Below are 62,184 nucleotides of genomic sequence, written 5' to 3'. Positions count from 1 at the left end.
ATCTCAAATCAGCTCGACGCTTTTCTATCCACCATGACAGTTTTAGAATTATTGAAACTGATTTTAAATTTCTAGCGTTAAAGTTAAGCGTTTATTATTATTATTATACATAAATTTAAGCGTTAAATTTTTGTGTCATATTGGCGTCATCTAAACAGTCATTTGTACAGTATTTCATCATGCACGATGATTATTTGCAAATTGTAATCGGATGAAATGAAAGTCTAATTGTTTATTATATTGTTGGCGAATTACGAATGTACTTTCGGTATACCTATTTTACTTTAAGTACAGAGAGTGTACACTAGTTTAGCAATAGAAAACAGATCCAATTGGCTGAGTCCAGCAGAGAAAGCTGCTTTGCAACTGTTGTAAATTCGTGAATTTGATTGGTGTATACTCTTGGTTACGGTCAAAATTAATAGAATCAACCAATCAAATTCATGAATTTTGTAACAGTACGTTGCAAAGCAATTTTCAAGACGGCCGGTCGGGGATCCTAAGCGAAACCCGAACTTCCTCGATGTCGGTAATGTCAACATTTCTAATCAAATATCTATATCTGTCCTTGTTTCGATTGCTGCGCCATCTCTCGCTACACGCAATACTGCTGGTCCGGTGTCATATACATACATACATTAAGCCCCTTGCACAATGCCAGGCAACAGGCAATAGGAACAGGAAATAACCAAAAAATGGTTAATTACAACCTAAAAAATTCAAATGCTATGATTGGTTGGCAATAGGCAATAGGCACAGAATTTCCAACGTGACGGAAACTCTGTGTCTATTGCCTGTGTCACTGTTTATTCTGCATTTATACATGATTTCTGATTTCTATTCCCTGTTCCTATTGCCTGTTGCCTGGCATTGTGCAAAAGGCTTTACGTTCACGTAATCGTACTTTTCGCTTAACTTTTTTGTTTGGAGTCTCATTGTCAGCCTAATTCTACAAACGGCATGATATTCCTTGATGTCTACTGAATGGACCTGCACCCTCATTTTGTAACATCAAGTTCAAGTTGTAGAATTTTTATACGAAGCAAATATTGTTAAAGTGGATTTTTGTTTATTATCTTATTTACTTATTTTGTTACAAAATCGGTGGTTGTCCACAGAGTAGAGCACATACTTTAATTCTGTGCAAGATTTTTTCAAATCCATAAAGCCAATAAAAAATAAAGCGAAAAGTACGATTGTCGGTATTACCAGAGAGAAACGTATTACAGACGGCTTTAGGATTCCCTTAAACGACAAAAAGCAATATTATTTAGTTTATTACGCAATATACACAATGTTTATTTTTTCATAGATATAAAATCAAGATCTTCAAAATTTTATTGTTAATTTTCCGTAGCGTCCTAAAAATTATGCTCAAACTGAATAATATAGTAACTAAAAATAAAATTGCAAACAAAACATAAATTTCCGGTATTTCTGACGAAATGTGAATAATGTTCGATGATCCATAGATTACTTATTGTTTAAATAACATGTTAAACATGATTTATATTAGACGTAGATTATTATATTAAAATATAATATATTTTATACGCATAAACGTCCAACCCCGTTATTAATCGCGCTTATCAAGCGAGGGCAGCGATGGCAGCGACGTGACGATCAGTTCACGTATCGTTTCGCGGCGCGGTTCACGCTGCGGCGCGCGCGCGTGCCCGCGCGCAGCGTTCCCTGTTGGCGACCAGCGGCGCCAGGTAGTTCCGTCTGGCGCCGTCTGCGGCGCCACGCTGCAGAAGCGCGCGAACCGTGCAGCGTGCGAGACATGGCGCAGCGCGGCGGTTGGCTGACGGTGGCGGCGATGACGACGGCGATGACGGCGGTGGCGGCGGCGCAGCATGCTTGGCAGCACCGGCGACCATCCGTCCGTCCGTCAATCAGTCAATCGGTGTGCCTCTGGAGTCTGGTGCGGTTAGTGTGTCAAGTCAGTCTACGAGCGCGCGTCACCGGGAGTAGCGCTTGGAGTACTTACGCTCCGTGTTATTCACGCATTCAGTCGATCGGCGCGAGATCAGCGATCGTGAGAGCCGCGACAGAGTTAGAAGAGGGAGGAAGGAACGAAGGCGAGAGAGAGACGTGAATTACGCGATCGCCCGCGCGTGCCGCTTTTGCAATTTCGTGGAGCGAACTAGCGAAGACGACGAACCCCGCGGCCGACGGCGAGAGGATGGCGGACACCAAGGACGACTGCGCCGACAACGTGCAGTTCTTCGAGGGTGTCGAAAAGCTTCTTGAGGTCTGGTTCACCAGCTCCAAGGGCCTCAAGCAGCATCAGGGTGATCTCCGTCAGATACCGCGGTAAGTACGCCGCCCGCCGGTGTCTCGCTGCTGACACCACCGTCTCCTCCTCCTCTTCCTCCTCCCCTCTCCCCTTCTCCTCTTCCCCGCGAAAACGATGACAGTCGACGCCGGCCAAGCCAGGACGGACGGTGACGAGCCGCGCCGGCGTCGACCGTGTTAGGAGTCCGTAGACTGGACTGACCGTTCACGTCGTCTCGGTCGATTTTCTACGCGCGTGTCTTTACGGACGATTTTCCAAAAAATAAGCGCTAAATACGAGGCTCCGCCAAGTGTGCGGCCCCTTGATTAACACTCGCGTTTTGGGCAAAATGGTCCGCCTCCTCGTGACAGGAAAAGGACCTTCACCGAGCTGTTAAAAAGACATCAGGATGTGAAAAATCCTAAAATGCCCGCAAACATCTTTTCACTTCTCTGAAGTATTTCTCTTTTCATTTCTCTTTTTAATTCTCTTAAGAAACGTTATTTCTTTGGATGCTCGCGCGTTTCTTCAAGATCACTCGAATTTGTTTATTATGTCGATCTAGAATAATTTAAGAACAGTCGCAAGTCCGCAAGCATGCATGAATCTGTTTGAAGAGAATAATCGCAGGTTTCTTTTTTTAAATCCCGATTAGGCTTATCAGACTCTTGACATTGACAAGCCCCTTGGTCTAGCTTTCAATTCGTTAACGTCTCGATCTTGCCTGCTTGATGATCTTTAAAGAGATTTCCAAGATTTTGCCCGGAGCACATTTGAGTACTCGAAATGGAATTTAAATTAATAAAATTAAATTTAACTTAAACAATTAGTGATAAAAGATAAAAGGCACAGATTTGCTCAACCTGTATCCACACGCGCGGCGACCGCGTAGCGTAGCGATTATGTAACCGCCGATTGATAGCGGCGCGATCCACTGCGATCCGATTGTCGTAGTTGTTTACGTGCAACGTCAAGTGTCGTTGAACCTCCCGAGGTGTGCGCCTACGGGTAAAGGCCGGCTACGATGCCGACTACTGTTTATTTTTGCATATCGCGGGGACAATAAATTTAGAAGCCTACCCACTGCCGGCCGATGAAGCGGGAGCGCACGCCGCGCGCCGCGCCGCGCCGCGCCGGAACGCCGATCCGAGGCTTCGTTGACATGCGAGATTGTAATCGTTGAACCCCTGTAAAATTCGTTAAAGTTCTCCTAACTGCAGCTCTCTTTCTTTCTCTCTCTCTCTCTTTCTTTCTCTCTCTCTCCCCGTCCTCCCTCCCTCCCTCTCTCTTTCTCGAATAACAGAACAATATTCACATTATTTTCCCTGTCGGATTGAAAGATAAATCACTTCACTTTAGAGATTAAGATAATCGAACGTCAAATAAACATGTTCCACGTGTTTGACTTAATGTCACAAGAATTTTGTTGAGTGAGTGTGAGTGATTTATTATTAATTTAGTCACTGACTACATATATACAGCTTATAAACATGTCTGTTGTTTGTTAAGTTCGCGGGCGTCTAACAAAATCCTTTATATCATCTGCGTTTTTTATATACTCGTTTAAACTATTGTACAGTTTCAAAATTCCATTACTAAAAATGCTTCTTTGCGCATTTGTCGTATTACTCAATTTTATACATAGATCATTTCTCCTACGCGTATCATATTCATGATGTTCACGCTACCTACTTAATTTACATTGCAGGTACTCCGGCGTTTTGCCTAATATTATTATAATAATACAAACACTTCTTTCAATTCTTTGTTTTATTGTTTGGAAGCATAAGGTTTTCAACATAGAATCTAGTGGCGTGTAAATATTGCATCTAATTATTGCTCGCATTGCTTTTTTATTTTGACATATTTGTAGTTTTCTAATCTGGCTCTCATTCATATTATACATCAAAGTGCTGCAGTATTCAAAGTGTGGTGCAATTATGCTCTTATATATTTGGCATCTCGTGTTATCATACAGTAGTTTTCCTATTCTCCATAGCAAACTTACTTTTTTGTTAACTTTTTTACAGATATAATCTACATTTTCTTTAAAATTCAGATGCTCATATTATACCCAAATATTTGAAAATTTTTACGCGTTCTATATATATTTTGTTCATTTTAATTCTTTCTCTATACTCGACTTGTTTTTTTATTCCTTTTATAATCATAAATTTCGTCTTCTCTATATTTATTTTTAGTTTATTAACATTAAACCACTTGCTGAGTTTCTGCAGCACCTATATTTAATTCGTTAATAATATCATCAACATTATCTCCTTCACGATAGACTATCATGTCATTTGCAAAAAGCCTTATGTTTCTGAATATCTTAATAATATCGTTTATGTATATAATAAATAACAATGTCCCTAATACTGTTCCTTGCGGAATTCCTATGTTACAATCTATTTCATTTGACAACACACCATTATATTTGACTTGCTGTTTTCTATTAGTTAGATAACTTTTAAACCATTTTAGTACTGTTTCTTGTAGCCCGTATTTTTCTAGCTTCTTTAACATAAGTTCACGGTCAACCGTCTCAAACACTCTTTTAAGGTCTATAAATACAACTACTATATATACTTATTGTTATCACAATCTTGTTTCCAATCAGATACCGTGTATTGTAATGCTGTCTCGCAAGAATAACCGTTGTAATAAATAAAGTAAAATATATGGTTATAGAGCATTGATTGTGTAAATATATTGTTAATGATTCTCCTGTACATTTTTTTATTCAATAAATTTTTGTAATTATAGACTTTATTATATGATGCCAAATAATTAATAAAATTCGTAATTCGAATCTCGTAAATTGTTTATGTTAAGATCAATTTTGCTGTAAATTGTCATTATTTTAAGAAATTAATAACAATGTATGGCGCGGAAATTAGAGATAGCGATAAATACGAGAAATTTATCGAGCTTGCCGAATAGCGTATAGTCGCAAGATTAATTATCGAATAAAAAAAAGTCTGTTAAATGTTCTGATATAATAAGAACAAAGAAGAAGACATAAATAAATTTCTGCAGCTTACACCCTATTGACGGGGTATAAAATAGCATTCTATTTTAATAAAATGCTTTTCTGAACAATTTCTTGAAATTTTTAAAGACACGTGTGCTTTAAACGATGTCTGTGACATATGGTGACTTACGTCAATTTTGATTTAGACAAACAATCGATCTGTCATGCTAACCGAGTAAATCTATTCTTTTTGCAGGCAAAAATGGGAGTCATTGTTGAAGATAGTCCGTTGCGAGATCATCAGCTTTTGCCATAACGATCAAGTGGACGCCTATGTTCTTAGGTAAGTCGTTTTGTAATAAGCCGAGATTAACGAAAGTCGCACTCAGGTAATAGACCGACCCGACCCGTGAAGAAAAGAGTTTTCGGATTTAACGAGGGATCAATGCCGAGACACAGGCATCCTATTATGTTTTGTTTTTTGGTCCGTATATTACTTCGCCTAATGTAAAATTGTGTGCATCTTCTATCTCAAGTATTCAAAGCAGACAAAAAAATGTCCATCTCCAGTTAATTTCGAGCAGATCTTATCAGATTTTCATTTGCAATCTAATCGCGCCGACTACAGTGTAGAATTATACTAATTAAGAAAACTTGGACGACAAACATCCCTCTGATATTTACAGAAAGATGCGCAATACAAATTGTTGCGACAATTCGTAGTTTTTTGAGGATTAGATTCGTGTGGACTAGATTTTATTCGTGTGAATATTATCTACCTTGAGGTAGGTTTCTTCCACATTGCTTCATCGCTGTTTCGTTCTCAGAAGTCGATGTATGTACGTCGGTTGAATCTCTGTTCGGCTTGATAAAACTCGGGTTACATCACTTGGAAACAAAAACTGCCGTATCTCTATCTAAACATTTTTCAACATGAGATGTCTGTATTTTTGGACTTGCGAGAGATTTTTAGAGAAATTTTATGTTACTTCGCTCCCGTGAAATATCAGTTTGGACATTTGGGAAAGAATACTTTATTGTATAAATGATTATCTCCCGAATATCAGAATTCGTATGTCAGAATGATGATCTAAGAACATAAAGAACATAACCGCGCAATTTTTCGCACATTTAACACTAGATTCGGAAAGAAAAAAAACTAACTTAATTCTGCGCGAATCTGATGAGGGATAAGGTCAAGGGATACAATTCTCTTAATCTCGGTAACGATGTTATCTGGTCAAAAACTATTTCAACTTTGCTTCTGTTTTAATTTAGCGTGCGCAACAACTCGATGTCGAGATAAACGATATTCAGCATGTCACCCCTTAGCTAAAATTGCGCTGTTAAATCTCAGAATAAAATGACATAATCCTCATCAGACGAACGCGGGGCTAATTGTTGGACCGCGTATGGACGAGAAGTGAGCGCGGGTGTTCGGGATGTGAGCAACGGCGCAATTTTTCGTGACGCGCGTAGAAAACCGAGAGCGGGTTGGTGCTCCGCGGGGCGTTCCGAGGAGAGAGAGAAAGAGAGAGAGAGAGAGAGAGAGAGAGGCACTCAGCCGCCCGTGTACCGCCGGTGTGGTATAATCGATATATCGAATTGTTTTGATGGAGAAGAGGTGCACCGTCCCGTCCGGCCCGGCCCGGCTCGGCCCGGCCGGCCACGACGCGGGCGGGATGGAACGGGGTGGGATGGGATGGGATGGGATGAGATGCGACGTGCCCTGGTTCTAGAATATTTGAGGGTGCGCGAGAGTCGACCCAGTGCCGCCGCTGATCCGCCCCTATAAATAAATATGGTCAAGGTGACACTTTCGCGCGTTTTAGCCCACCGTGCGCGAGTCGCCCTCTTCCAGTCGATAGCAATCGTGAGCGAATCTTCTAGTATTTTCGCTACTAATTAGTAGTAGCGATGGCGGTAACAATAACGGTGATTTATTGTCTCGGAAAGGAATACTCCCCTAAAAACAAAAATGTGACATATAAAAAATATAATGGAAATGAATAATATGATGTAACAAAATGGAAGAAAATGAGATAAAAATAATAAATTCATGGGAAAGAAAAGTAAATTAGAGGGAAAGAAAAGCAAAAAGGACAAAGCGCAAAAGATATTAGTAAAACGAACCTTATTATGGACTCGAAAGATATAGATGATGACTGATGACCCTCTTCAAGGTTCTCAAAGAATTTTTGACAAGGGGGATAGTTATCTGCAAATTGATCTCCTTTATACATTCGGATTGTGTCTACTATCCCGCTAGGAAATCGCTGCTAATTTGAATTTTCCCTGCTAAGGAGAGGAATTTGTTGCGTTAAGGCGCTTTGGACTTGCTTTCTTTTCCTTTTGCGACTCTACGAACTCGATCGATACCTTTCAACTAATGACGAGAGATCGGTTTTCTCGTGAAATCCAAAACATCCGTCAGACGTTCGTAGAATTCCTCTGTAAAACTAAATTTGTCATTTAATATTAGTTACTTACTTGATAAAATTATTTATTTATTTAATTTGATATCTATTAAATTGAAAAAAATTAAATTTGCGAAACATTGAGAATGAAATTGTGCAAAAATCATCGAAATAATATTTATTAAATAAAGTCGTTAGCTCTCATAAAATTTCTTACATTTAGAGGAAAATTATTTGATTTTTTAAATCGAAGTGTTTTACTCAAAACGTCACTGGACAAATAACAAACGCGTGACATCCACGATTTGCATAAATATATTTAACTAACGAATTTACGATCGCGTATTCAAGACGGAAACTTTTTATTCTGATAAATAAAATGATAACAATAACAAATTTATCTTCAAAGGAATTCCACGAACGTCCGGCGGATGCTTTGGATTTCGCAAGCAACCGATCTCTCGTCATTAGCTGGAAGATATCGTTGTTAACAAAATTATATACATTATATAAATAAATAAAGTTGTGTGAATAAGAAAGGTATAAAACAGGCTGTTTCAGATTTGATCTACAATTATGATATTAAAGTTTACAAATTTATCCATCTATATTAAATATAAATAAGTGCGAGGGCGGCAGTGTGGTCTAGTGGTAGAGCGCCAGACTCGTAATCTGAGGAATCAGGTTCGAGTCCACTAGAACCATGAAGCATGGAATGTTTTTCCGATAGCTGCGCCCCTCCGTGCAAGATAGGCTCTTGTGCGGAGAAAACTGGGCTCCGTCTTTCGGAAAGAGACGTTAAGCCGTGGGTCCAAAGGGTTAAAGTGAGAGGAGAAGGATAGTATTGGTAGTAGATTGTGAACCCTGCGGGGATATGCAATAAATTACGAATTTTTATAAATAAGTGCGCATGTATTAAAATTTTGAAAGGGAGTAAATATATAAGTATTTGAGTGGACTCGAATGTGAACTCAAGAGAATTGCGAATATTTATTTTCTATATCAAATACCTAAGTACTATGATAGTACTTAAAAGTGAAAATGTCGCGTCTTGGCTATGACTTTCCACTTTCGCCAAATAAGTGATTCACATTGACACATAGGGGTACACATACATACATACACATCTTTTTTTCCTTAAAAAGTTATGTATGACCAACGAAATTATAACTGAATTTCTCATATTTCTGAAACAATTTTCATAAATGTGTGTATATGTTCTCAGATATATTTAAATCTTGTCAGATTTCTCCGCGGTGTTTCAAGTTTTTTTTGCTGCCTTAAGAAATGTCCGAAATAAATTAATCCTTTCATTAAGGCCCAGTTTCACAAATGTCGGTTAACTTTTAACCTTAGGTTAACTCACTCTTCTATAAAGTCTTTTTCTATAAAGGGGGCGATAGAAAGAGATAAAAAGTGTGTTAACCTAAGGTTAAAAGTTAACCGACGTTTGTGGAACTGGACCTAAAATATATAATTTAGCTTGTTATTAAAATAAAGACATCTCGATTTCTGCATTTTCATGAATTTAATCATAGACTCTCTAAAATCTATAGTTCGATCTTTGTAATAAATCATGATTATTGGTTTCGTCAAATTTATTGATTATTATTTCCATTGTTATTTTACTTTTATTGCTATTATTTTTGTTATATTATTATCATAATTACCGTTACTATTTTTTCTATACTGCTAACGTTTTTTCTTCTAATCTCGCAGTTTCTTTTTATAAGTTTTGCTGACAGGTTGTTTCTGTTAATAAATAAGTAACATATTAGCTTCTTGAATTTAAAGCGACGTATACGTTCCGTCATTCGTATACTTTTTAAATCCAATTATGTGGCTTTCGCAGATCTTTTTTGTACCAAAAGAATCAGTGGAATTTTTTTCACGCCCGCATAATATTACAAGATAATGCTCAATATTCTGTTATCGACTTTAAATGTACGTTTATCATACGTTTTTATTTAGAACACTCGTAAGAAGCTTACGCTTCCAATATCGCTCTCGTTGTCTTCGCGGAGAATCTTAGGGTCAACGTCTATCGTTGATAACCTTTGACGATCTATTTTTAAATTAAATTTTTGCAAAAAGCTTTCCGGCTTTCACTCGGTCATTCGTCACAGCGGGCGTGAAAGAAATAAAGATGTAAATGTTACTAATTAAATAAACGGAGCTTGCGTTGGAGTTACATTTAATTTAAAATAATCGCGACAAACTTTTTAAATTAAAAAAGAAAAATATATAGAGCATCGAGGCGGAAACATTTTGATCTAAGTAAATAAGATCGATTTTGTTAGTAAAATTATTAATATATATGTAATAAATAAGTAAAATAAGTAAATAAAATGTTTGTGATATGTGGAAAATATAAAATGGAAAGTTTTAAATTCTCACACTAATTATATTAATATATTAATGTACGAAGTAAATTGCATATTTCCTTTATCTTTCGAGTCGTTAACAAGAATGAGGAACGTACGGTCAATTCTGTGAATGTTATCATGGTAAAAATGAATTATCTTTTTTTTCTCGTTTAAAAAGTCGTTAGTGTAATCAAGAAAGAGCACAATTATTGCTAATGAATGAACTGTCGGGCGACGATGTGTCGGGCATGACGAATGTTGATGTAACGATGGAGGTCCACGTGCAGTTCCTGCTGAGGAGCACGCAGATATTTGTAAATTGCGCGAATTGTCTTCGCGTAACGTCGCTTTCTGCCTAATAGTGAAGCACAGTTCAGAAATAGCAACATCAGCAGAAGCCAAGCAAATATCTTTTAATATAACCTTCATTCTTCGCTGACCTTCGCTAATATAGTGCTCTCAAATAACGTCATAATTATCTACCAGCATAATTAGCAGAGCAAATCAATTAAAGTAGAAAGAAAAGAAAAAGCGAATAAATGTGCGTCACTCTCGTTTAATCTTAAACACGCGCGCTATATTATCTCCGTTTAGCTACTATGAGATCTCTGATATATCGCAACTGTAAGCCCTTCGTGAAGAACATCAGTTTGCAAACCGTTAAACTCACTTTCATCGGGAGCGAGATTTAGACAAATTGTTTTTAACGAAATAAATATATAGTTAAATCATTAAATAAAAAGAAGAGGACAGTCACAACAGGGTGTTCGTGTCGTAAATGTTTAATTAAATTAATTTTTTTAAAAAACGTTTCGGTCTGTCATCAGGCCGTCTTCCAGTTAAATCATTACTTGATTAGATTTAATTTAATTTAAATATGTTTTTCACTTTTTCATTGAGTTAAATAAGTTAAATAAGATCATCGATTGAGAACTTCTTAATTCCAGATCGCTATTTCATCGCAAAGAAGTAACATTTTACAGAGTTGTCGCTTAATGATTTTTACATCCGAACGTCTCGAATAAGCGTGCCATTTATATTAAACATTTATATTACGAAATGTCACGCAGATATTATGATGTCTCAGGAAATGCGCTAAAAATTAATAAAAATCGTCGTCAGCGAAACAGCTAATCATGTGATTTATCATGTCCGCAGCGAGAGCAGCCTGTTTGTGTCCAAACGCAGACTCATACTAAAGACTTGCGGTACCACCACACCTCTGCAGTGTTTGGAGCCGCTTCTGGAGCTCGTTGAGGAGTACACTGGCTTCGACGATGTCGAGGTAAATCGTTATCGTAAGGATATTACAAACGACCGTTAGCGTGGGCATGTAAAGGATCGAATTTGTGACACATTTTTCGTGAACATATATTTAACGTGGCACATGGACGAAAATTATTATTAAATAATTATAAAAGTTCTTACTCTTCCTCTTTTATAATACAGTTGACCAGATATCTTTTTCGAAAATATCATCTGAAAATTTAAAAAGAATAGAGATGCGTATATTTGCGCAAGCTAGGGAAATATTACGTTATAGTTGGTGTAAAAAAATTGTATCTTATATCGTGCCCAGGCAGGATTTTTAGAAACAACAGATTTGTAAGATCATTAGATAATATACTTATAAATATTTAATATAATATATTATATAGATATTTATTTACGTAAAAAATAAATGATAGAGTTTATACGTGAAAAATTTCTTATGTAAAACAATTTTTTAAATATTTTTTGAAGTAAAGATTTCGTACATAAAATATCAACGTTAGAATATTAAAAGATTTCGTTAATATTTCCTCTAAGAAGTGTTACGTCCGTCTTATATCGGGCGTGTTGGCAAATTCAACGCAAGCGACCGCGGCAGGAGACCAGCTCCTTTCCTCCGAACGCGCCACGTCGTTCTTCGGTCTCAGGAGTTCTTAGCTATATAACTTGACCTAGTGCGCGCGGAAAAGAAACACGGCTCTATATGTGTCCCTCCGCCACGCGCGAAACGCGTCTCTCTGCCGCCTCCTGGTTTATTGATCTCACCTATCTCGACGCGACATACCTGCCTCTCCCACGCTGTCCGAAACGCATTTTCGCTCGCCAGCGTTTAACCGCTCAGCTTCTTTCTCCTCAGTATCGGATAAGAAGACCTCCGTTTACATTTTCCTTTCTTTTTTTCCGCCCTTCGTTCGTTGATTTGCAAACAGGCAATCATTTTTATACCTATTGTGCGGTCCCGCGACGTGGCTCCGTGTAAATCGGGAACATCAGAATCGTTGAATTTCGAACATGCGACTTACTTCAGTCCGATTCCCCACCCCACCTCCGAATCGCGGCGGAGGGCGCGAGATTTGAATCGCGGATTTAGATCGGCCCACCACCCGTCGAGATATATTCCGCTATAATTTTTTTACAGGCTCCCTCTTGTTTTTCGAGAGGTATCGAAGAATATCGTGTGTCCTAATTATTGTCTAGTTATCGCTGAAAGAGAGCATATAATTGTAGATATTTTATATATTTATTCTTCGGAATGATAATGACGTTAATAATGATAACTATGATAGTATTGCAATTATATTATGATGAAAATACAAGTAACCTTTCCAATAACGTGGTACTTGAATTGCACGGTAAAAAATTGTGACAACCCTTGAATAACACGGTACTGGAGTTGCACGAAGTTAGAATAACAGTCACACAACAAAAGAAATACATACGTAAATACCGGGGTGGAGGTTATGTTGTTTTTTTTTAGTTTTTGTTTAAATAACCCCTTGGAACCAAATGACCAATTTTATATGGATCTGGTTTTGAATTGCACGGTTTTCAATAACACGGAATCACGAGGGTTACCTGTAATAACACAAGAGTTACAAATAAACAATCTCGAATTCGTGCACTGTTTATCTGTTATGCTTGTAATTATTATTTTTTAATTATTGTGACTGCTATTTTATTATTATTGTCGTTATTATTATCATGTCGTTAACAATAAAGTATTTAGAATATATAAAATGAGTAAATGAGTAAATGTACATGGTTCTTAGTTTTATGTCATGCTTTCAGAACGTCTTTTACTCCCGAAAGAATTACAAGAAACCGGAGCTCCAGATATCGCCACACCAGACGTTTGAGGAGGAAGTCACTCTGTTGGATTCCCTCTTCCCTGGTAATTATCAGATACAAATGTTTATTTTTGTTATACAGGAAGAGAAAGAAAAGACAGAAAGAAAGTAAATTGGAATTGAGCTAGGATAGAGTGATTTAATTAGTCCAACTCAAATCGGTTATCTTTTGTATGTTTTCAAATTAAGGATTCGGAAGCCTTGTCACTGTAGCCCTATCTCTTATTTCAGATGGCGAAGCTTACTGCATGGGCTCACCCGAGACAGATTGCTGGTATCTCTACACTCTGAGCCGTGATAAGCCATTGCAGGACCCACCGGAGCCGGATCAGACCCTTGAGATACTCATGACGCAGTTAGATCCAGACGTGATGTCAATCTTTACCAGGGACGTCTGCTCGTCCGCCGACGAGGCGACGGTCAAATCGGGAATCGACAAGCTCATTCCTACTATGATTATAGATGACTTTCTGTTCGAGCCATGCGGATACTCTATGAATGGGATATCTAAAAATGTGAGTTGCGAACATTGAGATGATAATTTTAAACAAATATTTAGCCATAAGATTGGAAGAAACAAAAATTTATAATGTAATATGTAACATGTAATATATCACTTGTAAATTAATATATACATATATTATATACATACATATTACTTTGTATATATATATTTTAAAATTTATAATTTAATTTATAATATATATATATATAGAAATAATAATATTAGAAATAATAAAATATATAAATTATAATATAAACATTTTTTTATTTGAGATAATATTTTAAAATATTTTATTTCTTGTAAAGTGATATTGTTGCAAGTAAGGACCAGGAGAGTCTTATTGTTAATTATATCTAAAATATTCTTTACATATAAAAATATCTCCTGGTCCCTACTTGCAACAATATTACTCTTCGTTCCTAACGTTGTAATCCGATATAACCATAGTAACAGGAGGAGTCTTAATTGTCTACGATACACTACGATACTATCTTTTTCCTTTTTTTCAGGGCAGCTACATGACGATCCACATCACACCGGAGCCCGAGTTCTCGTACGTGTCGTTCGAGTGTAACGTCTCAGAAACGTCATACGACGAGATAATTCGTCGCGTGCTGAACACCTTTAAGCCGGGCAAGTTTGTCGTGACGATTTTCGCCAACAAGCAGTCTGCGGCGGCTAATTGTCCGCGCGAACTCGAGAAGCGGACCGATTATCTGAACCGTTCTGGCGACTGGCTGCGCACCGACGTGCAGTACTGTCGTTTCCTCAACTACGATTTGACTTGCGCTTTCTTTTCGCGCTTCCCGAGCTGAGGGTTCAAGGACGCTTCATTCGTCTCTCAACCCGGGACCAATGAAGCGCACACCACCCCCATTCCTCTCTGTCTTCCTCTCCGTGATTGTCACCGCGACGGCGCGATGACGATCCCGAGGAGCGAAGACAGAGAGCACTTCACCCTCCCGCACTCACCCGCTTTCCAGGGTTGTGACGTTTTCAGCACGACCCTGAAAAGTGTGAATGGCGCAGACATCACGGTTCGCTCAGCGTCGTTGCCGCAACTGACGATGAAGATCCCGCGATCCAAGGTATACCGTAAGACATCTCTCAAAAGCCTGTTTCTTAAGTGCGAAGTTGACGTCGGCGCCAGTGGTAACGGCGCCATCGAGAGGAACGGCGTTGTGCGATACATGAGCGTCGCCGCGGAAAAGAAGCAAAAGAGGAAGAATTTCGCGGACAGAGATGTCGACGCGGTCGCGAGATGCGAGAACAAGTGGGGTCTCGAAGACATCCACATCACATGCAATCCCATGTCGACGCCGTATCCATACTCGACGCCGACAGCGACCACCACAACGACGACCACCACCGTCACCACCAAGACGACGTCGACGTCGACGACGGCGGTAGAGAGCGACGAGGAGCCGAAGAGCCGCAGCTGCGGTAGCTTTCTACCGATACTCGCTCTGATCCCGCACTCGGTCATCAGTTTTCAGTATCTCAGCCCGAAGATGAAGTTCTCGTGGTGGCGGAACAAGATCTCGTGAAGACACGCGTAGGCGCCCACCGTCGTCGCCGTCGACGTTGTGCGTCGCGACGCCACCCCGACTTGTTTTATGAGGAGACACACCTCTCTTACCTCGTAGCGAGCTCTCTTTCCTTCCTCCCTCTCATCTCTGTCTCTCTTGGCTTATATACATATATATTTCTCTCTCTTTCTATTTCTATGTATCTCACTTCTGGCCAGTCTTCATCAATTAGAGAAATCCTTAAAGCATCATTATCTCGCAAGTCTACCTATATTAGCAGTTAACGTATTGGAATGCGTAAGCTGTTACTAGTTGTAACTTTCGCAGTTACGAAATTTCCATTGTCGCAAAGATGCATACTTCGTTAATGTGACCGCATTAAAGTGCGTAACATTTTCACGATAGTTCTCTGACAAGTTTCCGTGCGTGGTAACGAGGTTTGGTTCCACAAAATGTTTTCAAATATCTAACAATTTTGATATAACGTGAAGATGCGACTGTTCAAGACTCAAGACCTAACGGTTTCTAAAATTGAGTGGAATTTAAGACCTAAGGAACCAAACTGACTTTCTACGGGAAAACACTGTAACTTTTGTAACAACAACAATCTCCTAATTCTTTCAACTCGCCGAAGAAAAATGTACGGTGTTTATTACATATGCACACGGCGCCGGATCCTCTAGTCGATCAAAGTTCCTCCGTCGTATGATGCGCTTTTGATTTGTATTTTTTCCAAAATCCGCTCGGGGGAAAAACGTCGTATTCAGTCCCCCCATAGTCTTTGCTCTAGGAGATATCTAAACAGATATCGAACATTTCAGAACCCAAATTTTGTGCCATTTCAGACCGAGCAATCGTGCTTAACGATACAAGTTTTTGTTTTTTTTTTTGCATCTGCGCTCGTTCTTTTTTTTCTTCTCGTCGAAAATATAGAAGTATTCTAAGATCCTAGAGTATTTAAGTTAGACACAAAAATTCTCTGTAACCAAGAATCTAAAGATCGTAGAACCTAAGGATCCACAGTTCCTAGAATCTAACACCTAACGATCCAAAGACCTTAGAATCTAAGCACGCAAAGATCGTAGAACGTAAGGATTCAAAGATTCTTAAAATTTAAAGATATACTTCAACGTTGTTAGAACGTAAAGAGCCAGGCTATTTCGCGAGGATGCAAGCATAAAATCGAGCATTCTCGAAGATTCTAGAATGTAAGGATTTAAAAGAGACATTATATAAAATCTAAGCGTCTAACGATCGGACATAATATATCCCCTCGATTAATTGGTTTCTTTCGGCGAACTTTCTTAATTATAGGCGAGCGCCGTTGCGGGCACAATCAATTGTCGAGATATATAGCCGAGAATATATCCATAAAAACAAATAAAAAGGAAGATTATGTCGAGAAAGTTTTACGTTACGTAAGATTTAAAATATATTGGAGAGAAGAAGTAATAGTTGGATGTTTCGACGACTGATCTTTGAATTCTCTGTTGAGAGAAGTCGATCGAGCCACGCTGGAAGTAAAAAAAAAACAAAAAAAAAAAGATATTTGTCGTCTATTTTGCTACACTGTACGCGCCAGCATCAACGTCGCGTGAGTATCACGCGAGTGAAGGGCGATGAAAATTGATCTCATCGTCGATCGTCCCCGGTTCGCGATCAGGAACGGTTGTGCAAGCGGTTGTGTCGGTATGTCTGTCAACCGAAATAGAGAGACCCGTGCATCGCAATGCGAAAGATCTAGTATAAATTGCCAGGCGACGAACGTCGCGGTGGAACAACAATTAACGTTTATGTTTTTATCACCTTATTTTTATGTTTACGTTTTTTTTTCCGTTTTACGTTAGTCAGCGTAGTAATCATTTTTCTAAACGAAAAGAGACGACGAGTCGTGTATGAGACATTTGTTTCGCTCGTAGCTCTCGGCGATTCTCGCACCCGAGTCGGTCCGATTATTATTTTTTACGCTAGATCGATTAGCAAACCCGATGGACTCTTGGTCTCTTAATCGACGATCTTGGTTCCTTGTCTTTTTCTTTTCCCTTTTTTTTACGGAATCATACAACAGAATGATACGTTACTGTTGCTGCAACGATAGGCTCAAAATTATCGTTTGTAGAGCAACAATTTCGTCTCCTGTATGCTTTCCGATTTTAATAAATCATTTTCGTAAACACGCATCTTTCGTTGTTTTTTTTATTTTATCGAGTTTTCTTTTTTCCCCTCGCTTTTACCCTTAAAATCATTTGAGATTATTTTTCGATTCACGTCGCACGTTCGCCGACTTATAGAAAGGAGAATATTGCAAATATATAGTCGCAAAATCAGGATAATATTTTGTTTTCTTAAAACGTTATTTTGCAATTTTTTACGAACATTTGACTCTGTTATTTTCTACAATTTATTTTACGTTAATAACGGTTTTCATCTCCATATTGTCTCAATAAACATTAGATTGAACGACTTCTATTAAATAGATGAGTAAGATCAATCGATGTGCGATAATAAGATAAGCGCGGTTAACGAGAGAGTACAAATAATCAATCAATATAAAGAATTTAATCGATAGCGATGTCGACAGGATAAAAAGAGAAAAAAAAAAACACGCTGTAACACATCGTGGGCTGCGGTCCGATTCACGCTCACAGCGCAGCGTTGTAACCATCATTCTGTCTTCGTTGCACATCGAAAAACGAAGATAGAGCGATGCTTTCAGCGCTGTGAGCGTGAATCGGACTGCAGCCATGGAGTGTTACTTTCAGAAGCATTACTATTCGTTGCTAATAGATCACTGTTGCATGCTAAAGTAAATAAATTTTTGTGTAAAATATATCTATGAAATAAAGATTATATTTAGTCAATAAAAGTGTCACACACAATTTATTGCTCGTCATTATTCCCCACCTAAATTGATATTTATTTCTTCAGTCATTAACTTTCGACTGTTTAAATTTTTTTTGTGCCGAGGTAATTATCTAAGAAAAAGAAGAGGGAGACATGTTTTACTTATATTATCTTACTTTCAATATACATCTTCTCTTGCTCCATTTCCTTCGACATCCCTAAAGTTATAACATGCGACAATTATGGGAGCATATACTCTCGAGAGGAATGTATTTCAATCTCCTCACACAGGACATCAGAGGTCGAAAGGACCGCCGTCGTTAGATCATGACATTCGATTCCGCGTGCTCGCGTTGGTTGAAACGCACACGCATCCCACCGAACACAGCGTTAAATCTGGATCGAAAACCCTTCCGCTGTGCCATTTCCGCGCACTCCTTCGCTATCGCGGGCGCGTCCTCCTCGTACTCGTTTCGGATTCTGTCCAGAGCTACGGTGCGAAGAGCGAGTTTAGTATTTTATAACGTGTTCTCAGAAGTTACATCAAGATGAAAAAGAAAGGATGGCATATACGAGATAAGTTGCAGAGCATTATACAGAGAGACATTATCTTTCAGTGCAAAAATAAGCTTCATCAATAAAATACCTTAAATTCCTCCTTATCTACATAGGAATCTTTATAGAACATGGACCAAATTTAATATAATCAGAAATTTTGTTTCCATAGAAATGACAATTTTTATGCCTTTTTCGTTCCGTTTTATTATTTAACGAATTTTAGGATATTTATTCTGTTTACATGCCTTCCTTCTTTTTCCCTTGATTAACTATATAAATCATACCGAGTCTTCGTAGCTATCAATCTCCGAAGCGGTAGTTGCGTCGTTACCTTTCTGCAGATCCATGTCGTCCATCTCCGTGTTGCTGATCTTCGAGAGCTCGTTCCGGAAACTCTTGGTGATCCTTTTACGTATGTAATCCGCCTCGATTTCCTGCTTCGTTCTGGGCACGCGAAAACGAATGCAACAGCACAACCCGACAACAATGCTCAGCAGTACGGAGAGAACAATGCCGGCGAGCTGCCAGATGCGAAAGCCCGGTAACGCCTCGTTCTCTAGCCACTGCTGCACCACGTCCTCCACATCGCCATTCGTGGAGACTTCGTTCGACGAGCTGGAAGAGAACGTCGGCAGCGTCGTCTCCTCCATCACACTGTGTGATTTAAATTTGACTTCCGAAGGTATCCAAACGAGACTTCAGATATTTCGGATCCGATATATATCCTCCTGTTCGAAATGTCGAATCCTATCCCCGAAAAAAATATAGAGAACTTTGAGTATATAATCGTTTCGTTGGCCTTATTGACGCACATTTAATCCTCGGCAGGATACTTCTGACTGCAGGAAAAATATACAGCTGTATCGGAGGCCTGGGTGTGGTTGAAAAAGCTTAATTTAACGTGTTCCGACACTCCCTATTTTACGCCGCTTACTGATTAGAGATCAATATTACAGGTACGGGATTACAGATCAATACAGGTATACGTTTGTGGATTGATAATGGTTTTATTATCTTCTCATGTATGCAAAATGCATATTTATATTTACAATCGTATTTTTTAACATTGCAATATATATATTATAAATTTATTGCGTATTTATCACAGGTTTAGAGTATGTTTACGCAATATTAATTCTAAATTTTGTTTTATGGTTTGAAAAGGAATTAAGTTTCAAAACTTAATTCTTTTCCCTGTATTCAAATACAGGAACATAATAATAAAAGCATATATTCACATATTCACTCACCTTTTCCTGTTTCCATACTTTTTTTTTTGCTTTTTCTCTTTGCAGAGATGCCAATAATGTCATCTTTTTTTTTTACACATGTCACTATCACATTCGAATTCTTTACTTATTTCTTCTTATAAAAAAAAGTATGAGAACAGAAAAAGACGACTAAATATGTGTATACATATGCGTGCTTTCATTATTTTCTTGTATTCAAAGCTTAATTCCTTTTCAAACCATAAAACAATATTTAGAGTGTTACCAACCATATTTAATTAATATTGCATAAACATACTCTAAATCTATGATAAATACGCAATAAATTTATAATATATATTGCAACGTTAAAAATACGATTGTAAATATAAATATGCATTTTTTAAATTGTTATAATGTTAGGGATTTTTAGCATCTTGTATATAATAATCTTTTCTGCTCATAATCACTAATTAATTTTAAACATTTTTTATCAGACCATTCCATTTTGTCTATCAGTAGTCGTCTAGACTGCACATACGTGGATAGAATCAAATACAGCGACTGGGCAATTACTCACGTTTTTTTTCATCGTTCATTTTTTGTCTTTTGTCATTATTTGTCTAGCACGAAGCTTAACTACCAGTCTACCACCCGACAAAGCGTATAATCTGATCATAAAAAGCATCTTTTGATGTTTCGTCGAAATACCGACTTTTGGTGGGACACTGCGAGTCGAATATCAAAATGCTTGCAGATTCGTGGGGTGAGTACGCGATGGTTCGCACTGATGTTCGATTCGAGGTTCGCGAGCCTCGCGTGAGCCCGTCGGCTCGACAATGTGGACGCATGATCGGCTCGATAATGTGGACGCATGATCGGTTCGCGGCGAAGTTCGGCTCGCGGTTCTGCTCGATAATGTGGACCCTGCTTGTCAACGTAACCCACACAGCAAAACTTGTTTCAGAAAGCTTTCCGAAAGATAACTTGAAAATTAATATTGAAATGTAAAATTGAAATCATTCAGAAATATTTCTGAAACGTTTTATCAAAATAATATGTCATTGAAAGCTTTCCAAAAGATAACTTGGAAATTAATATTGAAATGTAACATTAAAATCATTCAGAAGTATTTCTAAAACGTTTCATCGAAATCATTTATGACCCTTTTCACTGAATATTTCTGAAATATTACGAAACATTTCAGAGAAATATGCAACGACGCCGCTAGGCAACGCATAATGGTAAGACTAACTCGCAAGTAAATTTCAGTTGGAATCTAATATAAGCAGGCCTCCGGCGAAGCAAAATCATGACTATGATTAAGAATATGTTTAAAGCCCGGTGTCCACGATGCAAGAACTGTGTCCAAGTTTCGATTTAAGCCAATCAACTTGCAGCTCTTACAGAAAAGTAGCAGTTTCATTGGCTGAAACCGAAACTTGGACACAGTTCTTGCATCGTGGACACCGGGCTTTATGAAGGACAGAAAATTGTTCCGGATGACCCTATACAGGGTGATCCGAAACAATTTAATATGAGAAAAAGTATCTGAGATATTTCCCATATATTTCTGAAACATTTCAGAGATATTTTCGAAGCATTTCAGAGATATTTCTTAGGCATTTCAAAGGTATTTCTTAAGCATTTAAGAGATATTTCTTAAGCATTTCAGAAATATTTCTGAAGCATTTCAGAACTATTTCAGAAATATTTTTGAGATTTCAGAAACATTTCTGAAATCTCAGCTTGGCGGACATTTTAGCTTTCTGAAACATATCTGAAACATGTCTGAAATGTTTTTTTGAAAGATTTCATATTTCATTGACAGTTTTTTGAAAGCTTTCTGAAATATTTCGGTGCTGTGTATTTAGTCTCCTAAGTACTTCCACACGCACGACACGTCACATTAGAGAATCTCTTATTTAATATGCATATTTTTGGAATTTTGACACATAAGACACATATAAGACTTTCTCGATCGGGTATGATTATACTGTGCATCGGGCATGATGAAACAACTTTGCGGTAAATATTATTTTTTATTGTATGTAAAAGTGATCTTTTTTCTGTTTATTCTTGAATCGTTTTATTTTACTTTATTTATTTATTGATTTATAGATATATAATAATTAATTTAATAAAAGAATTTACTTTCAGATTATTATTAGCGGCTAGTGCGGTTAATAATTTCACTGTTACGACACGTTTATTCTTTCCTGATGAATGTTCGTCCCCTAAAAAGAATTACAAGTAGATAATGTGATAAATTTGACGAAGAAGGATATTGTAAGTAATAAAAATATACTTTAGAAGAATATTATTTAATTTTAAATTTTGCAAGAACTTGGAAATAAATTTAAAAGATCTAAAAAGAAAATAATACGAGGCGTTAACTATAAATTAATTGTACAATTACGATAAAACATTTTAAATTATTATTTAAATTTACATATATTTAAATCAATCAAGATCAACTTATTATTTCTGTTGCAGTTTAGTCTATAATGTTTTGCGAGTAAAAACTTACGTGATAGTCTTCTTTTCGGTGTTTTTGGATTGAGATCTCGCTCTGTTCAACACCTTGAGAAAGTCTGTCGTCTTGGTACGCATTCTCGAGTGAATGTAAACTTTACTGCACTTAATATGATAATGCAGATAATTTCTAAACATGTGTATCAGGTCAATGGTGTTGTCGCGAGCCTCTCGGTTGGTATGACGTGGAAACAGTACTGTAAAAATATATAATAAAATGATATGAGCTTTAAAGTAGAATTATATGAGTTTGTATGTTCAGCTTGAAATATATGAATAGCAGAAAGTTACACAAATACGCAGCAGTAATAACGATTACATTTCTTCCAGATAGTCTTTACAACAAATCTTTAAAATTTAAGAATTTACTAATAAAATGACACATAAATCTTATATTATTATAATTATTAAATCCTTAAAACTTGAAATTTAAATTTCTAACAAAAAATTTTATATATCAGTTTTTTTTAATTTTCTTTGTAAGATATACATAATTAGAAAGTTTTGACGTCGTATTGACGCGACTTAACAAATGCAAAGAATAAACGTCAAATTTTCGTTACCGAATGTGATGTAACCAATGCAATCTCCGACCGCCGCCTCGGAATCCTGCAACTCTAACGGCGGCTCACGGTGGTTGAACAAGACTTGTGGGGCGGTATGGCTCGCGCGCCTACCCTCTTTCAGTTCTTGAAGAAACAGTTTGCCGATGACCATATCGTCTTCATCCTTGAATATTGTACTGAATACTACTGTGACTCTGTCGCTCTTAGCTTCCACATACCTTGGTGAGAATTAACGGAGATTAATAATAATAAAAGTAACAACTGAGCCGTCACGTGCATAGATATATTTCTTACATCGTTTCCTCGTCTCGATATTGGATTACAGCTCTCTTCTGTACTGGCCTGCCCGGAGAATCGCAGTATTCCTCCTGGAAGTCAAAGTATTTTTCGAAGACACTGGCGAAGCAATGCCTCTTCAACAGGGCAACTTTCCTCACTAATGCCTCCCAATCCTCTGGTAATTTTTCCAAATCTATGAGAACAGATACATTGTAACCTGTAACAATGGAAAACGATTTAAAGTAATTAATTACTAAGCTGCAAGATGATTAAAACAAAACTAACCGCTCTCCGGTGCGATAAGATGAGACCCGTACTCTCGTTTGAGCAACTCGTCTGCGCCATGCTCTTGTAACTGTTTATAAAATTTAAGCAAGATACTAATCTGCAAAAAAGATGAGTATTAGAAAATTAGTGAGTTATTTCAAAAGGACCACGAAAGATATTTACAAGTAAGTATGTCGACTTACTCTAAGTTTCGATTTATCTCCACTGAGGTTTGAAATATGAAACAATACTCCATCAAAGTCTGCTATGACCACATCAGTCGACTCCTGCTTATGTCTACAAATAAAACATATATTTCTGATAGAAAATAATCACAAGACTATTAATTTGACAAGATTTTACAACTAACAGGGGTCCTATTCTCGAATCGTTTTCAAGAAACTCGCATGCGAAATTCAATGCTTTTCAACATGAAGAATAGAGATAATTCTTCATGCTTTTCAAATAGAAAGTCGCATATGAAAATCATTAAGGCAGGCTTAAGAATATGGTCCCTGATCTGCATGAGCCAGGATATGAAACCTATGGGAATAAAATTCCCAAGATCTTAAAATAAGAAATAAAAAAATAATGTGAAAAAAAGAAACATGGTGAAAGAGATGATGAGAAAAAAAAATCTACTTTTAAAGAAGTAAACCGTTTTGTATAGCGTCGTCTACAATGGCAGCAGGAGTATACAGTAAGACATAAGCAGTAACTTATTGACTAATGGGATTTTTACAATTCAAGAATAATCGACTGTGCTTGGTCAATAGCTTACTGCTTACGTCTTACTGTATACTGCTTGAAACGAAATCCTGAGGGGAAAGGAGGGGCGAGATCTCGAAGTAAAACGAGGTAAAATGGGAAGAAACAGCGAAGAGAGTTGAAAAGAAGGTGGAGAAAAGCAGAATTAAAAGGGAAGAGAGTTTAAATTCGACATGTTATTCGAAATGGGAATTTCTCGGGGAGAAACGAAGGCGCGACACCCGCCCCAGCGCCACGTCTTTCGGAATGAGGTTAGGTTACGCGGGCACCGGGATCTCTAAGGCGAGAGGACCGTGTGACTCACGAGACACTTACCCCGACAAGGCATTCTTGATTTTGTTCGTCAATGTTTCTTCGAGTATCCTATTGTGTATCTCGAGCAGAATCATGATTACTACACTTAGCAGGAAGAATCGATGCGTGATACGTGAACGCTAACCACTAACCCAACTAACCACAACTAACCACAACTAACCAGCGCTAACGATCTTCTTTCTTCTTCTTAAGGGTCGGCCAGGGGGGGGGACAAACTCGCTGGATTTTTGGGCGACGGAAGTGGGAGTACGGGGGGACAGCGATAGAGGCAGCACCGTCGTTCCTTTCTCTTCTCCTCTCTAATCCCCTCGTAAGCAAACAGCAAAAGCGCGGCTGATTGTGAGTGCAGCTGAGCTCATGAAGATTCGTTAACTTCGTTATAAAACATCAAAACATTGTGCAAGATTATAGTGTATTGGACTGCAGCAGAGAATTTGCAAGAGGAATAGAGTAGAAGGAAGGAAAGCTGAAAGGATTTATCGAAACGGATAAGATTATTTTTATTTACACACATATATACCGGGTGTAACAAAAAGGTCGGGACCCTGGATTATCTCGGAAAGTTGACGTTTTCGGAAGAAATGTTTTATACAAAAGTTGTTTGGCTCGAAGATGGCACATAGGATGGTGCCATTGGTTTCACCTTGGATTGTCGTTTAAAGCTCACGTAAACGACACCTTTAATTTCTTAAATGGAAATTTTTATTTTTCAATGCATATTCTTGTAGCTAATCTCGAGAGCTTTTCAAAACGCTATAATAAAGTATTTTTTCATTAAGAACTTTTGGAATTATAAGGCTTGAAAGTTCTAGTATTTTGACATAAAATACAAAATATCTTGTAAAACATTAAGTTTTCGGTAATGTTCTTAACACTTTTATGCACAGAATAATGAGACGAATCAATTATTGGTATGAAAAAAAGACATAGTTGCTTTTAAGAAAAAGTATGCAGATGCGTGTTGCAAATTACATATTTTTTCTTAAAGGAAATATGCCTTTTTTTATACCAATTGATTCGTCTCATTATTCTGTGCATAAAAGTGCTTATTGTCAGTATAAACTATAAATAATAATGTTTCTGTATTAGCATCATGTCACTATACAGTTAATGAATAAATTAGAACTGAAATGTAGCCAATCTAATCTAATTAAAAACTATTTTTTATTTTTGTAGGACTGTTTGCAAAAATAGTTTAAAGAAGGTAATCAATTAATCAATCAATTTATAATCTATACATTTTTATATTGTTTACATGAAAAAGGTTCGTGTAAACAATGTGTAAACAATCCATGTGAACATAATCTTGAAATTTACCGCATAAGCTTGATTAATAATACACTTTCAATGGAAATACCTACTTATAATTTTCTCAAAATAATTTCAGCGATACAGACAAATAGAATTATTAACAGCTAGTTCATTAACTAATAATTTCAAAATAATTTTATACATATATAGCGATTATAGAATAATAGAATTTATTTTATCATACACTTTGTACATTCTGTTTACCTCCCTTTTTGTTTTTGCTTTTTAGAATATTTTTTTTCTTATCAGCTTTTGCAATAATACGCTTTAGGGGTTTTTTCACCATTGGTTGCTTCTTCACCAACTCATTCTCGTCCATTGGCTCGATCACTTGTCCGAGCTTGGTCTTCACTGTCGGTTGAATGAGCCGCAAATGAGCGTTCATCGGGACGAAAGTCCTGCTGATGGGAGCTCTGATGCTCGCTTCAAAGTCCTTGACCCTAGTAAACGGATAGGGTAGCTCCTTGACAAGGTGTTTCTTCAATTTTTCATTTTCGTGCTCGAATACTATGACTTTCCCCTGGTTTTCGGGCTTACGTGACACTACCTTGGGAACAGTCAGAATAAATCGGCTTTTCTTACGAGCCTGTTTATTCTTCTTAACGTTCGGTCCTCCCCAATTTCCCCATCCAGGTAGACTCAGATCAATATCTTGCGGCTGCGACTTTTTCATCTAAAATTATTTTGCATATAATAGATTATTACAACAGTTTTTGCCGATTCTTCATAGAAACGCAATGTTATTCGAAATCTGTTATGCATGATCCGTCCTAGACTTTGAGACCACATTTTTTCAAAAACGCAATGTGACAGATTGCGCAAACGTTTTTATATACATATAAAAAGTATAGTTTTTATTTAAAACTCTAATTACGTACCTCCTCTTCCTGCTCCTTCCTAAATTCTTCGACAACGTCATCGTCCGCAAATGCCTCGCTCATTATTTTGTGAGTCTCCTCTTCCTGTTCGCTATCTTCATCCCCGCCTGTAGTTAAATCTGGCAGCTGCGTCTTTAAGTATTTAGGCTTTATGTTTACGTATTTTTTCGGGTCTATCTCCGCTTCGTGGCTAATGCCAGCTGGTTCCTGTGTTGTATTATTTGCTATTGTCTTCAAACTCGTCAGATTGCTATTTTTCTGTGCATTTTCCCTGGAAGTCGTTTCCTCTAATGGAGAATCCAAAATAGGTTTCCGTTTGGGGTTTTCAAATTCGAGGTTTGGCGAATAATCTTCATTCTCCTCTTCATCCTCCTTCTGCTTTTCCATTTTCTTGTTTGCCTTGCATTTCTTCTTGACTTCTTGCTTCTTTAGATTCAGCTTTGACTTTTTCTTTTTTGATCCCTCGGAATCATTTACGTCTTGTGATTTAAATTTTTTATTATTGTGTTTGCTCGTAGCATCTACAGAATCGGATATCGGACTTTCTTTATTCTTTTTCCTTTTACGAGTTTTATCTTTTACATCATTTGTATTTGCTAATAAATTACTGCTTTTTTCATTGCTGCAGGATTTGCTGTTTATATTACTTGTATTTGCGTGTGAAATGTCGCTTTTCTTATTACCATGTAATTTACTTTTGGTATCACTTGTATTTACTTGCAAAGTATTGTTTTTTTCATTGCTGCAAGATTTACTTTTTTTACTTTGATCATTTATATTTGCAACTAAACTACCGCTTCTCTTATTTTTACGTAATTTACTTTTGGTATCACTTACATTTGCTTGCAAAGTACTACTTTTCTCATTACTGCATAACTTGCTTTTCATATCACTTCTATTTGCTTGTGAATTTTCATCATTCTTTTCATCATGACATGACGTCCCTTTTTCCTCTTCCGAAATTCCATCTCTCTCTATTTCCTCTTTTTTCGTCTGTTGTTTTTTATCATAGAATTCCCGACAACGCTTAAGGAAGTTATCAATTTCAGGTTCAGTCTTTATGTTACCTTCTTTGTTTTTTAATAGTATTTCGTCTTCTTCATCTTCTTTATCTTCCACATTTTCTACATATTCCTCATTTTCCTCATCTTCTTCATCTTCTTCATCACTGTCCGTTCTTTTAACTTTTTGCGTCAATTCTCTATTAATGGCCAATTGTTCAGCAAGAACCTGTCGTGTCTAACAAAAAAAAGTTTGTTATATATAATTGTTCTTAATCATTTAGATATTTTTAATATTCAAATGCTTGTAATATTTATTTAGTTATTTTGAAAGATATTTTGATATACATTTTCATTAAAATAATTTCTATTAAAAATCGATGTTTTGTTTTTTATCCAGATTTTAAGTCAAAATACTCACTTCCTTGTTATATTTAGCTTTGATCTGTTTATTCCTAGCCCATTGACCCGTGTTTTTATGTCTCAACGACATTCTCTCTTCAGCCCGAGTTTTGTCTAATTGTTCCAACTTCGCCAGGGCCTCCTGTGGATTACTATCCTTCAACTTTTCGAAATCCTTTAACTGCTGCTTAATCTTATCCTTCCGCTGGATCCGATGGAACTTCTTGCTCTTTATTTTACGCTGACGATGTGCCTTCGCCTCTTTGTATGACTGAAAGTGCAAAAAAGTTAAATATAATTTTCCATTAAATCTGTTTCTTATCCTCTGTATTTATATTGATATAATCTCTTAGTAACCGCATAACTTTTCTGTACCTGTTGAGCTCTGAGCCTGGCAGCTTCCTTCCTCCTCAAGATCACCTCTTCCAGTGTCATTTTGTATTTATTACCCTTCTCCTCTTCCTTTTCAGCTGGATACAGCAATGTTGGATCTACTTCTTCAAACTTCTTCATCAAATCGGATTTTGTACTAAAACCACTCAGAAATGCAGGAATCTTTGAAGCTCGAGAATTCTTTACTGCTGTTAGACGTTTTAATGGAAAGGACAGTTGTTCCGCTGTCCTGTTCCTAGCTACTATACTGTCCCATTTTCTCAAGTCTTCCTTAACCTTGTCATAACCGACTGTCCTTTTTATCTATAAGAGATTTAACAAAGTTCCTTTTATTTTCCATGAGACGCCAGATAATTTTGTTAGCAGATCTTATAATAAAAATAAATAGCCAAAAATAAATAAAATGAACAAAAATAGGTAATATTAAAACTAATAAAGTGAGGTTACAATTTGGGCAATTGAGAGTACAATATGGTCCGTCATTGACTTTGTAAATTATTAAATAAATTATAACTTATAAGTTTAAACACCAATAACCATATTACACTCTCAATTGTCCAAATTGTTACTCCACTTTATCGGTTTCATTATCGAGAGTCCTAGATTTATTATTTTTATATAGTGATATTAAAAAGATAAATAAATATTAAAAAATAACAATTTCTTATATTTGGATATCAGAAAAAGATCAATATTAATTGATTAATTTGTAATTCCTTTTTCTAGTTACTTGAGATTCAGTGGCATTAAACCAAAAAATTATTACTATAGAGATTAATTAAATCTAAAAACGTCAGAAAATTAATCAATTTCTTAACAAAAAGGCATCAAACATCGATTTTTGCCCCAACAAAAAGTATAAAGATAATTGAAATTATTAATAATGGTAAAATTCAATTAAAAAGATATTAACTTAAACTTGCACAAAGCAAATTACCCTCTCAGCTGCTGGTTTCTCCAATGGCTTAGGAAGAACTTTGTTCTTTTGCTGGATGTACCGAAGCTTCTTAATAATATTGCCCTGATCTCCTTTTCGCTCCAACGACTTGATCAGGTCTTGCGTGGACACCGCATCTTTATCTGTTGCTCCGCTTTTTACGAGATGGTACTCCGATACCTCTAGACTAGGCTCGCTTCGTTCCGCCTTTTTCACTCTATCAATGAGGAAAAATACAATGAGAATTGTAACGATATACAAAAGTAAGATCGGAATCTCAAGCATTCTTATGACAACTTCGTCATTATTTCTCACCTTTGCCCCTTATCGAGCCGCGTCACGGCCTCGATAAGCTTCGAATGATGTTTGGCGATTTCCTGATCGCTGTCATATAAATTGTGATCTACTTCCGCGTCGCTCATCTTCGCGGCCGCATGAATCCTTTTTATTATTGTGATACAAGCTGACTGAGCTGACTCCAGCTTCAGCAAACCCACGTGGTATCACTCGTATCACGACTCCACAAGAGGAAGGAATGGACGATGATTCTCGATTAATCGAAAAAAATCGATAGTTTTTTCAATCAATCGATATTTTTCAATTAAACGATATTTGAATTCTAGCTCTAGCTGTTTTCTCAACATTGATAAACTGACACGTCTTTTAAAAATATAATTAATAACCTATAACCTATAGCTGATATACCAACTGAACTAACTCTTATAAATTAGAGCAAGAGAAATTAACAGATTAAAAATAAGGGGAGCTATATATATTTCAGACTATAACTACGGGAAAAACTTTTAAATTGTTATCGATAAATATTAATAATAGATATATATATATATATATACACACAATAAATTCTTTAAAATCATAACCGCGCGACAACAAAGCGGTTATAAACTATAATGGGATGGATTCGTCCGGAACACGGTGAAAATCTTTCACCGTGGCTCTAGTAGCCGGAGTTTAGTCCAAAATTGTTCTTGCGGCCCCGTACGCATGTGTCGCCCGGGTCGTTCGGGTCTCCTTCGCCAGGTGTCTCCGCGGTTGACCGCGAATCACGACGCGCAACGAGTCGCGGAACACGCCGCGCCACTTTCGCGGTCGTGAAAACAATCGGGCGAGCGAGTGGCGAGTGCGGTGCAAACAAACAGCTGATATCGGTTTTCTGCGGTATCGTCCCTCGCGTACATACGGGGAGCACATGTCCGCCGTTCGACGATCACGCTACGGGTAAAATCGGCATTACTCCGACGTCTCCGACGATATTCTCCCGGGCGGGTAGCGGACGCGAAGTCGAGAAAGAGAGAGAGAGAGAGAGAGAAGGGCACGTGGCACGTGGGCACGCCGGCGACAGGACGCTCCGTTCCCCCCGGGTTCGCGTGCGATGAACAGCGGCCGGCGATAACCGGCGTATCCCCCTCATCGTCCACGTCGTCGCCGTGGTTGTCGTCGTTGTCGTTTACCCGCGAAGAGAAACATGGCCGATCGCGATAGCGCGTCCGAGAGTGATTCAAGCTCAATCGACGGCGGGCCGATCATGATGCCGCCGTCGCCGGTCACGCGCGAGCAGCTGCAGAAGCGCATCGAGTCCCTGCAGCAGCACAACCGCGTGCTCAAGGTCGAGCTCGAGACGTACAAGCTGCGAGTGAAGGCCCTGCAGGAGGAGAACCGCAGCCTGCGTCAGGCATCTGTCATCATTGTGAGAGTCGCGATTCCCTGTTTCTCAGTTTTTTTTTTTTATTGCAATCAGTATCAAATATTACATCCTACAATCCATGAGATGAGTTTAGTTATAAACGTTAATTGAAACACCAGTTGTTTTCTATTTTACATTTGTCCTTTCTATATTTGTTGAAAGTGAGAGCAGGTATCTTTTATGTTTGATTGTGAGACTCGCGTTCTCTATATTTGCAGCAAGCTAAAGCCGAGCAGGAAGAGGAATTCATAAGCAACACTCTACTGAAGAAGATTCAGGCTTTGAAGAAGGAGAAAGAAACTCTGGCTCACCACTACGAACAGGAGGAGGAATGTCTTACTAACGACTTGTCAAGAAAACTGAACCAGCTGCGGCAAGAGAAATGCAAGCTCGAGCAGACATTAGAGCAGGAGCAGGAGTGCTTGGTGAATAAGCTGATGAGAAAGATCGAGAAGCTGGAAGCGGAGACGTTGGCCAAGCAGAGCAATTTGGAGCAGCTGCGACGTGAGAAGGTCGAGTTAGAGAACACTCTGGAGCAGGAACAGGAGGCGTTGGTGAACAAGCTGTGGAAACGAATGGATAAGCTCGAGGCCGAGAAAAGGATACTGCAGATCAAGTTGGATCAACCTGTCTCGGACCCTACTTCACCCAGGGAGATCAACAATGGCGACACCGCCACGAACCTGAGCACGCACATTCAGACTCTGAGAAGCGAGGTCGCCAGATTAAAGCATACCTTGCTCATTTCACAGCAAGAACGTAAGGACGTCATCTTAGTTATCTTAGTTTCTAATCTGTACTGGACACGTATTATGGAATTTTTTGGAATGGATTCCAAATCGGAATTATTACGTTTTCCCCAGAAAACACAATAGAGATCTAGGAAATAACTAAACAATTCCGATTGGAATCTGTTCCGAAAAGTTCCATAATATGTGCTCTGAAAAGTTCATCAAATTCAGTCTCCTAAACTCGGTCGTTTTTAGATACGGAAAAAATGAAGCGATACGTTAACGAGGAAAAGCAAATACGCGAGGAGAATCTGAGATTGCAGAGAAAGCTGCAGCTGGAGGTGGAGCGTCGCGAGGCTTTGTGTAGACACCTTTCGGAGTCTGAATCCAGGTAGGTTAAGTTTTGCTAATTATTTGTATAATATCTTGAAATGTATCCCTTTTTATTCCGTCAAATTTCATAATAATGGCATAACTGAATCTTATAGTTAGAATTGAAAGATATTTATTATTCCTAATCTCACAGACATGATTTTCGCAGCTTGGAGATGGAAGAGGAACGGCACTACAACGAAATCGTGATGTCTGGGGGAAACATAAGGACCCGTACGGTATCCAGTCCTGTGCCCTACAATCCTTCGCCTAGTTCCTCAAGGCCACTAAGTCCTGGTAAGTTGACAAGAGCTGTATAGTCAAAATTTATGTGAATAAATGGAACGTCTAACGAATATATCAATATAAAAATTTATAAGAATAGAATTGGCATTTTCTCTCCAATGCATGTTTTATGTTTAGCGAATTTATGCGAGTGCATATTTTATCACTAGGTATTAACGTGCTAGGTTCGACGTCTAGAGAAGGCTTCAGCACAAACCGATGCTACGCTTGTGGCCAGCCGAGTGCCCCTCTGTTTGCGAGCTCGTCGCCTCCTGGGGTAAATTATTATGTAGGAAATCATTGCTGGATACTAATTGATTATTTCATTAAATAAGTAGGTGGGACATAATCTCCCTTGTCATTATGTGTTAAAGAAAGATTTTTCCTTACCATGAGACAATTTTACTTCAATTAGAATCTAGCATTGCTCAACGATTGTATCAATGATCGTGAGAAAACTCTTCTTGGCGTTTCTGAAGAATGATTGTTTTATCATGTTTTTTTCTTTATTTGTGTTTGCAAATGTTTGCTGAAACAGGGACATATTGTGGCATCATCTAGCAGACGCACCTCGGATCGTTTTGTTAAGCCGGCGATTCCCCCCACTATCGTGAGTGCCGGCGGACCGCCGACCATCGCTCCCAATCCTACGCCGAATCCCGTCGCTGCGCCCCATCCAGGATCACCGATGGACATCGCGAAAACATAAGTCGCCAAGTTGAAGAGAGGGCTCTCCATAGAAACCCCTTTTATATAATCGCGCGCAAGGTACTTCTCTAAACGGTGCGTTCCAGCTAAGAGATATGCGGGAAACCCGTACTGGGGTTCGAGACACCATCGTCGGCGCTTTTTCTTCTTGGATGTTTCCGTTTGTTAACTACTTCAGCTCTAATGTATAACACACGGGCTACGGCTAAGAGAAAGAAAGGGAGATAGAAAGAAAGAAAGAGAGAGGGACGTGATTATTTCAATCTGAAAATGGGCAGATATAGAGTTAAACAACGCAGTCGCGAAAGCGTCTCGCCTCTTGGTCGCGGAGTGATCCTTTTCGATACCTCGCTCCTTCGATGACTCCTCTCTTATGATGCCTGAAATATCATTCAGACCGTGCTCTTTGTCGTACTATGTAATTAATATCGTTTGAGTGTTCTACATAAGAAAATGGAAAAAAAAAAACATTGACATGTTGCTTCCATGTTCCAAGTAACCATAGTATAAATATTGAACGCGAACGCTGAACAGACATTTAGACCGGTATTCATAATCCATCTTAAGATTGTACTTAAGATGGTCTTAAATATAAGAACCGATTATGAATACACGGTCTTACACGTCATATTTGCGATATTACTGTAATCTTACTGTGCGTTTAAGAACATAAACGAAAGTAACTAGGGTGTAGTGTCGCGGTGTTCACACGATTTAACGGGTATTGCATTTGTTTAGCTTTGAGCCTGAGTAATCACTTAGCGCACGCAGTACTGGTAGAGGCGGAAGCATAACTCTAGAGGAAAGATTTTGTTAGTTCCTTCGGATGGGAGTTGTCTGATCTGAAAACATACGAAATTAGGTAGAGTCAGACTCCGGGGAGATTTCAGCGATCGCGGAAACTTCGGTATCTAAGAAAGTTGGAATTTGATAATTGTAAATCGCGAGAGAGAATGTGACAATTCAAGGCCCTAAAGTTCCAAGGATTCAACAGTCCAACGATCTGAGAATCTAAACTTGCGGATCTAAATAGAGTGTACACTCTAAACGCTTAAGTATAACTAAGTGTCTATAAGTATAATACAAATATATATACATTATATATATATATATATATATATATATATATGTCGCAGGGATTTCGTGTAATTTTTTTTTTTCCCCAAGTCACTAGAGAATCCACAAAAAAGAACAAGGATATTGTGAAGTGAAGAAAAATTATTAATATAAATATAAATAAAAATTTATATTTACTTATATTTATAAATGTAATTTATGATATATTTATAAATATAAATTAATAAAAATTTTAACTTAGATATCACTGATAAAGCCCAAGATTTTGTAAAATTACTGAAATCTCGTAAGATTGTGTAATTTTTATTCATTCCACGTTGTCCCGGTTTTTTGTAATTCTCTATTTTTGCAAAAAAAAACGAATACACAAAATTCTTGCGACATATAGATACATAATACTAAATATTTTTGTTTAATGATCAATGTAAACCTACAAAATTGTATGTTGTTCACACAATATTTTTAGGATCTTATTCGTAAAATTCATGTAAAAAGCATCTAAAGAATTTTCGTGTTTTTAAATTCGTTAGTCCTTAAGCTCGGATGTCTCGGGAGTTTTCTGCTCTTAGAATCTTTGGATTTTGAAATCTTGGATTGCCGTACATGTAAGAAACACATCGCCTCAAGAACTTATGTCCCTTAATTATAAATCCCTTAGTCTTAGAATATTTTGCAGAAAAGTTGGATTATGGGAATTTTGATACACTGGAGCCGGAAAGCCTATTAAGATCTCGTAGTATCGAGCGCTGCGTATAAGAGACAGATCTTGCATTCAAGAGTTTATTTCCTAATAAATTGTTTTTTTTATACCAACGATGCACGTTTGCGTTAATCCGTTAATCTGTTACGTTACATCGGAGAGTTTGGCGTCTTTGTTCTACGAGGACGTTCCGGTAAATTGAACTTCTCAAATTTCGGAAGCTCGAAATCTTATTTCTAAAACTTCAATATCTTTAGTTGTAAAATTTAGAACTTTAACGCCTTCTTTTTTTTTCTTTAAGGCCTCGAGATATCTTTCGACGCCTACTTGCGAAGTTTCGAGGAAATCTCTTCGTTTCAGGCTTACGGAATCTGGAAGGCTTGGATCTTGAGATTTTGAAAAATTGTAGAGGTCAATACCGAAGGATCGTCTGGTTTTTTTTGTTTGAAGATTTTTTATGTACGCTGGTTACCATGAATTATGATGCGAGAAGCGAAGGAAACGTGAGAGAAACGTACGAGATCGACCGTCGCTTGTTACAAGATTCATTTCAAGTCCATATCCATGCGCGGGTGATTCCCTCGCGCACTTCTTTTTCCTCCGATCTCGTAATGCAAGGTGACTGTCGCTACATGCCCTGAGAACCCTTGTTTATAACAGGTGTATTATACATTAAACGATATGCGAGAATCAGGTGAAAGCGTTGTTTATTATGTTGTATCGAACGGTGTTTATACATATAAAATACACGTGTGTGTATACGTATCGCTCGATATATATATACATAAGTGGTCGTATATGGTATAGAATTTTATGATAACGTAAAAGATTCTTATTGAATAATTGTAATTACGCAGATATGCTTCACGGCTATATAGTATGTATTTTACTCAAGCTTTTATGAAATACAGTCACGTTTTTGCTATTAAACATTGTCTACTCCTTTGCGCAAGCCTTTAATTATGAAACGCGTAATTGCGTGTGATCAATATATTTATAAGAATAATTGAATTTGCGCGCGCCGCTCGGTGATACCGTCGGTAATGCAGAAATCTGACGTATCGTCGAGTCGGGGATTCGTGTCTCGACTAAAGAATACAGGTCGAGACCTGCGTTATCGACCACATCGCGGATTAGCGCGGAAACGAACCTATTTTTGGATGCGTGTCTCATTGGTGGCATTGGTGCACGTGCTAAAGATCAAGCCGATCAAGCGGTTTCACAATGTGTCAAAAAATGTCTCCCGTCGATCGTTACATTCGTTACACCTTTTAAAACGCCGAGGACGCTTTATCACCCACATTGGAAAATGCCGTAAGTGATATATCTCTCAAGTTTCTCTTGATTTTCCCAAAATGGTGGCTTATCAGCGCCTCGCAAATTTTTCATCTTGTCAATAAGTATTAATCATTATTTGCAGAATGTAAATAAAATTCCGTTCCGTTTCCCGTTGCGTCAACATCGTTGATTTCTCCGCTGCTCGTTCGCACGCGATTGGAGCGGGTCTATGAGGCGGATCTGTCGTGTCGGTCGTAGCAATCACGTCGCATCGCAATGAATTCACGCAGAGGGAAGAACGAGGAGGTATTGGCGGAGGTTCTAGACTTGTTCCTCTTGCCGGATTACAACGTCGTCTCGACAACCTATTTAGATCATTTGCTCACCCACATTGCGGAGAACACGAAAGAATGTAAGGAAAGGATGCTCGGCTTTCTCACCTAGTCGCTCCGATTACATCTACTTTGCTAACGGTTACGTCTACTTTGCTTCCTGGATCTCACAGGTGCCACGGTCGATTACGAGTACTGCGAGGTCTTTCAAAAATGGATACCGAAGGCTTTAGCGATATGGGAGTCGGGACAGAAGGCTTCGCAACCTGTAATCACGTTTACGCTGAAACTGGTAGGGATTATCTCGCGGCACGAACTGCGTTATCACTACTGGCAATGTCAGGACGTATACAACCGACTCTACAAAGTCCTGCAATTGCACCGAGAAGATTTGCCGGCGTCCATTAAAATGGCATATACCACAATGTTGTCGAACTTGATCGTTCATCGAAGCGGCAGACAGTGGGTAATACAGTTTGGTAAGACAAAACTATAATATTAATGCTTAGTGTCTATTTAGAATTGTGTTATAGAAAGCAAAAGAATAAAAGCGTTACTTTTCAGAACATTTATATTTTTGCGAATCATAATATACATGTAAATAAATGTATAATAATTTTGAAGCTTATTAAGATTTATATGTTAAGAATTTACAAATAATATAGCTACCAAATTACTACTCTCTTCCTAAACGCGATAGGTGTATGGAAGGACGTTGTGAAATACGCACATTGGAATCAGACGATGTACGTTACGAGGGAGAGTCAGAAATTCTTGTGGACCTTGCTGCTGCATGAACAAAAAAACACTGAGACGTGCAAAGAGATCATTCTGACAGTCGCTGCTCCCCTGATGAGCAATATTCTGAATGTACAAATGCACCAGGCACTGGAGGAGACGTATCTGGAGCAGAACAAACTGTTGTGCTCTACGTTGGACTTATTGACCAGCATCATGGAGAACACTCTGTTTGCGAGTTTGGACAACAGCATTCCCGAGTTGATCGAGAGACTCGTAGACCTCGAGATGCGGGTGAAGGCGTTGTTCGAGGCCTGTATCAGCACTAGATTTCTTCAACATGTGCACAAGCTGCTGCTATTGTCACTATTTTTGAAGCTGAAGCAAGGAATTAAGGAGAACACCACAATGATCGACATTGACGCATGGCACAAGTTCTGCTATGGTCTGTGCTACATTTCTATGATGTTGTTGTCGAAGAAGGACATTATAGAGCTGGTGAAGAACAACAAGTTCTCTATGACATACTGGAAAAAGTTGCTTACATTGCGTGAATTTGTTCTGCCGGAGGAGCACAAGTTTGAGCACCAAGCCATCGCATTAATGGTAAGTCAGTCACAGCTCGTGCATTTAATATGCATGTGTAGTTGGATACTAATATTAAAAGCAAACTGATTTTAATTTATTGACAGATAATACCACTGTGCGTCTGTATAAAGAAGAATCATTTGAATCACGATCTCTTCGATATGTTTGTTAGTAAAATTTTCGACGTAACGTGTACCACTGTACAAAGATTAGCTTACAGCATGAGAGACATTATACGGAAGGGGGATCTTCCAATGGAGCAGATTTGTAAAGTTTCTATCGATATACTCCTTGAAATATCAGACATAATGGATAGAGTGAGTATATACGATTTATTAAATTAAATTAAATCTTGATTAACTTTTGTAATTGTAATTGTACTTTTTTATCAGGATGTAGCTGTGATTGCTTTCCAAGCCTTATGCCACGTCTTGAAAAGTTACATGCCGGACATGTGCGGGCAAGCGAGGAATTGCACGTCATCAGACATAAACAGCACCTCTCCTTCGGAGAATCCGCGAAAGTTTCTGTATAAATCGATATTGGACGGTGATCCTATAGTCAACTATCCTATTCTACTGGCGTCGCTGCTCGATGGCTTGGCTGTCATGACAGAAAAATTCAAACTGAAATGGCAGGAATGCGTGGAAACGATATGTGTGTTATCCCTCGCACAGGAGATTCTCAATCATCCTGGGATACTACCGACGGTAAAAGATTGATTGCTGAAATCAGAGTAATGAATTAATTGTTTGCGTGAGAAAAATTCAGTCGTAATAGTTGTTACTTGGAAAAGAAACTGGAAAACGATGATGAATTTTGATTTCTATTTAGATCTGTGTGAAGGCATTGAAACTGTGCAAACTCGCCATCCATAACTTTATGCCGCCTAATTTGGCGCTACTCGTGGATTCGGACAGCCATATGAACGAGATCGGACCTACGCTCTTCAAAAGATTGCATGACCCCAATTGGGAAGTGAGAGATAGTGTTCTCGAGGTTCTCAACACCATCGCGACTATTTCTGAATACAGTAAGCGAATCAGAGTATTGATATAGATAGCCTCTTCAAGTTTCACAATTATTTGTTTTGACTAATACAGCTAAAACAACATACATACATAACAACATACATACATAACAACATACATAATTAACGTATAATAAAATATATAAAAATACGCAAATTTTCGCAGAATATCCGGCATTCCAAGACTTTCTGTTGATTAACGAGTTTCCGAAAGTGGCAGTCGATATCATTAAAACAGATGATGAGAGCTACGTGCGAGCGTCAGCGTTAACATTCGTCGCGACTATGATACGCATCAACAAGCTATGGGAGCAGCAACTGTCGCAAGTAAATTTATCTGTACGTATATTTATTACTTTTTCCTTACTCGCTTTTCGAATATTGTTGAAGAAGATGAGTTATATGAGTTAACCGATTTTTATAGGAAACGGCGATTGATCTACTCAGGAACGAAAGCGAGGCAATAGTCAGGAGAGAGACTGTGACTCTAATCAAGGAGTTATATGTTCATCAGAACTGGTCGTACGTAGGGTTTATAAATTTGTAATACTTGATATACATTGTAGAATAGTTAATGTCATGCAATTTGCAGGAAAGAGGTCATCAATTCGATGTTGCGAGCAATGTGTATAGCGGCCGTGTTTGATCTGCACTGGGAAGTGAAGACAAACGCATTATCTTTCTGGGACCACTTCGTCAAATCACACTTGACTGATCAGGGAATGCTTGACAACTGCTTCCCAAACGTGACGTTTTCCAAGGAGCATAGGAAGATCGTGGCATTGAACGAAACCGAGATTAAGCGGAGGCTTAATAAGGCACTGGACGAACTAGCGAGACAAAGTTGCCTAGGTGTAAGTAATTAGTTAGAATTCTGATGTTGGGCACGAGCTTTACATTCTTAAATCTATCAGTCCATAAGCAATTAAATGAATAAATATAATTCATAAATTATTAATAAGTAAATATTGATAGCTTGAGTGATTTTTTCCCTTAAACTTTTAGGTGCTTCTGGTTACCCTAAAAGATGATAGCGACTTTGAGGTGTGCAAAGTGTCTGCCGCGATAATCGGCAAATTGAAAACCTGCCTGCTTAAGTACAAGTTAGACGAACCGTCGTCACCGGTGGAAAACCACTCCGTAATAGATACCGTCTATGTTAAAGAAACACCGTCCATTCTCTCATCTATCTACGATGAGAAAATGCAAAATGTCTCAAACATTATTGAGGAAATCGTGGATACAAACGATGCCAATCTGCTCGCAACCATTTACAAGAACTCCATGAACATGGACACCGAGATGGTAAAAGAGGAGGAGAAAGAAGAGAAGAAGACACTGCGTTACATCTCGTCGGTAACGCGCCAAGATTTCCTCCACGCGATCTTCAACTGGGACATCGACGCTTACATCGAGGAGAAGAATCGCTGGCTGAAAACGTATACCAGTAGTTTTGAGTCGATTCTAGACGACATACTGACGATGTACAAGCAGAATGACGTCAATTCGATGGACTGCTACTAAATTTGTAGCAATGTTTCACGCGTGTCTTAACACATTAAAAGGTCGATCTAAAATTAGATGTTATAAAGACTAAACGACTGATCTTTTAAAGAAAGGCTAAATGGGTCTTTTTAAGAAAGGTTTATTATAAAAAAGATTTTATGTTCTTAAATGTACAGATATCAATTATCCTTTATAGTCTATAGTCATCCATTTCGTAAATTATTACATCTATTTCCAAAACCCTAATTTTATCTGCGCAAAATATCGCTGGCCAATAATGTGTTAAACAGCATATGGCATGTGTTCTCTTTTTACATTGGGAGATATGTTGATTGTATAATTGTTACATATTGCATATATATGGAATGCAAGTTGATGTATATATTCGAATACGTCCCTTAGATGGTTAATCGAGTGTATAGGGGATTTATTTTTAATTTCTATGAAGTAGTCCTTTAAACAGGCAGAAATTCTTACAAATTGAATATTCCGTTGTACTTTTTCTTATGTATATTTTTTAATCTGTTCTTTTATTCTAGTGTTTTTTCTTCCACATATATATTTCTCTTATTTCTTCTTTGAATAGCAAGCAAGAGGCTGTGTAACGCTCTTGTTCTTATTCTAAGTAAATTCTATTACACATAAAATGGCACATACTTAATGGTACTGACATTTTGTATATCGTTAATGTAAATAATAAAACAGGAAGCGAAAGAAAATTTACACGTACCTCAATGAATAAGTATGCGAACTTTACACATGAAAGTGACGCATACTGGACTTTTCCTCTCTTTTTTTCCCATTTTAATAGATATTTGTTTCTTTTTGGGAAAGTGTCAAATGGTTTCTTTTTATTTCTTCTACTACATGTTCGTTTTTCGAAGACATTACAATGTATTATTAAGTTATTTTAGATTTGTTTATGTTTTAGGTTTTTTTTATTAGAATAACGTTTTTTCATTCAAAATTTCATATATATGAGGTGGCAGGACTGAAAACAAATAGATTTAAACAGGTGTTTTAAATTTATCCAGATTTTTCCCGTCAGAACAAAAATGTTCTTAAAAATCGATCAATCGCATATGTCTAACAATATATAAGTACAAACGTATAAAAACCGGACACAAAGCCGTAACAAGGTGTTTGTGTTAAGTTATTTAATAAACACGTTTTGTAAAAACATTTCAGCCCATATCTGGCCATCGTCAGTGTGATTGTAAAACTTTAAATTAAACGCAATCAGCGCATGAAACGCAAAATATACAGATATCGAATTGTAGTCGGAATTCAATCAAAATCAAGAGTAAAATAGTTGAAAAGTTAAACCCTTTGGTGTTCGGTGTGGGATGTCATCGCTGATAAATCGGTGATCATGTAACCGGGTTTATCTCTTCAACTATTTTACTCTTTATTTTGATTAAATTCCGACTACCGTGTTCGGCATCTGTATATTGCGTTCCATGCGCCGATTGCATTTTATTTAAAGTTTTGTTAATCACACTGAGCCTGGCCAGATATGGACCGAAACGTTTGTAAATCAATTGTTTATTAAATAACTCAACACGAACAACTTTTTTACGGCTTTGTGCCCGGTTTTTGTACGTTTGATTTTTAATCATTTGAGCTTTTCAAGATTATAAATAAGTGCGCCAATATATGGCGTGTTTGCGTCGGGCGCACTAATTGGCCAATTCCTCCGTATAAAATGATTCATGTATACATACGTGACTACGCGAATTCATCTTGATAGCCCTTTTTCGAAGCTCATGCGCGCGAGCGACGGCGCGACGTCAGTGCGCGTGCGCGTGCGCGTGCGAGCTCGCCCTTTCAAATGCTATCGTCGGCGCACTCCCGGCGCAGCGCTTGATTCGAGCCGCTTGAGCGCTCGTCAGTAACGCGCGAACCTTTGCGCGGGAATGTAGCTGGTAAGAAGTATTAGTTCCGCGATACGAAGGAGCACGAAAGAAAACGAAAGTAACTGCGATCTTGTGTAATCAAACCGCTCGTGTATCGTCGCGAGATTTGACCGGGAATAAAAGGCGCGTCGCGTTTGTGTTGCCTCGCGACAATGTCGTTCTACTTTCGCGACTCGCCGAGATTCGCGGACCGGGTGCGTGACATGTCCGACGACGAGCTGCTACGGGAGATGAAGCAGCGATTCAACGAGGACGGCGGGGACGCGTTCTTCGAGTCCGGTAGACCCACCAGGGGCGACACTTTCGACCGGCCCTTTCCGCGTTTGCCGAGAGTGAGTATTATACTGGTATATTGTTCGTTCGCCGTCATTCGCGCGCCCTTCTCTTCCTCGCGCTATAGTGTGCTTGGAATTCACGATCGTGTCCACGATATGCCGCGGCGTGCTTTTTATCATCGACCTTTATTTTCCCTCTGCCTCATATCCCTCTCATCCTGATCGATCGATCATATCGAAAGGGAAAAAATCTTTGCACCGTTTAACATCCGTTCTCGCACTGTTTGCCACCAAATATCTCCAACATGCAACGTTTGTATTCGCTCTAAATCTCATAGAGTGGTTTCGTCATCACTAATATATTAGATGATTATTGTGATATGGTCACTCCAAAAAAGAGGGTTGTTACTCTACTTTGAGTAAATGAGGGCACTCATCTCAAAAGAGGAAATTCTGAGTTAAAGTAGTGAATTTTTCACTCAAATTTTTAGAGTGGCTACTCTATCGGAGTGATACGATCTTACTCCAAAAGCTGTAGTGAATAACGATTAACTAAAGATCAACTGCATGATAAATGCTCTAACAGAGTGGTTTTCCACTCAAAATTGTAGAGTGACATAATTCGCTCCTATGGACGCACTGATCTACTGCACTCGAAAAGAGTGCCCTTTTCATTCAAAAATGGAGTGCTCCAACTGGATTTCACTCCAGCTTGTACAGCGCAATTTTATTCTTTTTTAAAGTGGCGAATTCCTTGAAGTGCACAGGCTCAATTTTCAAATTTTCGTTACACTTGCATTTTACTCGTTTTGAGCGATATTTCACTCTTCGATTTTAGAGAGTTTTTATAATTTGCGAGATAAAAGTAAAATCACAAACGTTTTAATTACTTTCGTCCCGCAAGGTGAGATAATATAAGCATTGATGTATGTACAAACTTCAGTATTGAAAAAAAGTTAGTATTCATAGTCAGATCCTCTATTCAAGATGTGTCTTAAGTTCATCTTTGGATGCTCTCTCTCTCTATATATATATATATATATATATATATATATATATATATGTATATGTATCGTTTTATTAGCTAAGAAGCATCTGTAGATAAACTGAAGACGGTTTTAAGTATGAGACCTGACTACGAATACCGGCTAAAAATGGGTGCAAATATTAATAGGTAACGCCGTTTACGTCTTCGATGCCACTGCATCACGCGCGAAATTTAAATTCGCGACGAATAAATCAAAGCTTGTTTCGCGCGCTGCGCCGAATTTCTTTATATTTATAGCGCCGTCCCAATTCTCTTGTTCGACGATCATCTCGGTCGTTCAAACGAAGGTTCTGACGTGGCGTCGATCCACACTTTTTCTCCCGGATTTGCTGGCTTATTCTTGTCACCGCGATATTTGCAGATCGTATGTGAAACGATTCGAATCGTACGTAAATCGAGAGAACTCGCGATCGTGTATCTCTCTCGTTTAATTAAAACTTTTCTCCGAGTAAATGCGAAACTTTAACGCAAGGTAAATATTGATACGTCGATCGAAGATTAAGATCGTGTTGACGATGACAGACGAGCTCCGATATTTCGCCACTCTCAAAGGCATTTCCATCGCCAGTTGTCATTTCTAAAAAAGATCAGATTGTTCGTAAAAGATCTGTTTATATCTTTTATCGTTATAGAGTTTTTTTTATTATTGGCAGAAGCTATATGGTAAAAAAAAGATAATAAATTTCTCCGGTTTGATATATCATGCCAAAAATATCGAGAAAAAGAGGGAAGGGAATAAATAACGATTATTTATATATAAGAGCTCTTCAGCTTTAATCCTGCCATTTGATCGAAAACGTCTTTATCTTTAATCGTCATTTCTAGAAAGATCACGTGATTATTATTTATCAAACTTATCGCAAGAGACGCATCGTTCGATATATTCTTCTTTATTAGTGTAAGAACCAAGGAAAGAATTTCTCGATCTGATATTATATATAATATGGAGCCCGAGCAACCCCCGCAATCGGAATGAATACCCTAGTCGTAGGCACTTTCCGGACACCCTTTAACTTCAATATCCTGCGAACCAAAAGGGCCTTTATCACTCATCCGTCGTTGAATAGACCTGGAGAAACGAAGTAGCGTCGTGTTTAGGTGGACTCCCTCCCGAAACGAGTTTCGACGGTACATCCGAGGGTAGGCCACCCCTATCGATCTCGGCTTTTCTCGGGAAGCGGCGTATTTCCGACACTCCTGTGCGTGCATGTGTATATGTATATATGCGTGTCCTAGTCCGGGAGTCCCTTAACGACGCAGATGTCTTTGATGGAAAAATCCGCAAGCCACGTCTCGTAAAACTCCCGAAAGTTTGACATAAAATCAACATTAAAATTAAGAAAAACGAGATTCGCGCTTCTCGAAGATATAAATCATCACTGCGAAATGGTCGCGAAAGTGGGACTCGCCCACAAAGGAACCCGCCCACTCAATCAAAACCGACCTATCGATTGACAATGTTCCGGAAAACACGATAATGCCGCTATGTGTTCTGTGCGCGAAGTATGCTAATTGGCGCGTTGACAATGCGGAACAGGTGATTCGGTTATGTATAGCGATGGGCCAATAGAAGAGAAGAGAAAAGTGCCTCATTACGTAAAGCGAATTGTCGTGCCGCAGATGTGTATGCGTGTGCGTGCGGGCGCGTGTATATGTATGTGTGTATTCCGGAGATGACTCTTTTCATCGTCTTCCCCTTAAGTTGTCCTTAATCTCGACTTAGAAAGGAAAACTCTTATGGTTACTTTAACTACGAATGATAAATGAAACAATAGTCAAGGCCCGGGCACATAGAAATAAACTTAAGCAGTAAAAGACGTAAGCATCAGTAAGAAAATCAACGGTACTGATTCGCTACCGTTTACGTTATGTCTTAAGTTCTTGGGTGTGATTGGCTGATTTGCTTACTGCTTAAGTTTTTCTATGTGCCCGGGTCTTGACTATTGTTTCATTCAACATTCGTAGTTGAAGTATCCATATTCTCAAAGATATGAAAAAATTCGAGTGTGATAAAAAGGGTATGTCCTTGAATATTTCGCATTGTCAAGTTCTCGTATATTTTTAAAAGCAGCAAAGATATTTTAGACAAGCGCTCGACCCACTTCGTACACAACGTAATTCGTTATCGATTCGGTGGGTGGGAAAATGTAACAGAATAGGGCACGTATTGTACTTTTCGGAATGGATTCGGAATCGGAATTGTTTAGTTATTTCCTAGATTTTTATTGCGTTTCAAAGAGAAAACGGAATAATTCCGATCGGAATCCATTCCGAAAAGTTTTATAATAATGCCTAAGAAAAATATTTTTTCATAAAGCAATAAGTCGAAAATGTGGATAGAAATGTTCATTTTTTACACGTGACTTTTGCCTCGTTTTTCCATTACTTTCGAGAAGATTGAATTTGGAGGAGTCGAAAGGTGTGATCGTCGTGATCTCGCGACCTGCGACGGCAAAATGCGCCGCGATTGCGGCTTCACGCATGTTGCATGTTGGCAATGATATTGTACACACACGGTTAGCGTTATTTATATATTTAACGTATTAAACTTCGCCGCGCGTTGCACAACGCAAATTGCGTAATGCAAAAAGTGCGCGATTGTTGTTCGCTCGGTTGACTTCTTCGACTTCACGGCGATTCGGAGTTTAAATGCGGCGCAACGTGTTCGCAACTCAAAAATCGAAACTCTTCACATTTATTTGATGCGTCATTTTGATAGAAAGAGTAAAAAACAAGATTTTTTCGCAAATTATTCTCTTTTGAAAGCGGGATTACAGCTTCGAAATCTCGCAGTAATCTTTATTGCCGTTCGATTCGCTCATTAATGAATTAAGTAAATTTCACGCTGCGCGCCGTCGCGCGTCGTGTCCCTTCGCCCCTCTTTTTCCTCTTCTCCCCCCTCCTCCTCCTCCTCCTCCTCCTCCACATCCCTCTACCGTTGTATGAATGAGCCTTTCGCCGGTTCGCGTCGGACTCGCGCGACCTCCTCGCGTCTCCTGCGTTCCTGGCATCGCTATCGATCACTGTAGATCATCGATCGTCATTATCGATGATCCCACGAGCGATCGAGACACGCGCGACTCGCGTTTGGGCGCTCGTACAAAACGCTGTTTATCGTTACGCTATTACGCCACGTTACGTCATTCTGATTCGCGGATAATCTGCGTCACATGTAATACACGTACAAATCCCATTTAAAGTTACGTGGCGAACATCGGTGCTTCGGGTTCGGTAATTTTCGCCGAACTCGTTATCCCTCCGCGCATAGCTCCGCGAATCAGAATGCTCATCGCTATTTCTTCGTTACACTGTCTTCTCTCTTGTCAGTCAAACTTGTCAGTCAAACGTTCATTTTTATTTTAAATGCGCTTGATGGGAGAACGCGTGGTACGCGAGCTACGCGCTCAAGCTACCTCTGAATGCCATGCCCATATCTACCTATACGGATTAGGATTGAAGTTGGATTGAAATTTAACCAAACGGAGCAAAGTTCACTAAACTTGAAATTAGTTTTCTCTCTCTTTATTTTGATTGATTAAACTTCAATCTAATCCCAATCCGTATATAGTCTGATATGGGTTTTACGCTTTTTGCGATTGATCATGGTCAGTCGAGTAATTCAGTACGGGTCCTTTCGCTCGAGACTAAAAATATAGGTCATAAATCTCTTTTCTTCTCTCTCGGTTGACCGTGGCGCGCTCTCTCGTCCTTATCTGCCGGTCTACCTCCGCACGTTCTTGTACTTTCTGATGTACATACCTAGAACAAGACACAAGACACATACGCTTCGGTGAGAAGAGCAAAGTCACAAAGAGCGACCGAGACGAATGGATCTTTCACGACTTGTCTCACCGTCTCGCATTTCCTTTTTCTTTTGTTTCTATTTTTAAGCTTAAGCCTTTTTTTGTTCATTTATAATTAACCGTTTAAAATAAAATGATTTATTAATTCGGAACAACGTGGTACAAAGTTAGAACAATCTGGAACAACTTTCAAAAATATAATTTTCCAGAAAAAAGGAGTCCTTTTTCTTACATTTTAATTTGCAGAAAAAAAAAGAAAAAATATAACTATATGTTTCTCAATATTTTGAAAGTATATCGTACAGAACGGAATGAAACGTCGACCGTGACGTAACGTAAACGCTTCCGCGTTTTCTCGATCGAGCGAGAAGTTAGGCACGAGAAGCCACGAGAAGCTTCTAGCAGTTCTAGCGTGTTCTAGCGAGTTCTCGCGCTTGCTCGGCCGCTCTGTCGGCCGTCGTCGGCCGTCTCCGCCTGCGCTCGCCGCCGCCGCCGGTGGTCACGTGGTCGCGCACGGCCTACACGTAATCGAGTATTTAAGTTGTCGCCCGTAGCCCGCGCGCTGTCAGTCTCGTTGTCAACCGCGTTCGTGGTGGATCACGCGCGCAATCACGGCGAAACGCACGTGCACACGGTTTTTCTTCTCTTTTTTTTTTACGACTCGAAGAGAACGGCCTTGAAAAAGTACGGCCAGTGAGGCGAGTGTGAAAGAGAGACGCGCACGAGTGTATAGCGGCCGTGTTGCTTATGTAATCGCGGCGGAGGCAGAGGAAACGCGAGGAGGAGACGAGGAAAAGCCGAGAGAGAAGCACGAGTGAGTGTCAGCCTATTGCGAGCGAGCGAGCAAAGTGAGAGAGAAACAGATATATATATATATATATACGTATATCGAGAGCGTGTGAGAGCGTGAGCGAACGAGCGAGAGCGAGAGAGAGAGATAGAGAGAGAAAGAGAGAGAACGCGAGAAGGTATCGTGGAGATTTCGAGAAAAATCTCGGAGCAACCTTTTCTCGACGTCTTCGAATCGCGCTTTCGCGAGAGAACCGCTAAAAAAAGATTCTGTTCGAGAGTATATTACGAAGGAGGCAAAAGAAACGAGAGAGAGTAAAGTTTTAGATCTTTCCTTCTCTAACCGCTGGTGCAAGCGAGAAAGAGAGTGCGTGACAGGTATCCAAAAACGGACGCGGGCTCGAACGGGTCCAGAAAATGGACTCGCCTGTCATCATGGATGCAGCATCCAAATTCGGACGAGAGATCGATCTGGACCGCTGCTCGTTCCCCGTAAGTGACGTTATCCACTTGTTTTTTTTCTTTTTCCTTTTCTTTTAATGCGTCAAATTTTTTCTCGCGAGACGGGAGACGGGAGGCTTCTCCGCGCGTGCGGTTGCTCCGTTTTGCACACTCCGGCGAAACTCCGCGAGAACCTTCCCGAAAGCACGAAGTTCGAGATTCAGGCTTCTCCCTAACCAGGAAAACCTGTCCGTTTGTAAACGATTACGTATATCTCGGATTGGCGACGTTTTCGTGTGGGACTGTAGTGCGTCATGGATTACGCGCTGCTGCCGCTCTGCGATTCTTACTTCGCTATTGCCGCTTAAGTCCCGATCGCAAACACGATACGGAGGGACGTGAATAGGACGCACACGGTGGCGGCCCGAACCTCTTCTTCCTCCTGGTTTCATACTCTTGAGATGACACGATCCAGACCTTAGGAATCGGCGGCGCACGCGAGATATTTCCATACCGCGCGAGTTCTCCCTACCGATATTTGGCCCCCTCCTCCACCTCTCCACCCATCCGCCGTTGGCTCCTCGCATTCCGCGTTTCGAGATCGCGTGGAAATCAAAAATAGCATTCGCGCCGTATTTTTCGCGTCGCATTCGAACGGCGCGTTCTGTCGCGACAAAAAAAAAAGATAATAAATAAGAAATATATTATTATCGAGTCACGACATTCGTCTAGAAATTTTGTATTTCATTGTTATAATTGTCACAAAAATTTTCTCTCGCTAATTGATATCTCGACGATATAAAATGTGTTACAAATGTTCTCAACAAGAAACAAACATAATGAAAAGAAAACCGGCGTTCGTATATTGATGCATCATCGAGTTATCGCGAACAATCGCGATGCGTGACCATCAAATACCAGACGTGATGTCACGAAACCCATTTAGACGCCTCGGAAGACCGCCGTTATTATTGTGGTCGATACCTACACTAAAGCCCGAATCAGATCATTGGAGATTGAGGATAGCGAATTGGAGTAAAATTCGACCAAATTGGATGACTTTGATCTTCGCCCGTTATGTCCCGAATACTTACTAATCTCCATTTCGCGATCCTAAAGGCCCCCGCATAATGAAAAATATAAGGAACGAGGAACAGATATTAGCGATTAGGACTAAAGAATCAGGAGTAAAACTGGATGCACAATGAAAAACACAGGCAACAGAAACAAGGGAATAACACAGATAATAGATTTTTAACTTATCGGAAGCCGTGTATCAATGCTACATTAGCTTTATTCCTGATATCTTAGTCCTAATCGCTAATATCTGTTCCTTGTTCCTTATATTTTTCATTCACAGCGGGGGCCCTTAATCTCTAATTCGCAATCCTCAATGCATAGTTTGGTATGGGCTTAACGAGCGGCTCGACGTTACGTCGAAAGGCGCGGCATGACGTCACGCCGCGCCGGTCACGTTATCAGATAGCTTCCTACGCTCGATACCGGCCGTATGATTAGGCGAGATCGCGCCGAGGGAGGCAAGGAGTAACGAGGGGGGATTACTTCATACGGTTGACTCCTTTCTGTAACCACGTCCCGATGACGTTTTTCCCTCGGCGTTTCATGTTCTGGAACGCGACGGATGGTTCGCGTGCACGCGTGGGCGTATTTGCGCGTGTTCCAACGAAGACGGAGACCAAGAACCGAAAAGAAACGAGATCGAGCGACCGTTTCCCCGTATGATATCATCCAGCGGAAATAAATTAAAGAAACTTTAGGAAAGAAAAGGCGAAGAAGGAAGATGAGAAAATGAATTTCCTTCTTCCTTGAAACCGTTAAAATAAATTCGACAGGAATGACGAGATCGTCAATAATAGCAAGCGACGCACAAGTGCGTCAAAAATCCATTTTTGGATCGAAGGCACTCTAAATTTATCATTTCAAAAAGCATCGGTATTTGAGCACAATAGTAACTTGTTATGGGTCACTTTCGCGGTTGATAGCGAAAAGTTAACGTGGTGGTGGCGTGTTAGCCAGGGCCAGCCGGGCTGAAAATAGGAAAATCCGATTATCGGGCGTAGGTGCGCGTATATAAGCGGCTCTCCCAGTTCTCGCTCGCTCTCTCTCTCTTTCTCTCTCTTTGTCCCTTCTACCGCCATTTTTCTTTCATTTTCTCTTTCTTTCTTTCGCGTCCCGTGTATGGTTTTCTTGTAACATGCGTCCGTCGGTCGCGCTAAGTGGAACGACGACGCGACCTCGATTCGCCGCAGGAAGAAGAGAAGGAGAAGAAGGAGGATTCGTCACCTCGTGCCCGATTACGCGAATTTCCCCTTCAGCGCCCTTGCTCGCGTTCATCGGATCGAAGTCGATACGATTCGAATGTCGCACGCAGTTGTCACTGTGAGGGTGACTTCGATCGAACTCCAATCAACTTGATCGGTGATTAATTCAACTAGTAGAATTACTTATTATACAATTTCTAACTACATATAACTCGTTCCTAATTTAACTTAATTTTTCTATCTATGTATTAAACAACAAAAAATTAATTGTTTTATCCGCATTATAACAAAATAGAAATACTGCTTGATAAGTTAATCGCCGATTAAGTTAATTGCAATTTAGTCGAAGTCGCCCTTTATTTTTTAGCGAATATGAACCTGGCGTAAGTCGAAGGATATCCCCGAATTCGGTGCCTGCATTGTTCCGCATTGAAGGTGTGCGCTAAAGGTTCACGCTCAGATAACTTCATACATAACGGCCTTCGCGTGCACCGCTGTCCGCTGCGAAGTTGTGCGGACAATCGAATTCGCTAATAGCGAAATTCGGCAGACATGCAACTCTATTCACGCACTACAAAGATTGCTAGACGTGAAACTATTTAAATACAAGAGCGTAATATGAAGAAACTTAAATGATATCCAACTCTGACGCATACATTTCATTAAAAATGTGATAATATTACGCTTGAGTATCTTATCGGTAAAAATGTTTACATTGTGTTTTCATTAAAAGATAATTTCCTGCATAATAATTTTTAGCATGCACCAACGCATAGTACAAGCGAATTCGCTGCAATATATGATGTTCAATGTGAACGTCTTTAATCTTCCATTTCCAGATTAAAGTCGAACATTGCTATTTAGATATTCGTTTATCATGATTATTGGTGAAAGAGACCCATATATGTACATATAGATTAACTCAATATTGCGTAAACTGTTTTTTTTTTTTTATCTTTTAACCTTATGTTTTATCTTTCGCACATGTCAAACACCTGCCAAACAGTTCAAGTCATGAATTATTTAGTCGTCACAGTATGAGTAATTGAGAACACCGGCATCGACTTCATCAAGTTTTTGTCTGTCTCCGTAGGGCTTCCCGTTCGACGACGACGCCGCCGACGTTTTCGAGCGTCCGCGCGGTGACGGGATCCGCGCGCATCTGGACGACCTTGCGGCGCGTCACCCCGAGTTCGCTGAGCACCTGCGTGGTCCGCCTTGGCCATTCGGCGGTTCCCTGTTGCGTGACCGCCGCTGCCGACGTCACGGATCCGGTGGTAGCAACGACGACCAGCAGCAAGGTCAGCAGCATCAGGTGGACGAGGACGCGCGTAGCCAGGCAAGTGGTAGCAGCGCCGCGAGTGGTGCGAGTGCTGTCAGCTCGCACAGCGGCGGTGGCGGCGGCGGCGGTGGCGAGCACGACCTGACGTCATCGTCCGCGATACCGCAGTACGGTCTACGCAACACAGTCGACATAGGCCAGCAGCAACGACGCTGCGACATGGAGATGAGTCCGGAGAAGGGTGAGCGCGGTCAGCGCTCGATGTCGGCACCGCCGGAAAGCTGGCAGCAACAGCAAGGCCAACCGCAAGGCCAAGATCAGCAATCATCGCAACCTGGTCAAGGTCAAAGATTCGTGTCCCGAGTAGATATTACGCCGCAGCACAATCAGCAGCAGCAGCGCGCCCAGTCGCCTAGTAAACCAGCCAGCAATGTCCGACACATCCCCATCTTTGTGGAGGGTCGCGACGTACCGGTGATGCCAAAGATTGCGACTGATGACGCGCCATCGTCCACTTTCCAGCAGCATTACCATCAACGACAACCGTCGCCGCCGTCCCACCACTTTGACAGATCGTCGCCACCAGCGCATCACTTCCACAGACCGTCACACTTTAATGAACGCTTCAGTCGACAGCAGTGGCCACCATCGCATTTCCAAGATGTGTTTTATAAGCCGGCAGCTTTTGAACAACCGATACGGAAGCAACAACAACCACCCCAATACCATTATCAACAGCCTCAGTCTCATCAGCAACAACCCCAACATCATCACCAGCAATATCAGCAACCTCAATCACATCACGAGCAACAACACCAGCAACAACCTCAACATCATCACCAGCAATATCAGCAACCTCAATCGCATAACGAGCAACATCACCAGCAACAATTTCAACAACCTCAGCATCATCAGGAACATCAGCAGCAGCAACAACATCAAGAAGCGCCGAAACCAAAGCCTCCAATGCCAAAGGATCCTCTGGAAAGAGTTGCCCTGGTGCAAAAGGAAGTGGACAATTTGGCCGAGCAGGTACGACGTTACGTCGGTGGTTCCCGGCAAGACAAGGAATATATTTACCTGGACGAGATGCTGACGCGCGAATTAATCAAATTAGACGACATAGAGACGGAAGGTCGGGAGAATGTGCGACAAGCGCGTAAAAACGCTATCAAGACTATACAGGATACCATTAGCTTGCTGGAATCAAAAACACCAATTATCAATCAGCAAGAGCAACAACCTACTGTACATGAAGAGGTCCAGGAGTCCGCTGAGAAGGATCAGCGAGGAGAAGAGACCTCGCAAGTCCCTGAGCCAATGGAGATAGACGCGAAGCAAGAGAAGCAGAGTAACGAGCCAATACCGCTTCCGCCAGGGCCATCGGCGCCGACGAAGGTGAGAAATGATGAGCGTTGGTACACCAGGTTGGTTAAAACGCTGGATACTTTATTATCAATTATATAAAAAATGTCTAACAATTTGGTTTATTTACATTGTCAAATTACATTTTATCTTTTTTGTTTAAAACACATTGTTTCTCTTTTATGAGTATAGTATTTATGACGAATTATCTTATTCATTTGGTATCTTATTTCCTTTTTGCAGGCGAAAGTGGAATCCTCGGAAAGTGAAATTGCGGCAACGGCTGCCGAATCCACGAATCAAAACATCGTCCCTCCCGGCCAACAGGAAATCGAACAAAAAATAGAGAATTTATCAGCGGAAAATATGAAACAGCTTGTTGCACTTATGTCAACAGACGAATCAACAAAATGCGTGAACGAAACGAGTAAAGAATCAAAGCAGAGTGACGGAAAGGATGGAGAACAACGTAAGGATAGCGACGTGTCGCAAACGATGACGAAAAATAAACACGCGACGTCGAAGCAGCAAACGAAGGAAGCAACGGAGGGAAATACAGAGGCGAACGACGAACAGCGGAGTTCGACGGAATCGCCGAGGTCGCAGAAGAAGACAAAGAAGACGAAGAAGAAGGAGCAGCAACAACCGGTGTCCGAGCAGGCGATTCCGCTGCCGCCACCGTCAACGGAAAGCGCGAAGTAAAAGTGGAACGTTGAAGAAGTGTTATATAGTCGAACGTGGATCCTAACCGTGGACACGACTCGACAAGAGTCGACGAATGAGAGAGAGAGAGAGAGAGAGAGAGAGAGAGAGAGAGAGAGAGAATTTTATGGGTCGTAAAGAAACGAGGATCGGCTGGAAAGGGAGTTCCGTGAATCGCGAAGGAACATTGACGATGAAGAAGTTTCGAAGGACATCGAATTGTCGCCAGACACCGCGAAGTGGCTTGACTGATTTATATTAAGACGCTGAACACTGTTATCGTTTCATATTTTTTTCTGTTTAGTTCCCGAACTAAAGTCAAGCTAATCGCGTTTGAGCCGAGCAACGAAATCGAATCCTTCGGTCTCGTGAGTTACTCGTCATTGCCTTAGGACAAGGCCTTCATCTTTTATAGAATATCGCGAGCGAGAACAAACTAGAAACGGTACCGACCGTAAGTTTGTTAGCTTCTTCGGAGAAACGGCCTTCGATTTAAAGCTCTTAAACGGCCGCACATCCGCGTGTTCCGTTATACTTTTTCAAGAAAGAATCTATATGTCGAAATACGCACAGCGAGCGTATTTTTCTCCCTGTCAATGATATATAATTCTTCTCACTTTTCTTCTAATTTATTTATGATTTGCGAGCTCGTGGACGATTGTGAGATAAATTGAGACCGCGCCTGATTCGTACGAGATAAACTCGAAATCGCGTGGATTAAGTTTTATCGCGAATTCAGGCGCGTAACTTGGAGAACATCCTAAAAAGAGAAACATAGTATCGCTACATTTTCATCTGTTGAGCAGACCAATTTTCTAACATCGTAATACCACAAGTATTCACTTAAAATAACTTATGTGTAGAGAACGCGCTAAATTACTGATAGTACGCAAATCAAATACGTAATTTTTACAGGTTGTAGAATGCAGGAAAAAATGTATTTGTATTTAAATTATAAAGTAATACACGCGAATAATGTAAAGTGTGCATGTCTAACTCTGTCAGAATTTTGTTTTTCTTTTACATTTTTCGCTCTTTACGATGTGATACCGAAAAATTGGTCTGTTTGGCAGGTATATAACGTCATTATACTCAATATAGCATCACGTAGAGCGTACACGTGACGACAATGATGACGATAAGTTAATATTGATTTCTAATTTATTGTATGCCTGCCCGCGAGATAATTTCATGTTCGCGAGTGTGTTTGTTGTTGACGCTAATAATTTTCTGCGTATCGCGCGTACATCTGCCGATACAAAGTGGCACGGATGTGTATATGAGGCATGTGCACATACAAACTTTAGAGTCATGAATATCCGTCGAGAACACCGATGTGTGCATATTTCTCCGTCCCTTATTTCTTCTTTCTAAATTTATCCAGGATGTGTTCCGCGACATATATTAATTTATGCGTGCGTAATTTAGTGCAAATTAAAGTCAGTTCTCTCTTAACAGACACTTAAAAGTTGCTGAAAGATAGTTTTCCCATAAGTGATCATAGTAAACAGATTGCACACTAGTTCCTCAAGATCATTCTAATATTTTTATACGCAATTCTATTAAAAAAAAGAGCGTTTTTTTTCAAAGAATTTCTGTAAGATACAGGACGTCATAAAATATGATTATAAAATCAAAATTCAAATCTGTTTGCTAAGCTCCAAATACAGGAAATTGAAATTCTTTTCAATTTTGCAGTGTCGAAATCCCCAAAAAAAGAAAGGGGGGCGATGTTTCCAATTTAGATAAGAACACCTGTAAAACATTGTTTTCTCCTTCTAATAGGTACAATTACTGCCTACAAGCCTACGCCTGTAGTTTACATATACCATTGTTCATGGAAATTACGAGGTGATAAAATAAACGGCCACATTTTTGTTGAGGAAAAAAAATCGATTTTATATTCCTTAAAGAATTCACGCGTTTGTGGCGGGACACCCTGTATACAGCACTCCAGATTTAGCGTCTGTTTAGAATTCTTGAAACGTTTCAGATACGCGACGCTCGAGAAAAGTCCATTCGAATCGTCCGAGATCTGAACCTTGAACATATTCGAAGGTCCATATACGGGGATCTCGAAGTTTCCTAAGAAAGTTTGTCCTTCTATTTGCCCCTTTATTTATTCCTTTTACGGAGAATCACGAAAGAATGAAGAACGGACAAGGGCAACGCATTGTTTTTTCGATTTCTCGTTTATAGTGTGATACTTCTTTTATCTTCATCTTCTCTTGTGTCTGTACGACATTTTGTTCGCGTATCTGTACTGACACTATTTTCCAGCCGGAAATTTTGTATTTTTTCTGATATGAAAGATATGAGAGAATGTGAGAATATTTGTGCGTGTGCGTTTGCGTATTCGTGAAAAAGAGAGAGAGAGAGAGAGAGAAAGCGTGTGATAAAAAAAAATATATATGTATACATATATGTACGAGATGAAAGTGTGACTACTGTATGAGATTGATCAGTGAAAATACAAAGTCTGTTCTATCTTACAACCGTTTCGTTCTTTTCCTCTAGACTAGATCAAAGTGACATTACAGTACCGCAATTGAATAATCTGAATAGACATTTTCAAATAATTTTTTTAAAGTGGATTTCTTACATATTATAATATGCTGTAATTGTCAAGTTGAGCAATATCTTTAGCAAATTTTTTATATATATAGTTTCACGGCGTTCGCCATTTATCATTATCATCGTACATTATTTCATTTCGTATTTTATATTTTTTTCATTTTTTATTCTTACAATATTACTCTTAAAATCATACGCTTGTTCGTTTCTTCAGTTGAGTGCAAATATACAATCTATTGAATACTCGTTGAATTCTCTCTCTTGGTGATCGAGAGAAATAATTAAAAAACGCGAAAAAAATAATGGCGCGTCGTTATCGATACCATATTGCTGCCGCCAATTTCACTCCGCTCGATTATGATAAAAATTGTTTTGGGCGAATTTGCGAGAAACTTCAGAAGATTCGCAACCACGAGTACCAATGACCTGCTAATAACAACATCCGCCATACGCAGCTGTTGTCACACTCACTGCCAAATTCCTGCGAATTGTTTGCATTTGACGCATACGATTTACCTGTCATCTCTGGGACTTCCCCAGATGCGGTCGAGCATACGGCGCGGAAAGAAAACATATTATCAGTCACCATGCAAATTGTTGATATTTCTCGCATATGCGACATTGTCGCTATATAAAGATGGTTGGGTGCAATCGGTACAGGAATGTCCCTTTCAGGATTGCGAATGGTCGAAAGAAATGTATAAAAATATTCTCTCCTTGCATGCTTTATTCGCGAGAATATCATAGAAATTCAACGATATTTCATCGAAACGTAATATATTACCTATATATTTACCTCTTTAAACGATTATTGACGAGAATTGATTCTTTTAAATAATTGACATGTTCCGTTTGTATATGCATTTCAAACGTCGTGAAGAGAGCATCTCTTTTTCTAGTCTCCCAAAATTCAATGTTATGTTTATTTTGGGACGCAGATCGGGTGGCGCGGTACAATCGGATAAAATTTTGCGAGCGCGAATCTGTCTCGATTACAAGCGAGGAGCGTCGTCGCAACGGCAGAACCGCGACAGGAGATTCGTCGCGGCGGAGAACGAGCGGAACGTTTTGCGACTTGCGCGAACTTGGCACGGCAGAAGCACGTACGCCGTGCCAAAAATAGCGATCGGCGGCGAGTTAAGCTGTTAGAAGAACGAGAAGTTTTTGCGTCGCGTGCAACGGGAAATCCCGTTGAGGGTGCGCCGAATCCACTCTTGTCACCGGCGGAGATGCTCGCGTATTCGTCGAGATATATATTACCCCGATGAAAAGAAAATCGAAAAAATCGCGACGAGAAATCTGCAAAAATTTCCATTTTATTTTGCTTTTGGATATTAAACACACAGTTCAGAAAACTTTAAGTGCAATCTAAATCGTTTAGGAATGTTTCGCTGTGCGGAATAAAAATTTATATAGGAGCACGAGAAGACCAGAGGTACCAGAGGTTCTGAGATTTACAATTGAAAACACAATGATAAAGAGCAATAAAGAGCCAATTAACACAAAGAATTACATGTATAGCAATCACATTGAAGCCATTACAATTAAAAACCAACGATTGATTGGTTATGCGTCACGGTCGGAATTATAGAACCTTTCTCACTAATAAGTAAAAGCGTAACGTCAAAGTAATTATTATGTAATGTCAAATGAACAATCATCCTTGCAACGGTTTATAATAATTTACAATGTCGTCGAATCAGTTTTGGGATCAAAACGATTTTACGTATAGGATATTGAAACTTGAGGGATATTTTACAACCTTGTCGGCTGAATTCTCTGCGATTATATAATGTATTGTGTATTGTATAAATATATTAAAAATAATTAAGTTATCAAAGTTTATTTTGAAGATACGAAGGCCATGCACATCCACATTTTTTGTTATCTTTAGGTTCGCTTCGATTCGGCCGCATTTTTATCGCTTCTTTTTCGCATCATAAAAACTAAAAATACACGCTTTTACTTCATTTTAAATGCGGAAAGTGGAAGTAAACAGGCAGTCTCGTTCGCTTTTATGACGCTTTTAATAATACGATTTAATTCTCGTTCACGCAGTACTTTTGTTAAACGTACCGCGATTAGAGAGAAAGAGAGAGATTTTTTCTGCAAAAGACAGTAGACGTAGCCTTGAATTAGTTCTACCCAGCTGGTGTCTAAAATCACAACAAAAAACATTTTCCTACTGAAGATGCTTTTTTATTGAAAAAATAAGTGAAAATTATTGAGTGATGACATTATAGGAACAAGCCCATCCTGCAACTAAAGACAATAATTAGACAAGTGTCGCTATCTTTCGTATTTTACATTCACTATCGTCCACCTTCTTTACTTACCGTTGGCAAAAAGGAGGAAGCTTATATTAATTTGTGCGCATTATTAATTTTATCAAAGATAAATTCAACTTCGATTATCTTATCTTCTCATACGGAGGCTTGAGAGCGGTTCCAATATTTTTTTTCCCAATCTTTTTGTCACAATTAATTTTTTAAATCGCAAGTATAATGAAATAAAAATGAACGATTTTTCGTAAATTATTCTGATATAACAAAATTTTATTCTTTAATTCTACAATTTCAAATGAATCTTAACGGCATTCTTGCGTGACGCTTATATTGAAATATGATATTAAAATATATTAATATTAAAAATTAAAAAGAGTAATTTTATCAAGTTTCTGATAAAGAAAAAAAGTGACTCGAGCTTTCGTGGTCAATCTGAGGCGTTTTCTCGAGTCAAAGTTCATTACATCGATGTGGACGATGTGTCGCGCGTTAAAAGAACATATTATCGATCGGGATCGAACTTCCAGCTATGTCGTTTCTCATTTTATAAAAGCGTTGCATAAATGCCATTGTTTCAGCCGATGAGGGAGATGATGTGCCCCCGACTACCTGCTTACCCACGTGCACTTACATAATGCGCTCGCTAAAAATATGATAGGATAGGAGCGATATACGGAAAATGCGGAATCGCGACAGTCTCGTTAGTGTGTGAGAGCGGCCGAGAGCGAGAAATTCGTCGAGAAGAAGGGTGAGTCACTCTTCGGGCCGTGCGAACCCTTCGACCGCCCTTTGCGACGAATATGTCGCGCGACGCATTATGTACGGAATTATTCATAGCTCGAAATGTTACACGGTCGTTTCATTTGTTGGACGGAATCTTGAGACTGTCCGAGGTTTCGAACAATCTTAAATATAAGATCTAGTCATGGATGCCCGCCATATATCGGTCAAAAGATCGACTGGCGCATTCGAAGTGTCCGGCCGGGAACGTGCGCTTAATCGTTAATCGACGCACGCGTTGGCGATCGGCGGATACGCTCGTTTGTCGGAAACGGTTTGGCGACCCGACGCACGATATCGTCGCGGCAGATTATTTTCGTCACGGGCGATGACGAGGCGTAGCGCGTCTTGTTATTCGCGATTAATATTCGCGGCTTTTGTCAATCAGACGGGAGATAAGGTCGCGCAGGGGCATGTGCGTGGCTATCGGTTCATAATTTTACTTATTAAGCGGCGCGACTGCTTGAGGTTCATAGTACAACGATCGTGACCTCGCAGATCATTTCATTTGAAGGTTCTCAATAACGATCCCGATTGCATTAGCGCGAGGTCTGATTCTTTCCTGCTTTGTTACGTTATTGTACGTTTATTTTTTTTTACATGCGAAATGTGTACCATAAAAATCTTAAAAGGTCAAAGAAATAAACTAAAGTATATAAATAACGTATGTGTATGATATGTATATGTACACATGTATGTATTATATAATAAAAAGTTTCAAAAAAATATATATCTTTACGTTTTAGAGGTAAAAGATCATATCTCTATTATTATAAATTCAGAGAAAACAAGGTTTAAAGTTTTAAATAGAGGAACAATATATTTTTTTAGGTATAAAATAACAGTAGCAATTTGATTTATTAAGTTTTTAATAAAGTAATTTAACTGACGTGTTTAATAGTACAACTGCTAATAACTTATTGTATCTGATTAAAAAATTAGACATTATAAAATTTTTCCATACTACTTTTTCTAAACACTGTATCTTAGGAACTAGTAATAATAGACATAAGACGCTTATCATTACACAATTGAAGCTTCTGTTATCCATTATTGTTTTAGAAAATGTTTATCAATTTTAAAAGATATATTTTTAAAAAATGTTATATATAATATTGTCAAAGTTACAGTATTGTATTTTCTGTTAAAAGCTGTTAAAAATTTGCTTTCACATAGATAAGAAATGCACGAAAAAAAGAAATTTTAAAAATATATTTTCATATTATTTTTATTTAATATTTTTGCACTCGAATATGTTAATTGTATTTTTCCGTCGGTATCTTAAATCGTTGAAAAATGTCATTTTTCTTTGCGACATCTTTTTGATAATAATTAAAATGTTTTCGATGGCCGACATCGTTAATACAAAATGGGATAGCATTACAAGTGTTAAGAGATAAAGGAATGATTATAGAAAAAAATGCAAAAAAGTGCAGTTGGAAAGAGAATATATGTAGACTTCTTGTCTACGCATTTTCTGTCGCTATTTACATTTGTCATACTCTCTCGTCATATTATTGCATGCGTCTCTTATTTCTATAATCATTGGAAAAAATTGGATTTAACATATATGCATGCATTTAATTGGATATAGAAATCACTAGATAAGAGAACAGCCTCGAGAACAGCGCAAGATTGAGGGATAGAAGGAGTAGAAGGAAAACGCAAATTTGTGAATGGCAAGATCTATTTTAAACGCAATCTTGCGTCCAAAATGAATTTAACAAATTAAAATTTTAATGCCACTCTTCCGCCTCTCGAATTCGCTTCAAGAGTCACCGATTCCGTGGGTGATTATCGATTCCCTTCTTCTTCGTCTTGTTTTGGCACATCTATACCCTATCGGTTAGCATCGGCCATTATACAATTCTCCAAAAGTGAACTCGGCAGATAGCAAAAGCTGTTTATATGTAAAGGAGGTAGAGTAAGGCGGGAATCTTTAAACATAAAGATTACATGAACTGAAAAATGCGAGTATTAAGCGACATAACTTAGAGGGCGAATTTTTGAGAAGTGAAAAGATGTCCGTGGAATAAGTTGGAAATTTTTCTTGAAGATATTTATAAAGTGGTGTCGTTTGGTCACGGGTTAAAATACAGTTAAATATTACGTGGTCTGCATCCTGATAGGGATCACCCGAGA

The 62,184-nt window shown here is 39.1% G+C and overlaps 9 protein-coding genes across 18 annotated transcripts in view; 6 read left to right on the top strand and 3 right to left on the bottom strand.

Annotated features, from left to right (window-relative positions):
• The first annotated feature begins 1,823 nt into the window (after window positions 1-1,823).
• Window positions 1,824-14,580, top strand: LOC112461948 (S-adenosylmethionine decarboxylase proenzyme). Its single transcript, XM_025027415.1, has 6 exons — window positions 1,824-2,316; window positions 5,509-5,595; window positions 11,194-11,320; window positions 13,096-13,198; window positions 13,386-13,669; window positions 14,169-14,580. Exons 1-6 carry the CDS (start codon window positions 2,186-2,188, stop codon window positions 14,472-14,474), a joined length of 1,038 nt encoding a protein of 345 aa, XP_024883183.1. The 5' UTR covers window positions 1,824-2,185; the 3' UTR covers window positions 14,475-14,580.
• LOC112461949 lies at window positions 14,476-17,368 on the top strand. Its single transcript, XM_025027416.1, has one exon. The coding sequence runs from the start codon at window positions 14,580-14,582 to the stop codon at window positions 15,204-15,206; it is 627 nt and encodes a 208-aa protein (XP_024883184.1). The 5' UTR covers window positions 14,476-14,579; the 3' UTR covers window positions 15,207-17,368.
• A 764-nt stretch (window positions 17,369-18,132) lies between these two features.
• On the bottom strand, window positions 18,133-19,754 carry LOC112461951 (transmembrane inner ear expressed protein). 3 transcript variants are annotated; one of them, XM_025027419.1, is made up of 3 exons: window positions 19,403-19,754; window positions 18,922-19,244; window positions 18,133-18,522 (listed from the first exon to the last, which is right to left on the bottom strand). In XM_025027419.1, exons 2-3 carry the CDS (start codon window positions 19,238-19,240, stop codon window positions 18,353-18,355), a joined length of 489 nt encoding a protein of 162 aa, XP_024883187.1. In that variant the 5' UTR covers window positions 19,241-19,244; window positions 19,403-19,754; the 3' UTR covers window positions 18,133-18,352. The 3 variants fall into 3 exon arrangements, with proteins under 3 accessions (XP_024883187.1, XP_024883186.1, XP_024883188.1); XM_025027418.1 differs by having other exon boundaries at window positions 18,922-19,754; XM_025027420.1 differs by having other exon boundaries at window positions 18,380-18,522; window positions 18,875-19,754.
• Window positions 19,755-20,405: 651 nt separating this feature from the next.
• Window positions 20,406-24,756, bottom strand: LOC112461959 (probable actin-related protein 2/3 complex subunit 2). The gene is made up of 7 exons (XM_025027431.1): window positions 24,529-24,756; window positions 23,649-23,742; window positions 23,464-23,563; window positions 23,194-23,395; window positions 22,897-23,117; window positions 22,329-22,530; window positions 20,406-22,035 (listed from the first exon to the last, which is right to left on the bottom strand). The coding sequence occupies exons 1-7, from the start codon at window positions 24,600-24,602 to the stop codon at window positions 22,008-22,010; spliced, it is 921 nt and encodes a 306-aa protein (XP_024883199.1). The 5' UTR covers window positions 24,603-24,756; the 3' UTR covers window positions 20,406-22,007.
• Window positions 24,757-25,986: 1,230 nt separating this feature from the next.
• LOC112461957 (U3 small nucleolar RNA-associated protein 14 homolog A-like) lies at window positions 25,987-30,237 on the bottom strand. Its single transcript, XM_025027430.1, has 6 exons — window positions 29,766-30,237; window positions 29,451-29,667; window positions 28,496-28,816; window positions 28,140-28,391; window positions 26,718-27,956; window positions 25,987-26,512 (listed from the first exon to the last, which is right to left on the bottom strand). The coding sequence occupies exons 1-6, from the start codon at window positions 29,870-29,872 to the stop codon at window positions 26,018-26,020; spliced, it is 2,631 nt and encodes an 876-aa protein (XP_024883198.1). The 5' UTR covers window positions 29,873-30,237; the 3' UTR covers window positions 25,987-26,017.
• Window positions 30,238-30,518: 281 nt separating this feature from the next.
• Window positions 30,519-35,958, top strand: LOC112461953 (coiled-coil domain-containing protein 6). 4 transcript variants are annotated; one of them, XM_025027425.1, is made up of 6 exons: window positions 30,519-31,158; window positions 31,374-31,914; window positions 32,142-32,277; window positions 32,413-32,555; window positions 32,729-32,820; window positions 33,082-35,958. In XM_025027425.1, the coding sequence occupies exons 1-6, from the start codon at window positions 30,937-30,939 to the stop codon at window positions 33,250-33,252; spliced, it is 1,305 nt and encodes a 434-aa protein (XP_024883193.1). In that variant the 5' UTR covers window positions 30,519-30,936; the 3' UTR covers window positions 33,253-35,958. The 4 variants fall into 4 exon arrangements, with proteins under 4 accessions (XP_024883193.1, XP_024883191.1, XP_024883194.1 ...); XM_025027423.1 differs by having other exon boundaries at window positions 32,714-32,820; XM_025027426.1 differs by having other exon boundaries at window positions 30,521-31,158; window positions 32,428-32,555.
• Window positions 35,959-36,150: 192 nt separating this feature from the next.
• LOC112461955 lies at window positions 36,151-41,213 on the top strand. The gene is made up of 11 exons (XM_025027428.1): window positions 36,151-36,342; window positions 36,449-36,718; window positions 36,812-37,117; window positions 37,339-37,982; window positions 38,069-38,281; window positions 38,357-38,674; window positions 38,799-38,997; window positions 39,161-39,333; window positions 39,419-39,516; window positions 39,587-39,848; window positions 40,000-41,213. The coding sequence occupies exons 2-11, from the start codon at window positions 36,583-36,585 to the stop codon at window positions 40,516-40,518; spliced, it is 2,868 nt and encodes a 955-aa protein (XP_024883196.1). The 5' UTR covers window positions 36,151-36,342; window positions 36,449-36,582; the 3' UTR covers window positions 40,519-41,213.
• Window positions 41,214-42,383: 1,170 nt separating this feature from the next.
• Window positions 42,384-56,895, top strand: LOC112461945 (BAG domain-containing protein Samui-like). Of its 4 annotated transcripts, none has more exons than XM_025027409.1 (4): window positions 48,101-48,356; window positions 48,659-48,823; window positions 52,148-53,734; window positions 53,945-56,895. In XM_025027409.1, the coding sequence occupies exons 2-4, from the start codon at window positions 48,749-48,751 to the stop codon at window positions 54,401-54,403; spliced, it is 2,121 nt and encodes a 706-aa protein (XP_024883177.1). In that variant the 5' UTR covers window positions 48,101-48,356; window positions 48,659-48,748; the 3' UTR covers window positions 54,404-56,895. The 4 variants fall into 4 exon arrangements, with proteins under 4 accessions (XP_024883173.1, XP_024883177.1, XP_024883175.1 ...); XM_025027407.1 differs by having other exon boundaries at window positions 48,101-48,390; XM_025027405.1 differs by lacking the exons at window positions 48,101-48,356; window positions 48,659-48,823 and adding an exon at window positions 42,384-42,748.
• Window positions 56,896-59,917: 3,022 nt separating this feature from the next.
• Window positions 59,918-62,184, top strand: part of LOC112461946 (alanine aminotransferase 1-like) — an 11,446-nt gene continuing 9,179 nt past the window's right edge. For both annotated transcript variants that reach the window (XM_025027412.1, XM_025027410.1), the window contains exon 1: window positions 59,918-60,010. The gene's annotated coding sequence lies outside the window, so the exon portion shown is untranslated. The remainder of the gene's footprint in view (window positions 60,011-62,184) is intronic.

The sequence above is a fragment of the Temnothorax curvispinosus genome, unplaced genomic scaffold (assembly GCF_003070985.1).
Source record: "Temnothorax curvispinosus isolate PA1 unplaced genomic scaffold, ASM307098v1 QBEX01011890.1, whole genome shotgun sequence".
Classification (NCBI taxonomy): Eukaryota; Metazoa; Arthropoda; class Insecta; order Hymenoptera; family Formicidae; genus Temnothorax; species Temnothorax curvispinosus.
The sequence above is the reverse complement of the archived record's forward strand: the minus strand, read 5'-3'. Positions and strand labels throughout refer to the sequence as shown.

Excerpts from the sequence above, each read along its gene's own strand:
- LOC112461951 (XM_025027418.1), bottom strand. The coding sequence starts at position 19,240 with ATGGAGGAGACGACGCTGCCGACGTTCTCTTCCAGCTCGTCGAACGAA. Across the intron at positions 18,523-18,921 it reads CGACATGGATCTGCAGAAAG|CTCTGGACAGAATCCGAAAC; the intron begins GTAACGACGCAA and ends TTCGCACCGTAG.
- LOC112461953 (XM_025027423.1), top strand. The coding sequence starts at position 30,937 with ATGGCCGATCGCGATAGCGCGTCCGAGAGTGATTCAAGCTCAATCGAC. Across the intron at positions 31,915-32,141 it reads GCTCATTTCACAGCAAGAAC|ATACGGAAAAAATGAAGCGA; the intron begins GTAAGGACGTCA and ends GGTCGTTTTTAG. Across the intron at positions 32,278-32,412 it reads CTTTCGGAGTCTGAATCCAG|ACATGATTTTCGCAGCTTGG; the intron begins GTAGGTTAAGTT and ends CTAATCTCACAG.
- LOC112461945 (XM_025027405.1), top strand. The coding sequence starts at position 42,569 with ATGTCGTTCTACTTTCGCGACTCGCCGAGATTCGCGGACCGGGTGCGT. Across the intron at positions 42,749-52,147 it reads CCTTTCCGCGTTTGCCGAGA|GGCTTCCCGTTCGACGACGA; the intron begins GTGAGTATTATA and ends CTGTCTCCGTAG. Across the intron at positions 53,735-53,944 it reads GGCCATCGGCGCCGACGAAG|GCGAAAGTGGAATCCTCGGA; the intron begins GTGAGAAATGAT and ends TCCTTTTTGCAG.
- LOC112461949 (XM_025027416.1), top strand. The coding sequence starts at position 14,580 with ATGACGATCCCGAGGAGCGAAGACAGAGAGCACTTCACCCTCCCGCAC.
- LOC112461948 (XM_025027415.1), top strand. The coding sequence starts at position 2,186 with ATGGCGGACACCAAGGACGACTGCGCCGACAACGTGCAGTTCTTCGAG. Across the intron at positions 2,317-5,508 it reads GATCTCCGTCAGATACCGCG|GCAAAAATGGGAGTCATTGT; the intron begins GTAAGTACGCCG and ends TTCTTTTTGCAG. Across the intron at positions 13,670-14,168 it reads TGAATGGGATATCTAAAAAT|GGCAGCTACATGACGATCCA; the intron begins GTGAGTTGCGAA and ends CCTTTTTTTCAG.
- LOC112461955 (XM_025027428.1), top strand. The coding sequence starts at position 36,583 with ATGAATTCACGCAGAGGGAAGAACGAGGAGGTATTGGCGGAGGTTCTA. Across the intron at positions 38,998-39,160 it reads CGCGACTATTTCTGAATACA|AATATCCGGCATTCCAAGAC; the intron begins GTAAGCGAATCA and ends AAATTTTCGCAG. Across the intron at positions 39,517-39,586 it reads TATGTTCATCAGAACTGGTC|GAAAGAGGTCATCAATTCGA; the intron begins GTACGTAGGGTT and ends TGCAATTTGCAG.
- LOC112461957 (XM_025027430.1), bottom strand. The coding sequence starts at position 29,872 with ATGAGCGACGCGGAAGTAGATCACAATTTATATGACAGCGATCAGGAA. Across the intron at positions 28,817-29,450 it reads AGAAACCAGCAGCTGAGAGG|ATAAAAAGGACAGTCGGTTA; the intron begins GTAATTTGCTTT and ends AATCTCTTATAG. Across the intron at positions 26,513-26,717 it reads GGAAGGAGCAGGAAGAGGAG|ATGAAAAAGTCGCAGCCGCA; the intron begins GTACGTAATTAG and ends AAATAATTTTAG.
- LOC112461959 (XM_025027431.1), bottom strand. The coding sequence starts at position 24,602 with ATGATTCTGCTCGAGATACACAATAGGATACTCGAAGAAACATTGACG. Across the intron at positions 23,564-23,648 it reads GAGATAAATCGAAACTTAGA|ATTAGTATCTTGCTTAAATT; the intron begins GTAAGTCGACAT and ends TCTTTTTTGCAG. Across the intron at positions 22,036-22,328 it reads ACCGAAAAGAAGACTATCAC|GGGACGAACATTCATCAGGA; the intron begins GTAAGTTTTTAC and ends AATTCTTTTTAG.